This window comes from Hypomesus transpacificus, chromosome 18 (assembly GCF_021917145.1).
Source record: "Hypomesus transpacificus isolate Combined female chromosome 18, fHypTra1, whole genome shotgun sequence".
Classification (NCBI taxonomy): domain Eukaryota; kingdom Metazoa; phylum Chordata; class Actinopteri; order Osmeriformes; family Osmeridae; genus Hypomesus; species Hypomesus transpacificus.
In genome coordinates, this window is record NC_061077.1 from 2955898 (window position 1) to 3013301 (window position 57404).

General features: G+C 46.7%; 8 protein-coding genes across 13 annotated transcripts in view; 2 read left to right on the forward strand and 6 right to left on the reverse strand.

Annotated features, from left to right (window-relative positions):
- sypa (synaptophysin a) overlaps positions 1-1000 on the forward strand; it is a 6665-nt gene extending 5665 nt beyond the window's left edge. The window contains exons 4-6 of the mRNA XM_047040980.1: positions 1-119; positions 289-480; positions 688-1000. The exon at positions 1-119 is cut by the window's left edge and continues 80 nt beyond it. Of these exons, the coding sequence (XP_046896936.1) occupies positions 1-119; positions 289-480; positions 688-963 (587 nt within the window). The 3' untranslated portion in view covers positions 964-1000. The remainder of the gene's footprint in view (positions 120-288; positions 481-687) is intronic.
- A 2640-nt stretch (positions 1001-3640) lies between these two features.
- On the forward strand, positions 3641-9226 carry pcsk1nl (proprotein convertase subtilisin/kexin type 1 inhibitor, like). Its single transcript, XM_047040204.1, has 3 exons — positions 3641-3776; positions 7257-7783; positions 8029-9226. Exons 1-3 carry the CDS (start codon positions 3699-3701, stop codon positions 8420-8422), a joined length of 999 nt encoding a protein of 332 aa, XP_046896160.1. The 5' UTR covers positions 3641-3698; the 3' UTR covers positions 8423-9226.
- Positions 9227-9336: 110 nt separating this feature from the next.
- lhfpl4b (LHFPL tetraspan subfamily member 4b) lies at positions 9337-12856 on the reverse strand. Its single transcript, XM_047040359.1, has 5 exons — positions 12636-12856; positions 11874-12299; positions 11549-11776; positions 11303-11368; positions 9337-11004 (listed from the first exon to the last, which is right to left on the reverse strand). Exons 2-4 carry the CDS (start codon positions 12295-12297, stop codon positions 11343-11345), a joined length of 678 nt encoding a protein of 225 aa, XP_046896315.1. The 5' UTR covers positions 12298-12299; positions 12636-12856; the 3' UTR covers positions 9337-11004; positions 11303-11342.
- A 955-nt stretch (positions 12857-13811) lies between these two features.
- Positions 13812-24774, reverse strand: hdac6 (histone deacetylase 6). Of its 2 annotated transcripts, none has more exons than XM_047040392.1 (28): positions 24689-24774; positions 24124-24237; positions 23285-23413; positions 23032-23117; positions 22627-22711; positions 21398-21438; positions 21162-21258; positions 20967-21064; positions 20686-20790; positions 20497-20565; positions 19999-20125; positions 19754-19819; positions 19606-19665; positions 19357-19446; positions 19054-19160; positions 18896-18963; positions 18556-18709; positions 18313-18441; positions 18047-18215; positions 17728-17930; positions 17169-17361; positions 16878-17027; positions 16626-16800; positions 16150-16526; positions 15596-15754; positions 15323-15469; positions 14939-15067; positions 13812-14837 (listed from the first exon to the last, which is right to left on the reverse strand). In XM_047040392.1, exons 2-28 carry the CDS (start codon positions 24211-24213, stop codon positions 14769-14771), a joined length of 3372 nt encoding a protein of 1123 aa, XP_046896348.1. In that variant the 5' UTR covers positions 24214-24237; positions 24689-24774; the 3' UTR covers positions 13812-14768. The 2 variants fall into 2 exon arrangements, with proteins under 2 accessions (XP_046896348.1, XP_046896347.1); XM_047040391.1 differs by having other exon boundaries at positions 24626-24764.
- Positions 24775-26203: 1429 nt separating this feature from the next.
- Positions 26204-29422, reverse strand: gata1b (GATA binding protein 1b). The gene is made up of 6 exons (XM_047039915.1): positions 29240-29422; positions 28603-28844; positions 27979-28479; positions 27673-27818; positions 27363-27488; positions 26204-27277 (listed from the first exon to the last, which is right to left on the reverse strand). The coding sequence occupies exons 2-6, from the start codon at positions 28826-28828 to the stop codon at positions 26987-26989; spliced, it is 1290 nt and encodes a 429-aa protein (XP_046895871.1). The 5' UTR covers positions 28829-28844; positions 29240-29422; the 3' UTR covers positions 26204-26986.
- A 1378-nt stretch (positions 29423-30800) lies between these two features.
- Positions 30801-34293, reverse strand: cdk20 (cyclin-dependent kinase 20). Its single transcript, XM_047040083.1, has 8 exons — positions 33981-34293; positions 33704-33817; positions 33188-33376; positions 32544-32665; positions 32339-32401; positions 32125-32248; positions 31522-31677; positions 30801-31238 (listed from the first exon to the last, which is right to left on the reverse strand). Exons 1-8 carry the CDS (start codon positions 34053-34055, stop codon positions 31050-31052), a joined length of 1032 nt encoding a protein of 343 aa, XP_046896039.1. The 5' UTR covers positions 34056-34293; the 3' UTR covers positions 30801-31049.
- Positions 34294-34909: 616 nt separating this feature from the next.
- Positions 34910-48891, reverse strand: hcfc1b (host cell factor C1b). Of its 4 annotated transcripts, none has more exons than XM_047039285.1 (27): positions 48727-48891; positions 47038-47237; positions 46210-46358; positions 45811-45971; positions 45351-45559; positions 45128-45212; positions 44873-44979; positions 44563-44742; positions 44065-44379; positions 43671-43822; positions 43427-43561; positions 42970-43194; positions 42765-42866; positions 42391-42619; positions 42047-42180; positions 41787-41925; positions 41499-41641; positions 40170-41184; positions 39820-39974; positions 39456-39623; positions 39021-39237; positions 38475-38860; positions 38178-38315; positions 37786-37971; positions 37307-37607; positions 36977-37040; positions 34910-36825 (listed from the first exon to the last, which is right to left on the reverse strand). In XM_047039285.1, the coding sequence occupies exons 2-27, from the start codon at positions 47213-47215 to the stop codon at positions 36786-36788; spliced, it is 5313 nt and encodes a 1770-aa protein (XP_046895241.1). In that variant the 5' UTR covers positions 47216-47237; positions 48727-48891; the 3' UTR covers positions 34910-36785. The 4 variants fall into 4 exon arrangements, with proteins under 4 accessions (XP_046895241.1, XP_046895240.1, XP_046895239.1 ...); XM_047039284.1 differs by having other exon boundaries at positions 42406-42619; positions 43376-43561; XM_047039283.1 differs by having other exon boundaries at positions 38178-38312; positions 43376-43561.
- A 298-nt stretch (positions 48892-49189) lies between these two features.
- Positions 49190-56196, reverse strand: irak1 (interleukin-1 receptor-associated kinase 1). 2 transcript variants are annotated; one of them, XM_047039286.1, is made up of 13 exons: positions 55727-56196; positions 55439-55606; positions 55097-55237; positions 54846-54931; positions 54250-54488; positions 53243-53357; positions 52837-52949; positions 52490-52697; positions 52269-52337; positions 51901-52155; positions 50571-50991; positions 50229-50345; positions 49190-49832 (listed from the first exon to the last, which is right to left on the reverse strand). In XM_047039286.1, the coding sequence occupies exons 1-13, from the start codon at positions 55836-55838 to the stop codon at positions 49696-49698; spliced, it is 2181 nt and encodes a 726-aa protein (XP_046895242.1). In that variant the 5' UTR covers positions 55839-56196; the 3' UTR covers positions 49190-49695. The 2 variants fall into 2 exon arrangements, with proteins under 2 accessions (XP_046895242.1, XP_046895243.1); XM_047039287.1 differs by having other exon boundaries at positions 56125-56147.
- Between the last annotated feature and the right edge of the window lie 1208 nt (positions 56197-57404).

A 57404-nucleotide genomic window follows, 5' to 3' on the forward strand; every position in this document is an offset into this window, starting at 1 on the left:
CCTCCGCAGAGTTCTTTGTCACCATCGGCGTGTTTGCCTTCCTGTACTCCATGGCTGCTCTCAGTGTGTACGTCTTCGCCTTGGACAAGTACCGCGAGAACAACAAGGGACCACTGATCGTAGGTTCTTCTAAGAGCATGTGTGTCTGTGTGTGATTGAGTGTGTGCTGGCTGTCTGCACTTGTATGCGTGAGGGTCAACAGCTATAAAAATATATAGAAAAATGCACCTTTTTTTCTGATCTTCACCTGTCATGCTAACGTGCCGCGTGTTCATGTGGCTCTCCCAGGATTTTGGCGTGACGTGTGTGTTCACCTTTATGTGGCTGGTGAGCTCAGCGGCGTGGGCCAAGGGTCTGTCGGATGTCAAGACCGCCACAGACCCTGATGAGGTGCTGACTATGATCGATGCCTGCGACGTTGAGGGCAATCGGTGTCGTGAGGTCCATGACCCTGTCATGTCCGGGCTCAACACCTCCGTCGTGAGTCGAAAAATACGTTTTCATATCCCGATTCGGTTTGGTCTGGTCCTTGGTCAAAGTTGTTTATTGTTTAAAGAGAGGGGTCTTGAGGCAATAATGACACAATCTTCATCTTTTTTGTGCACTCTCTGTCAACATAGCCTACAGTGTTCTATTTTTGAGCTGCCAATGAATCTACTGTTCCCAATCCTTCGCTCTACCTCCCAGGCCTTTGGCTTCCTGAACCTGATCCTGTGGGGGGGCAACCTGTGGTTCGTCTTCAAGGAGACTGGCATCATCGCTCCCTTCATGCGCCCTCCCCCTGCCCAGGAGAAGCAGCCGGCTCCAGAGTCCTTTGGGCAGCAGGCAGGGTACGAGCAGGACCCCTATGCTGGCTCCCAGGGGGGGTACCAGCCAGACTACAGCCAGCAGCAGGGCGGGTACAACCAGGAGCCCGACTACACCCAGCAGGGGGCGCCAACCTCCTTCTCCAATCAGATGTGAGATGGGAGGGAGGCGGAAGGAAGGACGCAGGCGGCTGGTAGGTGATTTGGAAGAAGAAGTGGGTAGTTGATGATGATGATGATGAGGATAATGATAAGAAATATACAATTGATGAAAAATATATTTATACATCCTACAATGTACATAAAAATTCTTGCAGAAATATTGATTATGAAACCTGAATGTTACCTTAGTAACAGTGTATGTCCTCTCTCACAGAAAAAGATGATGGTGGGGTGACGGAGGAGTGAGACGCCTGGCAACCATCCACCATGCAGCTCTCCTTCCTTCCTGTCTGTTTGTTTGTGCATCTGTGTGTTGGAAGGGAGAGAGGGAGGGAGGGACCCAAATGCAATGGTGTGAAGATCAGTTGGGGGAGGGGAGGGTTTTAGATGTTAGTTATTGTGGTGTGTAATTGATAAAAGAGAGTTTAAGACAAATAAATAAATGAAAACTTGAACATAGCACCAAAACATAATGAAGATATGAACATTTTACTTAACGAAAATTATTTAAAATCTGCAATGTTCATAACTAGATCTATTAAACTTGAGAGAATGTATTTGTCTGTGCTGTATAGATATCACTATGAACAAATATATAGACAAATATTTCGTAATGTTATGTATGGAACTGTTCTCCTGGTTGGTTTTTGAGCTCTGTAAATGTTACAATAATTCTGCCAAACTCAAATCCTCTCGTCAACAATTTTCACTTTTGCGTTACTGCAACAAATTGTCTGATATGATCGTATTTTTTTCTTTCTTAGTTTATAGATTTTTTTTTCTACATTTATTTCCCATAATGATGTGATGAAGAGAAGATACCAAAATCACAACAGCGTTGTAATCTCCTTTCTCCTGATCTCTCCTGAGCAAAATCTAAAGAGAGACGAGAAGCAGAGTGGTAGAGAATCGTTGGTTGAGGGCCTACCTGTCCTCTCATTGGTTGAGGGCCTACCTGTCCTCTCATTGGTTGAGGGCCTACCTGTCCTCTCATTGGTTGAGGGCCTACCTGTCCTCTCCGCTTGGTCTGCTTGGGTTAAACTACAACCATCATAAAACACATAGACGTGCATGGTGACGTCCAATGATGACAGTAATAATTCCTTGTATGATGCCCCCTCTCCCTTCCCCAGTTTTGTATCGTGCCATTGGTGTGTTATGCAAGTGGGGTTCTGAAGTGAATATTTTGGATCGAGTTTGGTCTGTGTGGAGTGGGACAGAGAAAATCAAGTGTGTGCTGAGGTGGTGATTTTGTAGATAGTCATCTAGCTGTATACGTCTCTCCATTGTTCTGTCCCTTCACCTCTCTCTCTCCCTCTCTCTCTCTGTCAGACTATCTGTCTTGCCCTCGTTTCCAATCTTCCTCTTCATGTGTCTGTGATGCGTTCTCACCCACTGAGAGGCGAGTCTTGTGGTCAACTATCTGGGGGACTGAACACATAGCTTGTGTGAATATGATTTAAGACACAGTTGAGTTTAACACTGCATGGAGGACACTATGAACATACACACAATGACACACAGTATGCATTGTAGCTACACAAAGTACATCTTGTACAGATTTACAAAATATTCATGTTCCTTTCGAAAACAAAAATCGTAGGAACTGCCGCCAGCCTTGAGGGAAGCAATTGTATTTGTTTATGATAAACAAGTCCACCTTTGCTCATTTAACCTATGATGTCCATGAACTCCCAGACATTGGTTAATATATGTCCCTCTCCAGTTCCAGACTGAAGGGGTCTGATTTCTCCAGCTCCTGAATAGTCAGACAGACAGACCTGTAAATAACCTCCCAGCTAGCCTAGAGGATGCACAGAGGGCTGTTCTGTTTCGTCAGGTGATGTTATGGCCAATCTCCACGTATCAGCGCATGTTTATGATGTCATCGCGTCCAGCCTGCTCAGACATGACATCACACTAGAGAATGAAACTCTTACCTAGAGTAGAATCTAAGCTTTCAGAAGCCTTTCTCCTATCTGTACCTTGGTCCTCCCTCTTTCCCTGTCTCTGGTTCCCATTTCACTCTTACCCTCCCCCTTTCTCTCGATCTCCTCCACATTCTGCTCTGTTCCACGTTCCTCTTTTATAAATGCTGTTCAATACTCTGTTGTTGTTGGTGTTAGATGTCTCGTGATCCTCAATGCCTTTTGGTTGTGATGTATTTCCTGTATATGATATATATATATATATTTAGCATTGAAGACAATGTCATTGACAATGGATATGACTATGGGGAGAGACCACAATCCAGAAATCTGTTGTGTTCTTATTCTGTGGAATCCTTGTGGGGAAATTTCAATAAAGAAGAAACTATCAAGGGATCCGATTGGGTGAGATTGTGTTTCCTGTTGTTCTCGGCAGCTGCCAGCGTGTTGACATGGAGCTGTGCGGTGAAGCATCACAGACCTACCAGTGTCATACCTCACCTTACTTTACTCTCCATGACGCTCCTCCCCTGCTCTCCTCCTTCCCTCCCTCCCTTCCTTCTGCATTTACCATTTACCGTTTCCTACCAGCCCTCCTTCTCCCTCCCACTTTCTGTCTTTCTCTCCCTTTCTTCTACAGCCCTCCCTCTCCCTCCTCCCTCCCTCCCTCCCTCCCCACCCCCCTTGTCTGTAGACATAAAGCTCCTCCCTCCTCCCTCCGTCCTCATCTCTCCGTCTCTGCACTCGTTCAGTAGCAGAGCGTTCCTTTCCTCTCCGGGGCAGCCTCATTCTCTCCTCCAGGATGATGGGCCCTCTGATCAGCTGCACCTTCCTGCTGCTCTCCCTCACCCTGCTGCACACACACGCCATCCAAGCCAAGGTAAGACACTGCCCCTGTGTGTGTGTGTGTGTGTGTGTGTGTGCGTGTGAGCGTGTGCATGTGTGTAGCGTCACAGCCAAACGTCATGTTCTAATGATAGATAACACATGAGATGAACAGGTGTTGATTCCACTGACGTCTTTCCTAGAAGTAAAAAAAATAAAATAATAACAGAATGCAGATTTAAACATTATCATGTTATCGTAACATTATCAGTGTTATATACAGATGCGTTATGGTGTCACCAAGTTGCGAGTGATTTAAGGCTGTGTTTGTGCAGTAGTGTGTACAAATGTGTATGTGTGTGTCTGAATGCAAGGTTATTTATCTAGAATCAATATATAGTATTGAATATTATGTAGAATATCATATAAAATATGAATATAATACTGTCCAACATAATAACGTAATAACCTATTTGTGCATCATATACTGCAAAGCCACATTTCGAAGTAAGAAAGATTTTATGTCTGATGGTTGATGTTCACCTCAAGTCAACCGCGAACATAGTCCACTTTATAGACATGAATAAAGTGTATGACCGTTTGGTTGTGTTGTCCTCTGCAGAAACCGATCTCAGAGGTCTCTCTTTACACTAACCAGAGAGAGGAGGGGGGCTGGACTTGTCATTGCTAGGTAACAGCAGGCAGGAGGGAAATGGAAGTTCACCTTAAACACAGGTCACTTTGGCCAGATGAGAACAAGGGTGACAATAAGGAGAATGACGTGTTTGTGTGTATTTGTCTGCATGTGTGTGTGATGCTGGTGTGTGTCGCAGGGTTATTGACTGAAACTAGACTGCTCTTAGGGAAAGGTTCTTAATTGTCTTCATACGTCTTCATCCCCCTCCTCTTCATCCCCCTCCTCTTCATCCCCCCTCCTCTTCATCCCCCTCCTCTTCATCCCCCTCCTCTTCATCCCCCCTCCTCTTCATCCCCCCTCCTCTTCACCCCCCTCCTCTTCATCGGTTTGACAGAGACCGTTCTGTGAGCTGATGTGGTTGTTTGTACTGTTGACATTTGTAGGACTGTGTGCAGTCTTCTTACTGTGGAGCCCCAGGGCAAGCTGATTGATGGTTATTATGTAACACAGTGTACAGACCCAGTACTGTAGCCCCTGTTCAGGAGACCTCACCCCAGGGTCAGTCTCCATCCAGCTGTCCATATTTGCCCTCACATCCATTTTTCATTCACACATCCGTTTATCTTCTATATCCTTTCTTTGTGTATCTTGATATTATGTCTCACATCCACACAACATGTGTGTATAGTGGAGATAAAGGTGTGTGTATGTGTGTGTTTGCGTGTGGATCCGTGTGTGTGGAGGGATGGAGGTGAAGGAGAACACTGCAGCGCAGAGACCCCAGCTGAAGCTGCTGCTCACTCTAATCAGAGGAGAACACAGGAGCTGCGCTGTCATGGCAACTGGGTTTAATCACCCCCTGACATGAGGACACAGCCAATATCCTGATAATACAAAGCTCCCAATCACACAAGCACACACACTAGTGAATACATACACACACAATGCAGAATGAATGGAGGCTCTTTTGAACCCACAGTGTTTGTATCCATCTGTCATCGTGTGTATGGTACCTTTGGTTTCCATGGTCCCCAGTTTTAAAACAGTTTGAATACATTTTTGAGTCGTTATGTTTGCTCAGGAAATGCAACAGAAGGCTATGTGATAACACCTTCAGTGCTCCTGTGTGCGTGGGTTTGTTTATGTGTTCATTAAGACCTTCTCCTGACTAATGGTCTGTCAGAAAGGAATTGTGTGTATCTGTTTATTGTGTGTGTGTGTGTGTTCTTATGACGCCTGCGTCGGCCCACGCTCCCGTCATCATCATGTGCATTCTGGGGCAGCAAAGACATCCTAATGCGTCAGCAAGGTAGCGTGACTCACCCATCGACCAAAACACCGACGCTCTGACTCCCTTCGGTCCCTGGGGCCCCTCCCTCTCTACGCACTGACGTTCGCCATGAGTAACTAAACAGCCCGGCCAATCACACTGCATCTGGGTGTGACTCAACCCGTCGGCCGTATGAAACAGGGCTGTGAACCCATCATCCCTTAAGGCTATGTTCAGAAACTCCCATCACATTATTCACACAGGAGTTGCTTTATTTCTGAGCATGACAAAAGCAACTCAGCCAGTGCTGGGGCATCCACCCACTTCAAAGTTTAACACTTAACCCCCTAGAGGAACCACGGTTCACTTTCCCCCTGACAATCCCCCCCGCCCCCAGCCCTGGCCTCATGGTCAGGTGTTCCTGGATGAGGACCATAAACAGAAGGGAACATCCTGTGTGCCCCATATGAGGCTCCTGTGGATTTCAGGCTCCACTGAGGCCTCGCGTACAGTTCCAGAGTGTTCATTTAGGACTCTGGATGTTCTGTAGAAGCAGACAGGATTCCGGGAGAAAAATTGATGGGTGTCTTCCCAAGGGGAGGTGTGACAGAGTAGCAGGCCAGGGTGACAGGACGGGGTTGTGCAGATGATGAACGTCCCTCTGAATCACCCAGGACCAGCTCCCTGTGCTCCGGCCAGGACCGCACAGCAGAGTCAGCAGAACGGAAGAGGAGTGTTCTCCCTGCCAGGCCAGAGGAATCCAGTGATGGAGTGGTGTGAGGTTAGGGTTGTTATGGCGGCTGAGAATGCCTGAGGGCTTTTACTGCTGACAGTTGCAGGGAGGTGATTCTAGGATAAATGGCTGTGATCAAGCCAACAATCGAAAGTTATATGGAATGGAATGGAAATTGTATCAAATGAATTCTCATCTAAAAGTATCATGCACAACTCCCTAGTCAGAACCATGTATCGGTGGGGCTGAAATGGGCTACAGGAACTGACAGATTGAGGCCCAATTGGACACTTGCTGCCACTGAGAAGGAAGCAAATGTTATGTGGGTGGATTTGCAAGTGCATAAATGTGTGTATGCATGTCAGCGTGTCTGCATATGCGATCCACACAACTGACTCACTATGAGGTTGAAAGGATGCGAGTGGGAGAGGATTTTTAAAAATTATTTAAACTCAACCTCTCATTCAAACTTATTCAGAATGCACTTTAGACCTGTGGCACTATATTAACGTAATAGACTGCAGGTGAAACAAACAAACATTCTGCCCCATTCTTAAGAAATATTCAGATTGTCAAACCAAGGACTCAGGTTAACCAGATGGAACTAACTGGTCTGATAAAGTATTTTATTATTTGTCCTGAACCCACTAAATTCAAACAGCAATGTTTGCCCTCTGTCCCGTGCCTCAGTTTATGACCATCTAGATTGATGACACTGCAGTATGAATTTATAATACCAAACATGATTAGGGTGTGTCAGGTGTGCTTGTGTGTGTGTGTCAGTGTGTGTTAGTCTGTTTGTGTGTGTCAGTGTGTGTGTCAGTGTGTGTGTTGGTGTGTGTCAGTGTGGTGCTGATCCTCAGTGTGGTGCTGATCCTCAGTGTGTCTCTCCCAGTCTCTCTCCGCAGGCCACAGCGCTGGACATGCTCAGGACCGGTCAGGGAACATCCACCGCTCTCGCCGCGACCTCCGGGATCTGCTGCCCTATGAGGCCCAGATGATGTCAGATCCTGCTGCCTTTGAAGGTAGAGGGCGGGGCAAAGAGCTATACTACCAACCAGATGAGTGGAGGAGACAGGGCATGGGCCAGGCTCTGCAGCGTTTGGTTGAGAGTGACCAGAGGCGAGAGCAAGAGGCTGCATACCTAGCTGGCATGTTACACCTCCTCAATGAAGTGGAGGGTGGGGATAGAGGCATGGAAGAGGAGCAGGACGGTGGGCCTGGGGATTTTCCCTACCCCCCAGACTACGATGAGACGGATCAGGGTATGAGCATGGGAAAGCCCCAGGCTTCGTGGCAAGGCCTGTTGGACCCCCAGCTCACCCAGGCCTTGCTGGAGCGCTACAGGCAGGAAAGGATGCTGCAGGCTGGACTTCAAGTCCCGGACTCAGACAAACAGAACAGAGATCAAGAGACCCTGAGGTAAGGAGCACATGGGACACTTCATAGATTTAATGGAGGCGATGCATCTTGATTTGATCCATCATGATTTGGGATATTTTTTCATTGGTTCTACAGTATTTGACGGCTGCACAACAGTTGTAATTGGTCTATAATAGAACTGACAGAGCAGTGATCAGTGAACTCAGTTTTCTAATAGTAGTAATACATATAGGTCACTTTATTTACAATACACTTACTGTGGTTTTATTATGTGTCTCATACAGATACTTGGTTGCTAAGATCCTATCCAGCATCTCCCCTAGCAACCCACAGAGTCCATCTGGTCGCCGTGCGAGACGGGACCTAGTGGCCGTGGAAGGAGGGGCTAGGCCAGCCAGCCCTGTCCACAAGAGATCCCGTCGTTCCCTGGACGACGCTGCCCCCACCTCGCTGAGCCAGGATGCCCCCCTGCTGAGGGTGAAGAGGCTGGGTGATGAGGAGGGGGGTGAGGGAGGGGCCGGGGTGGAGGGGGGATACAGACCCCCTCCCCAGGGGCTCCAGAGGATGAAACGTGTGGATCCCGAACCGCCCTCTGGCAGATCCAGGCGCAGGAGGAGAGCACTGACCTATGACCCCGACTTGCTGGTCCAACACATCCTGCAATACCTGCCCCAATAGGGAGGATGGGGGGAGGGAGATTGGGATGAGAGAGGGAGTGAGTGAAAGAGCAAACAAAACAGCAGATAGGTGCAAAAGATATGGAGATGTGAAGAAAGGATGACCACCCTTTATGTTCATACAGTCTACAGTAGCCACAGTGTCGTACATGATGACATTTCGGATGAGTATGACTTAATAAGTTCAGCTGTTCTGATACCATTACGGCTCTCTCACTGTTGCCCAAAAGTATATGCAAACTCAAACACATAACTAACACATAATCGTTCTTCTGGTGCTGTCTGAAATGGATCTGAAGTTAAATACATGACAGCAGTGAACATGAAAGCTCAGCTCCTTGGATGCTGCTTGTAAAACCTGCAGTAGTCTGCAGACACAGCGCCCATCCATCCTCCTATTTTAGCGGACAAGACTGGCCTGGATATCAGCATGACACACACACACACACATACACAGCATCATGCAATCCTATTAGAAAAGACTCCCTTGTGTTATTTGGCTTATTGGTATTTATTGGTAAATCAAATTAGAGACAGCTGCTTTTCACTGTAGAGTTACACACATGTGGTGTAGAATAGGGAGAGTACAGTAGCACCACAGGACACACAAAGAGAAGCACAAAGGGTCATGCTGGACCAAGCACTTTGATGCCCTACCACAAGTGATATGTCTGTCACATAACAATGGTGCACTCACTACCATGGCATCAAAGTAGAACTGTAATGTCAGGTTGTTCTCTCTCTCTCTCTCTCTCTCTCTCTCTCTCTCTCTCTCTCTCTCTCTCTCTCTCTCTCTCTCTCTCTCTCTCTCTCTCTCTCTCTCTCTCTCTCTCTCTCTCTCTCTCTCTCTCTCTCTCTCTCTCTCTCTCTCTCTCTCTCTCTCTCTCTCTCTCTCTCTCTCTCTCTCTCTCTCTCTCTCTCTTGTTCCATCTGTCTCTGCCCCTCTGGTCCATTCTTTCTTCTTTTCTCTTTCTACCTCTCTTTCTCTTTCAGACAAAGTAACTCCAGGCTCCAGAGTAGAGTGTCCATTCTTGAACCTTTGACCTTTAATCCTATAGTAACTCATCCCTTCCTGCTTCTAACAGCAGCTCTTTACTCTCCCGCTTTGCCAGTGGCTTACATGAATACTCACAACGACGCTGACGCAAACCGTGAATATAATACTAAACGTGTGATTAACAAAGCTCACTTCACCCTCACGCCCTCTCCTCCTAGACTTCCTTGGCCCCTTTGTCACAACACTCCTCCCTTCATCCCACCTCTTTCTTCCCTAACCCCAGTTCTCCCTTTCCTTACCCCCCCCCCCCCCTTCCTCCCTCTAAACACCTCTCTACATTGTGTGCACAGAGAGATGTGGGTCTGATTATTGTAGCTTTTCCAAATATCTGTGCAATTAAAAATCTTGTACAAAAATACATATTTCCGCACTCTATTTTATCGCAATGTGGATCACGGTAATAAAATGTGATGTGAAAACATTGTCTATGGCCTCTATTGCTGTGGAATAAGGTTTAGTGAGTCTCTATCACTTCATCATCTTACAACACAGGATTTACAAGAAAATAGATCACATTACATATGTAATCATAGATTAGACACAGGTAGTTAGTAGATGCTGTATACATTCCAACACTTATTAAGTTCTTTGCATATTCATGCTTGGTTACAGTACATCAACATATTCTATATTCTAAAAAATTCCAAAGCCACCAAAAACTTTGAATATAATGTAGTCAACAGTTACCGGTGATCAATAATTGCTATTTCACATGGTTGTCCTACCAGACACACACAGAGAGGGTTTCTCCACACTAGAAAAGCATGCACACGTTGACAAAGATCGAGCACCCAGGGGGAACAGCACAGTCACTTGGCATCTTCAGTATCAATACTAACATTGATGACCAAATCTAGACACACTGATACAGAATATGGAATGTTTATCACAGCAGAAACACAATACTTCTCCTCACATCTCATCTGGTTGTCTGAGCTTCACAGAGGGAGAACGTTCAACTTTAATGAAACAGCTGATGGGGACGTGGATGGAGTCAAATCCAGATCAAATGCCATCAAACAATAATCTCTCTTTTTCTCTCCATCCCTTCCTCCCTTTCTCCCAAAGAAGATCTCCATCAATGTAAATGGAAAAACATTACAGGTGAATAAGGCATCAGACACTCCGAGAGAACTAGAGGGAAACCAGATAACCCAGTCTATACTGGTATCTCACCACTGAGCTACTGTATGGCACCATATCATTATCAGCACTAGTATTCTATGTATTTCAGCATTACATGTTTGGGATTAAACTACACAAGCTCTCAGTATTCTCTTGCTCCTCCACCCTAACATCCTGTTTGTCTGGTACAAACACAGGACCACGCTCACTCATCGCTGCTCTCCGTGACAACAAGACCCCGGGGTTGCCAGGTTACAGTCTCCAGGCAGGGTAGTTATGTAAGCTGTCCCTTTACAATTATGTAATGATGGGGAAAGGAAAGAAGAAGGAAATCAGGAGGTCAGAATGTTCTCTCTTCATCTCGAGGAAATGGTTAGATCATCGATGATGGGAGGGGTCACCTGTGGAGAAGGTTAGGAGGGGAGAAGAAGAGAGGGATGAGGAAAGGAAAGAACAGAACAGAAATTCACTTGTCAGATAAGAAATAACCAGTGAGGGTAAAACACAAAATCCATAAATGGAGAGACTGGAACACCTGATGAAGATGAAACAGAAATACAAAATTTAATCATTCATAACAGGTAAACAAATTCAGAGTATAGTCTGTACTAAAGACAACAAACCACAGCTCTAGTTTTCAGTTTAATGCTCAGCAACAAATAGTCTGATTGGCTTGGAGACAGCCCATGAAAGACTCACTTGTTTAATTGACAGCCAGACCAGAGGTGAATCATCCACACTATGCAGCCAGCAGCAGCCCAGTCACTGGAGAGAACACACACACACACAGAGAAACACACACACAGAGACACGTCGGGGGTTAACATAAACATTAGAAAAAGCTCATGATTATTAGAATATAATTGTTCTACTCAAATACATTCCGTTTTGCTCTGTTCTACTCCCTCCTCTGTTGTTCCCTGGCATGTTTGGCTCTTCACTCACCATCCTTGGCATCGGCAGGCAGAAGTGCGTCCTGGCGATTCCCCAGCACAAAGGCCAGGGTGGCAAGGATGGCAGCATCCAGCACCCCCAGCATGGCCAGCACGAATGCCCAGTGGACGGAGCAGTTTCCTGGGGAGAAGCTACTCACAGCCTCCCCACACAGGGCCCGCATCTCCGCACAGTCCCAGGAGTCAGGGAACAGCACGCAGGCCAGCGCCAGGCAGAACCCTGGGACAGACCGAGGGAGGATGAGAGGGGAGGTCTCGTCAGTCTGGAGCTAAGAGGACTGGGGTTTCATCGTGTCTACGTCATGGATTAGGGCTACCTGCAGTGAGCTGCAACCAGGCGCAGATCTTATACACGGTGGCAGCGTTGCAGAACCTGAACAGACAGAGACAGCCGACGCTGGCCCAGACCATGGTCAGGGACATGCACACCAGAACAGCGGGAGACTGGAAGGAGGGCAGGGGCGTCAGGGTCCTCAGAGACCCGCGGCACTCAGGTACGGGCCAGTCGGACTCCAGGCACACCTCAAACAGACCGAGCGTACCCGACGTAGGGGGCGGGGTACCGCTCTGGTAGTGGAGCTCCCTTGTTCCCACCCAGGAGGGCTGCACCAGCACCACCACCTCGATGATGGCGAAGCAGAGCGTGCACACGGCCCAGAGCACACCCACCGCCCGGGCGCTGCGGACAAACTCGGTCTGGTAGAGGCGCGCCACCTCCGCTGTGTGGGGCGTAATGGCCATGCCTGCACAGCATCATGGGAGATGGAGGAAGGGACAGAGAGGAAGACGAGATTGAGGGGCAGAACCAGAGCAACAACAAAAACAACCAGGCATCCAGAGAAATGTGTAGAGTATAAGCTCAGCCTGGTGTACACATCTGAGACGTCAATGTCCTATTTACATGCAGAGGCTTACAGAAGAAGTCATTAATATCAGGATATGCAAAAACAATCCCATTGAAAAACATGCATTTAGGATAATACCCAGCCTCACACATGACACAATGACATGGTCTGTCCATGGTTTAGAAAGAAATATCTATCAGTGTTGCATTGTACTGTTAACCCAGTCCTGTTCACCTGGATGACGAGAGCTGCTGTGTGGTCTGAGGTTCTCTGCCTGTCTTCTCCAGAGGATCACGCCAGATCTGGATCCAAACAGCACCCAGATGCCGTCACACGTGAGCAAGAGATGAGCCCGAAAAACAAGACATTTTAGAACTAATGATTCTCTATTTTTCCCCCGTGATGGCGGAATGAGCGCAAACAGTCACAGGCCCAAAGCATCAGCGATGGCGATATTCTGCCTTCGTCACACACGGAGGACAGGAAGGGAGGGAGAGGAGGGGAGAGATGGAGAAGGGGAGGGGGAGAACAAATGTGAGAAGCAGAGAGGGGGGGCAGTGATGAAGGAGCAGAGAGATCAAGAGGGAGGGTGGGACGGAGGAAGGGAAATATCACCAGAGAGAGAAGAAAAAGGGGAGGGGGGGTGCAGGAGGGAGAAATGCAGTGACGGAGTGAAGCGGGGGAAGGGGGGGGGGAGGGAGAGATGGTGCAGTGGTTTGTATTTCTGAGGGGGGAGGGGAAGACACTGCTGAACACTGCAGCACTGAGAGAATGATCGCCATCCCCTAGAGGAAGAGAAGGGAGGGAGGGAAGAGATAGACAGAGGAAAATAGAAAGAAGAAAATGCAGACAGAGAGTAAACAGGAAAAGAGAGGATGGACAATAAAACCAAAGAGAGGGGGGGTAAGAGGAATGAAGATGGAAAAGATGAAAGGGGGAGGGGGGAGATGAGGCATCTCCATAGTAACCTCAACTGAATGCAGCACCCAAACAACAATTTAGCGAAAAGCAGATGGGAGACATCAGGAGGGATCGAGGACAGGGAAGAGGACAGGGAAATGGTGCTTCAGAAACGCATCTGCAGCAACTGTCAATAACATCCAGGACATAATCATACATCATTAAATTGTTACACTTTTTTTTTATGGCATTCATCTTACTCTAACAGTAGTTTCAAATAAACTATTTTGCTTACAAACAATACCAGGGATGGGTTGAATCCTTCTTAGAGAGAGATTAAATTAAAAGAGAAAATCTTATTTATTTTAAGGGAAAAAGCCAATCTGAAAAATGTGTTCACTCACCTCAAATGTAATAGTATGGAATTGTTATTTCAGTTATAATTCTATTAAATGGGTATCAGTGGTTAAAATCAATAGAATACTCTGCTAGTACAGAACAGCCTTGATGGAGACCTCAAAGTTTTATTCAGACTCAAACGATGTGGCACATTGTGAAACATAAAAAGAGCATAAGTTACAGTGATTAAGATTTAAAAAATGAAGCAAAGTATATCAAACATATGTGGACTTTGGAAACAGAGATAAAGAAGCATGGAAAATAACACTAACACAATTACAAATATACAATTACAAAAGAAGACGATCGATGCTTTGAAACAGAATATTGCACATATACGTTTTTTTTGTTTTTTTTCTGCTTGTTTAAAAACATGAAATAATACCTAAGATACCTAGCTTTACATACCGGTGTATTATGTGCACAAACCACTAGCATCACACCTCAACTGTATCCATGCTGGAACGGACAATACTTTGTAATCAAATCTATGATGATGAGGATGACATCATAGCACCATTAGTCCTGTCGCTGTTGGTGAGACAAGTTTCCATCACAAACAGTCAGGATGGTGATTATATGTATCACATCCTATCAAATAAATAGCAGGAAGTCTTGTTTGCATAAATGGGTTGAAGCATAAAGCCTGACCACGACACAGGTAGTACACTAGAAACAGTGAAAGGTTTTCGCTCCAGAGGGGCACTGAAGGTATCAAAGCGTGGGTGCGACTAGGTCTCCATGACATCCACATTCTCATCACGTTGTGGTATACTGCCTGTGCTTACAGGCACTGAGCATCTCTTGTGAAGATGTGAGCGAAGACGTGGAGTGAAAAGGAAGGGGGGAAGGAGGGAGAGGAGGGGGATTGAAAGAGCTGGATAATCATATGGCTGAGAGCTTCAGGCACAGAGGAGCTGCTGATCCAAGCAGGTCAGCATGACCCAGAGGCCCAGAGAGGCATGGTCTGCTCCAGCCAAACTCCTTCAAAAAACCTACATCTCATTATCTTCCAAGTCTTCTCATCTCTCTGCCTCCTCATCCCTCTTTCTCTCTCCCTCTCTCTGCTCAGCCCGAGGCAGGCATTTCCTCTCCAAATTTGGCACAGTGGGCAGAGTTCTTCGCCTCTAAAATCACCTGAAACACGGGGAAGGGGACAGAGAACAGAGGGATTCAGTCACAGGAAAATAGATATCCAGACAATAGATGAATGAAACAGAAGCGAGCCGGGGCCAGACCTTGTTGTGTACGTAGGCCTCGCAGGAGTAGCACCAGACAGACAGGTCAGCGAAGCTGAGCACCATAGGGTGTTCGCTCACCAGGCCGTGGGTCACCATGTGCTGGTTCACATAGCGACCACAGAACACCTGGGGGGGGCAGGAAGTAGGGGGGCAGTCAGACATGTTGGGTTGTGGTTAATGTAGTCAGATGGAGCTCTCACGTCATCTGTATGTTTGTGTGTTTCTGTGTGTGTGTGTTTGCTAGAACGTTTTGGGACTGAGACAGCAAAATTGCAATGGTTCAACAGTCCAATTTAATTCTAATGAATTCAACTTTGATTTCAATGGCAGTGTGACAATATGACGTGCTATGACAGTGTATGGTGACATATCCTGTGGTACCTGGTAGCAGGTGAGACAGGTCCAGTTCTCAGCGTCGGAGCCACAGTCCAGGCACGGCCGGAACACGTCGATACCACCTGCAGGCAAAGGCTTCACCTGGTCCAGGTGAGGGCACCAGGACAGAGGGTCCACCACGTACATGGTGCTCTACAACACACACACACACACATGTGGAAGTATATCTCTGCACTTTGTGTGTGTGTGTATGTGTGCGTCTGTAGTGTGTCAACTGAACCTGTGTAAATGTAACTTGTGTCATGACAGATGTCGCACCCCGTCCATGTCCACGCCTCCACAGATCAGCTCAAACACTGGCTCCTCCTTCTTCGACCAGCCGCTAGCACCCTCTTCTGCAGCAGAGTCCTGCTCCCCTCCGGCCTCAGCCTTCAGCTGGCCCATTGCGGCCATGTCGGAGGTTACCTCGGCAACAGCCTATGGGGGAGAGGAGGATGGGAAGTCTGGTTCTCACCTTCTAAACATGTAGGTCTAACAGCAGGCTCACTACCATTAACTGACAAAGCAGCTTTTCAACTGACATCCTGAGACCTCAAGATTAGTCCAGGTTGTAGTGCAACAGCAGATATGGGATAGATTTAGGACAAAGGACTGAGGATCCTTTGACAAGCAAGTTTGGAACTATTATTGAACTATTATTATACTATATTGTATTTTTTTAACTTGTGTTAAATATACAATCATGAACAATATGTATCTGTTCCCATAGTGCAAACACCTTGAACAACTAAAGCTGACAGCGCTGTAGATGGTCAGAGTCCAGACCTGGGAGACCTGACCGTGTCTGTCAGTTAACCTATCACACTCCTCACCTGGGGCTGGGCCTCAGTCTTCCTGGCTGCTGGTTGGTCTTTCTCAGTGCTCAATGACACAGGCTCCTCCTTCCCTTCCTTAGTTGGGCTCTTCTGAGGACTAGGCCGGACCTTCTGCCTAGCCCCTCCCACTGGGACAGATGTTGGACTAGGATTGGCTGAGGTAGTTTGATTGAGGTCTAGTGAGACCAGTCCCAGTGTGAGCTCATCCAGCATGGGGTCTTTCACCCCAGCAGGGGGCAGAGGTGTCTCTGGGCTGTTAGCCTGAGCTGGGCTGCTCCCGGGGGATATCTGGCCCCCTGGCTTCCTACTACCCTTGGAGTGGCGCTTCCCCCGGGGTTTGGGAGAGGGCAGAGACAGGCGCAGAGACTCTGGGACTGGAGAGTGGAAAATAAATATCAAACTCAAAGAGATGCTTGTCCAAACATAGTAAGAACTCTCACCCTAATAAAGAGTCACTCTCCTAACAGACTTACTCTGTATTCTGAGTGATGCCCAGTAGGGGGCGTGAGTACGCAGGACGTTGTTGATGCTGAAGGCAGCGTTGGGGTGAGGGGGCGGCAGGGGGGGCAGGACGGGGGGGGAGTCACCCAGAAGCATGCTGGTGCACATGGCCATAGACTCAGAGATAGACGTCAAATTATAGCCTCCCTACGGAAAGAGGCAATCAATTAATCACTGATTAGGTTTATGAGTGTGTGTGTGTGTGGGTGTGTGTGTGTGCATACCTCCAGTATGACCAGGACCCTCCCCCCAGCCAGACTGTTCAGTAAGTGTGTGAGGTGGGCGTAGCCCTCAGGGGTGACCTGGTACCCCCCCAGGGGGTCTCCTCGGGCAGCATCGAACCCAGCCGACACCAGCACCAGCCCCGGGTCAAACTGGAGGGGGGGCATGGGGGAGGGGGGGCATGGGGGAGGGGGGGGCATGGGGGAGGGGGGGGGGGGCACGACATTTAGTATCATCTCCAGAATGACAGCAAATCTACAATGCGTTAGTATGGAGTGTGTGTGTGTGTGTACCTCTCTAGCGATGGGCAGCACGACACTGTGGAAGGCGGCTAGGTACTCGGGGTCTCCCATCCTGCCCCCACTCCACGGGATGTTGACGTTGTAGCCACGCCCCCGGCCTTGGCCCACCCTATCATAGTCAGCGTCCTCAGACGTGGGGAAGAAAGTCCCGCCCTCATACCGATGGAGGGACACGTATAAAACACTGGAGGAAAGATTAGAAAAGAGAAAGAAGAAGACGTGAAAAATGATAGGACATTCAGTGGACATTAGAGGAAACTTTAGAGGGACTATCTAGAGTTACTGTCTCAGTGATTGTTCTATCAGTGCTCTGTAATCCTAAACCTAGATGACATGTAGTCTACACTTAGATAACCAACTTTGCAGCAATTCTGTCAGATTCACTGTACATCTTCAGTCTGGACTGCAACTCACATCACCAAGAGGAAATCTGATTATTAGCGATTCATTATCTGTCAGAGAGGCACAGAGAGAGAACATAGAGAGAGAGAGCATAGAGAGAGAGAGAGAGAGCAGGAGAAGGAGAGAGAACATGTGGGATGTCCTCCACCTGTCGTCCTCTTCGAAGATGTGCTGGGTGCCGTTGCCGTGGTGAACGTCCCAGTCCAGGATGAGCACTCGCAGGGGCTTCTGGGAAAGGAACTGTGCGTGGCGCGCGGTGAGGGCGGCCGTGTTGAAGAAACAGAAGCCACACGCCGTGTCCTGCTCAGCATGGTGGCCTGGAGGACGCACCACGGCCACCGCATTCCTCACCTGGGGACGACACGGACCACACCTGACACCTTACACCTCACTTTGTGTGTGTTCGTGTGTGTGTGTGTTCTGAGTCCCCACAAGGCTAGATCAATAAGATGTGTGTGTGTGTGCACCTGTCCAGTGAGGATGGCATGAGCAGCGTTGAAGCAGCATCCTGCCGCCAGGCGGGCACTGCTGTAGCTGTGGTTGCTGATGAAGATAGAGTTGTACTCCTCCCCCAGTCTGTGCAGCTCCCTGGGCTTCATCTTCTCCGTGGATCTGATCTTAGCTATGTGCTCCAGGCTACAGACACACACACACACACATTACAGACAGGCTCTCACACACACACACACACACATGCAGTAAGACTAGACATGCGAGTGTGTGTGTTACTCGCCCGTGACATCTAGCCAGCTCCTCCTCTGTGGCCAGGCGTGTTGGTATCCGTTGGCAACGGGCCGCCAGGCCCAGGTCCTCGTGGAGGGAGAAGATCTTTGATATCCTCTGAGGCAGCTCTGGGTGGTGGCTAAACGACAGAGGGGAGATTACACACACAGACCTAGACATCCACACACACACACGCCACACTCACACACACACACACACACACACACAGGCCTACACACACGCTCCCACTTACCTGTCCCACATGTTGTGGTGTTCCATCATCCTGCGGTCGTACACGAGGCCTGTTGTCAGGCCGTTGGGATTGGATCTTTCTGTACTATTCTCATTGGCTGCCCTTGAATCTTCTGGGGTTATGGCAGGGTTAGCTCCACCCAGGGGACCGCCCTCTGTAAAGATAACACAGAGAGTGAGGCTATGCTTATGGAATATTCTCCAAAGTCTCCTCTGCTTCTGGAACCACTGCAAGTTCTAAAACACAACAGTGTAGCACACTGGAAGGTTCTACAAGACCCCAACTCCATTCTTCATTCTATTTGACATCCAGACTCACCTAGCACCTGTTCCTAACTCACCTAGCACCTGCAGGCTGGTCCAGTATGGGTACAGAGCACTGATGGTCTGTGAGATGGACTTCAGAGCACTGGAGACACACACACACACAGGGTTCCTTATCACAGTCCAGAGTAGTGAGGCCCTGTCTCACCAGATCATAAGAGGGGATGAGCCTCACCTGTCGGAGGGGGCTCCAGGTGGGCGTAGGGGGGGGCAGGGCTTCCCCAGGAGAGACCTGAGAGAGGCACAGGCACCCTCTGCTGTCGCCTGCAGGTTATAACCCCCCTGGAAGGAAACCCACCGAGGCAGAGTTAGCAGCTGACTGGGAGAGATCAGCACCACCATCACAACGACAGAGACACCAACGGCTGCTAGGCAACGCAATGTATGTAACCATGTGGTGTTGACTAGTTACTAGTCATCTGATGTGGTGAGTGAGTGTGGTTCTGGTTCTGTCTTACAGGTGGGAGTGTGTGGTTACCTCCAAAGCCAGTACTACCCTGCCCTGGGCCAGACCCATCAACATGTGGGTCAGGACCGAGAAACACTGGGGACTGGCTGACATCTCCCCCTGGAACACAACAATGCACACACACAAACACACCCACACACGTTGTAATACACATCCACCCACAAACATATAGGCCAACTTTTGAAAAAGCTAACAAAGGCTGCTGAACCAAATCGATTTTAAGAACACAAGCACCATAGGCACACTGCTGTAACTCACCTTAGGATCACCTAGCACTGAGTCGAAGCCTGCTGCCACCAAGACCAGCTGAGGCTGGAACTGCAAACACACACACACACAGACACTGGTCAAAAACAACCAAGGGCCAAATAACCAGGAAGTATTGTAGTCACCATATCTACCCCACCTCATAGGCCACAGGCAATAGAAGCTGCTGGAATGCTGCAATGTAATCTGCATCTTTCATCCCTGTCTAAAGAAAGACAGAAAAATAGAGGGAAGGACACAAAAGTGTAAGACTCCAAATGTCACAGTATGAATAAAACCAATCAAGATAAAGGTTTTGTACGTAAACATGAGCAGTACAAATCTCCAATACAAATCTCTCTCTCACACACACCCCCACACACACACACACCCCCACACAGCTACCTTGTTCCAGGGCAGGTTGATGGTGTAGCCCTCTCCAGCTCCTGTGCCTATAGCACAGCTGTCTGACTCTGGCAGGTGGGGCCAGAACGAGGCCTGCTCATACCTGTGGACTGAGAAGTACAGCACACTGGGGGAAGAGAAAGATGGAGAGAGGGAGAGACACAGACACAGAGAACGGGTCAGAGAAGGAGACAGACAGGGGGGAGAGAGAGTGCATCAGGACCTTGGACAGCACCAACACATTTCCACCAGCGACTCTGGGCTGATTTCAGGACGCATAATGGCCGGGTTTCCCAGATTCGTTAAGAAGCTCTTAACGCTAAGAACTTCTTAAGAACGTTCGAAAAGCGCTTTAGAACGCTCTTAGAACGCTCTTAAGAAGCTCTTAGCGTTAAGAGCTTCTTAACAAATCTGGGAAACCCGGCCAAAGACAGTAGGAAACGGAGGAGGAGAAAGACAACAAGAGAGAGTTTAAGAGGAGACAGGATAGGTCCGTACCTGGGGTCCTCCTGGAAGGCGTACTGAATCCCCTGACCGTGGTGAACATCCCAGTCTACTATCAGAACCCTGGAGGACACACAAACACAGCAGGAGTGTGGATGATGACTCTGAGCTGAGGCGTGTGCCACGCGGCCCACTCCTCACTGAGTCCAGACTGGGGGTGGTGTGGGGTGGGAGAAGCCTGACCGCTGGATCCTGTGCTGTTTCTGGGCGTAGCGGGCAGCGATAGCCTGGTTGTTGAACATACAGTAGCCGTTCATCTGGTCAGCCTGGGCATGGTGTCCTGGGGGTCTGGGCAAACCGTACATTGTAATGCTAATTATATGGCTAGAAATCTGTTATATTTTCTCCCATCATCATGATTGACAGTGTGAGCATTTCGGGAAAAACAAGAGTAGACTAACATGTAGGCTTATTATGAAATGAACAAACTAAAGACAAGATGATAACTGTTGTTGTGGGGTTACCTGGCGACAGAGAATCCGTTGCGTAGCTCCGAGGTCATGACCTTGTCGACAAGCTGAAGGACGGCGCCCACTGCCAGAGTGGCACAGCTGAACGACTCCTGGAGTGTGACACAAGACATCAGTATGTTTTCACCCACACACCCACACACACACACACACACACACACACACACACACACACACAGGCCCACTCACAGGGTGCAGGTAGACAGAGTCGTACGAGTCAGAGAGGGTTTTCAGCTGCTCCTCTGTCATGGTCTGGGTGGACTTCATCAGCTCCACATAGTCCCTCCTGAACAACACAACCACAGGGTCTCAAACAGGCTTACCAGGCTGGCCTATGAACGTCTGACCTGTGTGCTGAGGTGACATGATGTCACTAGGAGGAGTGGGTGGGTGGGTGGGTGCTCGGCGTCAGAAGAACCGCCTACTTGTGGACCAGCAGCAGCTCCTCTTCAGCAGCCGTCCTGGCCTGAGACACAGAGAGAGCTCAGCTGAGACTGACAGGGCATCATACAGCCCCAGTACACGCATGTGACCACGTTACACTCAGGTGGTCCTTCTTAAACTCCCACCTCTCCAGCCTCTCCCCCCGGGCCCCTGCCGAGGAGCCCGACCCCCTCTCTGTCTCAGCAGCCCCTGTTTCTCCACCTGGACACAGTGCTGCAGCAGCCCCTGTTTCTCCACCTGGACACAGTGCTGCAGCAGCCCCTGTTTCTCCACCTGGACACAGTGCTGCAGCAGCCCCTGTTTCTCCACCTGGACACAGTGCTGCAGCAGCCCCTGTTTCTCCACCTGGACACAGTGCTGCAGCAGCCCCTGTTTCTCCACCTGGACACAGTGCTGCAGCAGCCCCTGTTTCTCCACCTGGACACAGTGCTGCAGCAGCCCCTGTTTCTCCACCTGGACACAGTGCTGCAGCAGCCCCTGTTTCTCCACCTGGACACAGTGCTGCAGCAGCCCCTGTTTCTCCACCTGGACACAGTGCTGCAGCAGCCCCTGTTTCTCCACCTGGACACAGTGCTGCAGCAGCCCCTGTTTCTCCACCTGGACACAGTGCTGCAGCAGCCCCTGTTTCTCCACCTGGACACAGTGCTGCAGCAGCCCCTGTTTCTCCACCTGGACACAGTGCTGAAGCAGCCCCTGTTTCTCCACCTGGACACAGTGCTGCAGCAACCCCTGTTTCTCCACCTGGACACAGTGCTGCAGCAGCCCCTGTTTCTCCACCTGGACACAGTGCTGCAGCAGCCCCTGTTTCTCCACCTGGACACAGTGCTGCAGCAGCCCCTGTTTCTCCACCTGGACACAGTGCTGCAGCAGCCCCTGTTTCTCCACCTGGACACAGTGCTGCAGCAGCCCCTGTTTCTCCACCTGGACACAGTGCTGCAGCAGCCCCTGTTTCTCCACCTGGACACAGTGCTGCAGCAGCCCCTGTTTCTCCACCTGGACACAGTGCTGCAGCAGCCCCTGTTTCTCCACCTGGACACAGTGCTGCAGCAGCCCCTGTTTCTCCACCTGGACACAGTGCTGCAGCAGCCCCTGTTTCTCCACCTGGACACAGTGCTGCAGCAGCCCCTGTTTCTCCACCTGGACACAGTGCTGCAGCAGCCCCTGTTTCTCCACCTGCTCCATGATGACGCTGACCCGCTCTCTGTCTCACCTCCACCTGGACACAGTGCTGCAGCAGCCCCTGTTTCTCCACCTGCTCCATGATGACGCTGACCCGCTCTGGACACTCTGGGTGGCTGAAAGGAAAAAGAAAACAGAGATCACATGTGGCAGGGCAATCGGTGGAGACGGGAGGAAATAACTTGCCGCTGTTTATAGTAGCTGGTTTAGTGATTGTTCTATCAGTGATCTGTCATCCTAAACCAAGATGGCATGTAGTCTACAAAAAAACTTGGTTCACTGTCAATCTTTAGTCAGTACTGCAACTCACATCACACTGAGGAAGGCTAAGTATCAGTGAATCAGTCACAGAGAAACAGAGCCATGGCAGAGAGAGAATGAGACAAGAACAATTGTGCAACAAATAAACGACAAGGGTCAAGAAAGGAAGGCCTACCTTGTGTCCCAGAGGCAGCGGTGATGGGTGAATGTTTGACTGAAGACCAAACCTGTACCAGTAACTGGTGGCTTCTTATTCAACTCCTACACACGCAATGCAAGTATCTTAGTTCACATACTTGTAATCCAAATCTCCATAAAAATCAAGCCTCCCATACCCACACAGACACACATCTACATGGACAGTGAAAAACACACCCACACACACACACATTGTTCAGAGTGAACATGAACCAGGTCCATCATAGTACCAGGTTCTTCAGCTGCTTGGTGAGCTCCTCTTCTCCTTTACTTCTATCCATCTTTCCTTTCTTCTTGGCCTCCTGCAGGTTAGTCTTCTTCTTCCCACTGGCCTTCCCCTTCTCCTGCTGAGGAGAGAGCTACAGACAAGAGCCACGCAGTCAGGCAGCTACTCTGAACTCTGACCCTAGGCTCTTCTCTCCCGTCCACACGGTGTGAAGCAGTGTCCCTGGCAAGACAGAACTGGAACTCAAGACAGAACTGGAACTCTCTCTCAACAGAAACAATCCACTGTAACCTTGTTTAGTGGTTATCTGAGAAGCACGGGGGCAAATTCCATCCTGTGTGTGGATGATTGGCTGGCGACATTCACAGTTCAACCACCTGATTGGCAGATATGCAGTTCATCAGGAACACTGCCAATTTAAGTTTACTAGTTTTTTTTTGAAGAATTGGCGATGCAATCAGAGAAGAATCAAAGTAAATATAGGTTGGGGAGGGGGGAGCAGTGACTGGTGATTCTGAACATAGCTGTTATCAGGTACTCGCTGGTTACGTTGATGAGGTAACTGTACTAGGATTCAATATACAGACTTGCCACACATTTTCTATTTGATAACAGGTTGCACTGTCATGACTGTGTTGATATGGTGACTACTGAGCTTTGCCTTCAACTCAGCATTCAGATACTAAGATAGAATTTAGCCTATATGCCCTCCACCCCACTCAAATGTTTTTGGGTCTTTACCTGTGCTAAACTTATTTCTGTAATAATACGGACCTGACAAGGAAAATTGGACTGAAATTTAAGTTGATATTGGTGGTGTGTGTTTGTGTGTTAATGCCTTACTTTATCTGTGTTCTTTTCGGGAGACTTGGAGAGACGAGGGGAACGTCGTACTCTGCCAGGCTCTGACGCTGGCTTAGGAAGAGAATCCATCTGGAGCAGGACACCTTCCTCCTACTAAAAAGGACAGGAGAGGAAAATAGCAAAAAGTAGTTATCATCAGAATTATTTATTTATTTTATAAGGAGAAAACCGTAGTGTCAACAACGTTTGTAAATGTAGCTTAAAATTGCCAAATGTAGCAACGAACAGAAAGCTTGTTTTGAAGCAGAGTGATTTGTTTTGACAGCTGTTAGCTAGGCTAGGCTAGCTACTTCCACAACCGATAAAACAGGCATAACAAGAAATACCAGAATTAACTGTTGCAAGCCAGCAAGCTAGTGCTTTTGGCAACTTAACCAATACAAAAAAATTATAATTACAGTCTAAGCAAGACATTTTCTCGTCCTTAACTTAGGTAGCTAGACAGTGTAAAACATTATAAAGTAATTTGAGATTATATTACCAAAATAATTGAGAACCACTATCGCAGAGCTCCAATAACAGAAATTACTTTTTAAAAACATACATTTTATTCACAGTCACAGCTGATTTTCAGACACCCCTCTTGAAGCGCGAATTGGCAACGTCGCACAACAACACGCCCTGAGCAGGGCGCAAATGAATTACGTCATGACAGCCATCCCATGCTGTCCCCTTCCCCTAGTGGTGTTGTTACAAAGTAACCATTTGGGGTCACTGTTACAGTGAAATTATTGTTACTTCATCAATATGTTATTTATTGATGTATTTAATCATACTAAAAATATCTATGTAAGAGTTTGAAGAGACATGCTAGTCGTTAAACTACTAGTAAACAACACCGGATGTCTTGGAATAAAGAGGACTGTTTCCTTGTTTGGGGTCTAAATTAATTCTAAAAACTGAACCCATATTTGACTTTTTACATTCAGTTACTATGCGGAGGCTATTGAAATCGCAGGGAAGAGAGCTTAATAGATCATAAGTAAAGATCAATGCAAACACTGGGAGATGACATACAGAACCTGGGCTTTGTATACCTCTCACAAACTGTCATCATTTCCCCCCCCCCCCAAAAAAAGGTGTAAAAGCACAGGGACACTGTGTTGGAAGGTGTGACATTTGATAGCAGAGCAGCATGTTAAGACAGGGAGTCACTGGGTGGTAAAAGGTGGAGTTGAAGGTGACAGATAACTGCCACCAATTCAAGCGTGAGTGAGGGGGTGAGGGATCGACGACTAAGGGAGACCAACGGATGGCTCAGTGCGTTGTATAGACCTGTGCTGTGGTTGCTAATCTCTCCATGTCATTTGCCCCTGTTTCCCCAGGCTAGAGCTGCCTTCACCAACGGATGAGGGACCCTGATGGCCTGACATGGAAGAAGAGAAGTAGAAGAAAAAAAAGTCTGATCCAAACATCAAATAAAAAATGAATGTAGGGCCACACGCTCTCCACCACAACCAACCTCCGTCTGTGCAACCCCCTTTTCCTCTTGCCCTTGTCCGGAAAACCATAAGCCTCCTGCCTTGCACAATGGGGCTCCTGCAAGGGCCTGGTGCAAGCTGTGGTCAACAGTGAACGGCTTCTGACTGATGGAGGCAGAGAACACAAGAGGGGAGCTCTTAATGTGTAGCAGTCAGAAGAACATAACAAAGTCAGCATTAGTAATACTAAGAATTGTGTGGAAACTGTTCAGTTAACTGTGGTTCTTTCTACTGTTGATAAGACCCAGACAGACTTAGTTCATCCTTACATCCAGGCTGCAACCCCTGTTTTAACCTCTAGGTGTTCCTCACCTTTTTCTGTCACAACAGAAATCATCAGCATGGATATGGATGCACACTGAACAAAGAGTGAAACAAACTTCTACACCATGATGTTGAAAGCTTTATTATGGTGGTTATGATTGCCTTTGCACAAAGACACCACACCTGTTTTGGAGAAGGTGCCAAAAACATGAATGTGACTATTGACCACTCAGGCTCCTTACAGCTGAACAGATAAATGTCCACTACTGCATGCTGCCAGTTAGATTTTTACAATCATTTGGACAAAAGAAAAGTTAAGAAGGAAACCAAAGGGCTTTTTATTTGTACATTTTCACCTTGGAGCCTTAAAGCAGGAGTCCCGTTTCCAAAAGAGCAATCAATTGCAACAGTTTAGGAAACATTCCCTGACAGTTTAAGTTCAGTTAAAACAAGGACATTGTTCACTGAGTGTTAATGGCTGGTTTCAATAGACACATCGGATCAGAAAGGTTGATAACAAAAAAACATTAATAGGAAGATACATCAATGAAGTATCAATGTCACCCACATTTCACTTTTGTACTCCACACCATGGAAAGTTAATCATTTGCATACTATTTCAGCAGAATTTCAGTGAGCTGTGAAGGCTGTATAGATAAAGGCTTGATCATAACTTATAACTCTGACTTAGGGGACCGGCCCGCCAACCACAGAAACCCAAAAGAAATGGTGAAGCATTATAAAAACTAAAAACATGAGTACAATTTTGTACATTTATGAAATATTTCATTATTTTAATTAGAATCTGACAATGCTTATGATGCTATCATTCTGTTGAATATCACACACTATATCCAGTTTCCTCTTCATCCCTGAAGCTCTTGACAAAACATTATTTCCTCATAATCAAAAATGCTACAAAGTTTTATACAAAATACCAATGAGAAACATAAAAAGGTGACAATTATCCCTTTTGGTGCATTTTACCTCATGGAAACCATCTAATGACGTTAGCTTAACCACCCAAGGCACCAAACAACCAAAGCAATCAACAAACACACTAAGTAATCATAAAAAAATTAAGTATTTTCTTTCCGTTACACAAGGGTAGGCACCATCCCTGAGGATGTTTGGTAGGAGGAGTACAGTCTGGCAGAGGAGGAGTGTAGAGGAGATGGAGAGAGAGATGATGGAGAGAAAGATGGGAGGATGTGGGAGGAAGCGGAGTGACCATAAGAGAGCAGGGGTCCGGGGGCCATCAGATATTGGTTGGTGGCCTCCTCCGTCTCTGACACTCCTCCACTCTTTTTGGACTTCCTGTTTTTACTGGACACCTTCCTGTTCCTGGTCTGAATGCCCTCCTTCTTCATGGTGAGTGGGCGGTTCACCTGAGGAAATAGGAGAGAGGAGAGTTCATTTATCAGTGCCTGTGCATACTCTCCTCGCATAACATAGCGTGTGTCTTTTACTTACATGATGTAGTTTGTAGTAAAGTCCACAGGCGTTGCACACAGGCTCTCCGCTAGCATTGCGTCTCCATAAGGTGGTGATGCTGGTCTGGCAGTTGGCACAGTGGGTGCCCTCTCGCTTGCTCACCATCTGCAGAGGGGCACAGCAGAGATAGAGTCACTCACCAGGAGCTACAAGACAAGTCAGTGAGCACACACTGAGCACTTCAGGATACACATAGCCTAACAAAGATATTGCTCTTCTCCCCCAAATAGTTATGTAAATTCCAACACTCAATTGAACACTATTGTAGAAATGTAGGGTTCCGACATACTGCTCTCTTCTTGGGTCGAATCAGAGGTCGGTTCTGCCCATTGGTCTTGTGGTACAGTCCACAGGCGTTGCAGAGGTAGTGGCCTGTACCATCCCGACGCCACAGAGGGGTGGCAGTGGCCCCACAGTTAACACACTCACGGTCATCTGCCACCACAAACAGTATATGACAGGTCAGGATACAAACACAGACACGCTGACACACTTACAAAGTGTACAAATGCAGACAGATGTGTGTAGATGTTCTCACACACACACATGCACACATGTTGGGGTGTTTCAGATAGAGTCAAAGAGAGGTTCTAACCTGGCGGAGAAAGGTTGATCTTGTTATGCAGGTGTGTAGAATACAGGGGGTAGCCCAGCCCCCCAGGGGGAGTGTAGAGGGCTGCTGAGGTGTAGTCCTGCCCAAAGGTGGAGGAATAGGAGCTGTAGGAGCCATAGTAATCCAGAGGGTGGGGGTAGGAGTGGGCTGCAGGGTGGCTGTAACCATCAACTCCAGCTGGGTTGAGATTAAAGAAACTTCCTCCATGTTCCTCGGTCGGACTGTCTTCTTGCAAGGCCTCCTGAAGCCTGGGACTTTCTTGGCAATCAAATCCCGGGGAAGAGAGCTCATTCCTGGAGTTGGCCAAGGAGATGTTTTTTGGGGGAAAGGAGGCTGAGGTGAGGGGGTTTATGGAGGTCTTGGAGAAAGGGTTGGTGTGCCAGGCGGAAAGGGGTGAAGTAAAAGAAGCACCCAGTGATGGGCTGCCAGAACCTTCCAACCACGGGACACTGTTACCGTTTAGGGAGGAGTAGACTTGGTGAGCTAAGAGAGAGAAAGAGATCACATTAGAGTCAGTTGTGACAGGACCTATAAATGTGTGTGTGTGTGTGTGTGTGTGTGTGTAGGTAAATACATATGTTCATTAGGGTTCATGAATCTGCTAACCTGGACTATGTGTGAACGTCAGCGTGGGCCGACTGTGGCTTGAGAGTGAGGAGGGCAGGCTGGCCAGCTCAGACTGGACTGTGTGGTACAGGGTCTGGGTCTCGCTCTCAGACTGGGCCTGGAGCTGTGGACAGGCTGAGCTGGTTCCTGTGGAGAAGCTGGACCTGGGCTCAGACGACAGCAGAGTTGGGGAGCTCCATCCAGAGGACTCTGATGTGGCCTCCATCCCTGTGTGAAGCTGGCTGAATGACCGGGATCAAACACAGTTATTGCCAAAATGCATGAAAACAGTTTACACAATTAATATCTACCAATCTCCATGCATATTTCTCTTTACAAAAGACTTCACATTAACATGGCTTGGATGTGGAGAGATTGATACTGACAGCAGATTACCAATGAATCTCCACCAATTGTTTTTAAGAGACACTTGACAGGATGAGGTGAAAAGTTTTACTTGGACCTCCTCATCACATATGTAAAACATCCTCAGTACTTTTCATCAACATGATCATTAGAGTTGGTGTAAATCCTGGTAAATCATATGTGTCCTTAGAGTAGGGACTACATTTTTACCATGAAAGTCTATGTGCTAAACAAAAACTATTTCTTCAAACTGACAACATTTGATACTCACACAATATTTGATTTTAAGCCAATGTCCTTTTCCGTTGCGTGTGTCAGACAGGTTACCCCTATGAGTTGTGTTTGGAGAGTTTTAGGGTTGGCGAATCCAGAGGTAAGAAAAAAACGGAGAGATCGGATGATGTGCCTGGCATTGGATACTCTGAGGACTAGTAGGCACTGTCTAATCTAGGAGTTAACTAGGAGCATAGGGGAGGGGAACTGTGGGAGGGTCAGGGCAGCAGACGTTTGCGTGTGCATGTGTGTGTATGTGTGTGTGTGTATGTGTGTGGGTGTGTGTATGTGTGTGTATATGTGTGTGATAAAAATGTATGTCTGGGCACATGCATTAAATTGAACAAATACCTGGTCATTTGATCATCATAACCTGAATGTACGTGAAGCCACACCGATCATCTCTTTGTGATTTAAAGTGCTGTTAAAACAAAACAGTTACTGGACACAATCCTAGTTCATGCAGAATACAAAGGAAGGCTTTCAGATAACAGCTACAACTTAACAGTTGAGTGGTGGGCAGTCAGCGATGCAAATAATGCCAACCACTGGTGTTGGGTAGAGATACGACCTGGTCTTCACAGTGGGAAGACAGAGAGGAATTGTGACGAACTGATCATTTGTTTAACAAAGTGCAACAGCGGCTTTTCACTGGACGACTATGCACTCTGTTAGTTTTCAGGGAAATTAGAAGGAAATTAAGACCTGGAAAATGAAGTTTACTTTATGAACATGCCTCCTCGTCTCAGAGGACAAACTTGGCATAGTGCATATTGTTTTGACACTTATCTCTGCTGGAGAGTTTATCATCATTAATTAATTTACTTGTGCCCAACAATTTATCAATCCAAGTGTATTTCCCAAACTTGTGAAAAGGAAAGTGACATGAACACTGGATCGAATTAATCATATCAGTCATCAAAGGTCCTAAAAATAGAGTTGGTGGCAGTCAAATACGTCCTCATTTGCATGATTAGCGATAAGCTGAAGGCCTTTCTAGCTTTTAAACAACAGAGATGGACAACATGATAGACGGCCTCGTTTCACTTTGCTGCGTTATGGTCAGTGAAACAGGGCTTTGGTCCTCTTTACCATACACAGCCTCTGACCTCCACTTGTCTTAGATACAGGAGCTGATCAGGAAGACCTTGGGTGGGCTGTGTGGTAGGCTGTCTGTCCCATCTTCATACCTGTCCATACCTACAGAGATTAGTGTTTGTGTGTGGGGTAGCAAAGGTCGTTTCTGTGCACTGGCGGCTAAACGGAGCATCGGACGGGCAAGGAGGAAAAAGCAACAGTTGGGGCTGAGATGACAGAGAGAAGGGAGGGATGTGTGGAAGTCTAGGGAGGGATGTGGCTGCTCTCTACTGATAAGAGCTTTATCACTGAAAGACACCATTCAGCAGGGCAGGGTCTGCTGTTTCACTCATAATCGGCACAGACACCAACATATATTGACTAATTATGCAATACAGTACAACAAAACATATTCACAAGGACTAGGTCATAAATGTTACTATTTGGAAGGAAACAGCAACCAAGTATTTAAATTATATTTATTAAATAAAAATACATGGATAAATATTATTCACAACACTAAGTATTTACATGCATAACTATGACAACGTTAACTCTGTGAGCAGAAACAGACCATAAACCCTCAAATCCACCATAATACCTAGGGCCATGGTCTTTCAATTCAGTAGTTTAACAAATAAACCACATTGTTGACATCACCATGAAAAGGTGAGATGGATGAAATAGATAGATATGAGACAAGAGGAGTGAGTTGGAGGCCAGAGGATGGATCACAGACACCATGCATGGCCCTGTATTAGTGAAGGGTCCACAAGGCTCTCCTGCAGGGGCAGGTCCACTGTGAACTCAACGGGGGGCTGCAGGCGTTGGCGGGAATGTTTCCCCCCGCGCTGGGGAATGGGGAGCTCCGAGTGGTGAGCCGGCAGGGGGTCTGTAAAAAAGTAGGGGTGGAGGAGGGCCTTGGAGACAGAGGACAGAGTAGAAAGATTGAGGGACATGGAAGGAGGGAGAGCGAGAAAGAGAGTGAGTGAGAGAGAGGGAGAGAGAGAGTGAGTGAGTGATGAAAGAGACAGGGGAAAATTAAATGGGAGATAGAGAGGGGTGAGACTGGACCCGTGATCTCTCAAGTCTAGTTTAAAACCCAAATTAAATTCAAATATATCCATTATGATATTACAAGCCTATGAATCAGCATCATATGGTGATAGTTGTTCACTGTGCTCAGACGTATTATGTCCAGACCTGTTGGGCGCTGATGCGTTGTTTAGAGGGGTAGACAAGGAACTTGTTGAGCAGGTCGACAGCCTGGGCAGAGGTGTCTGGAACAATCTCTTCCAGAGGGATGGGAGGATTCTCTTTGAACGTGATCTTGTTGTAGTCAGGCAGTTCTGTGATCTCCTAAGGATAGGACAGGGGAGGACAAGATTGTTATGACATTTATAAATGACATTCACACATCCTCACCTCAGGGTACCGGCCCCTTAATGATAATGTAGCAATACCTTTGTGATAGACTAGATCACTAAAGCATATGGGTGAGCGTGCACAGTGAAGGGAAAATAGGTGGCATGTATATCAAGGCAGGTGGTCAGTAGGGAGTCAGGTGGCTGAGCGGTTAGGGAATCGGACTAATGATCAGAAGGTTGCTGGTTCAATTCCCGGCCGTGCAAATTGACGTTGTGTCCTTGGGCAAGGCACTTCACCCTACTTGCCTCGGGGGGAATGTCCCTGAACTTACTGTAAGTTGCTCTGGATAAGAGCGTCTGCTAAAATGACTAAATGTAAATGTAAATGAAGGCGATATCAGTATTGAAATCTGTCAGCAGTGTGACTAGGAGGCCTTACCGGCCAGACTCTCTGGTTGGGTGTCCCCAGAACCCTTAGGACACAGCAGAGCTGCTCAATGTCGTTCTCTCCAGGGAACAGGGGAGAGTTGTTTAGCAGTTCCCCAAAGATACACCCCACTGCCCTATGGGGGGAAAGATACATGAACAGGGTTAGGGTTTGTTTTGGGGAAAACCTTGAAATTCTGCCCCCTGCTGTATCAGTATATACTTACCACAGGTCTACACCTTCATTATATTTCCGAGCCCCATAAAGAAGCTCTGGGGCTCGATACCACCTAGAAATGTAACAAAGAGACATTGTTTAGATTTGTTTTTTCTAGTAAAGTTCTTATCAATTAACAAATAGGTGTGTTTGCCTATATCTATGTGTGTATATGCACACTTTGAAAGTAGATGTGTGTGTATGTTCCAGCATACCTTGTGGCCACCTGGTGGCTGTACAGTCGCTCCCCGTCATTGGAGAAGAGCCTGGCCAGACCAAAGTCAGCGATCTTTAGGTGACCTGTGGAGCTGATGAGCAGGTTGGCTGGTTTCAAGTCCTGCACACACACAAACACAAACAAATGATTCCCCTTAACACTATAACATTTCACCCCTTCATTAGATTGAATTATATTTGTAGTGGTAGGCAGGGGCTTAGTATGGAAGCAAACCAGTAACATCATGTTTTTAATTTTAAAGGCATTTAAAATGTACAATTGAAATTTAAACACCACCGAATTTGATGGTTTTTAAATCACCAGAAATAATAATTTATTTCAATGTAAAAAAAAATTGGATACAAAAATTCAAATTTAGGTTGCTCAAAAATCCAACAGTAAAATTCAGATCCCAGAAATTCGATTAAAAAAAATTGGAGCTTCAGAAATTCAAATAGAACACAATTGCGACTGCTCAAATTTGAATGGTGAAATTCAGATCCCAACAATTTGAGCTGTAAAAATTCGACCCTTCAATTAAAATTCAATTTGTGGCGGTCAATTTTTTATTGTGGCGGTCAATTTTTTATTGTGGCGGGCCGCCACAAATAAATCATATGTATGGGAAACACTGCGTCTTACCCGGTGCATTATGGAGTTTTCATGGCAGAAGGCCACACCCTTCAGTAGCATCATCATGTAACCTTTGACCTGGGACTCAGTTAGAGGCCTTTGAGAATTCCTGATGACCTCAGAGAGATCAGACAGCATGTATTCAAACACCAGCACAAAGCCTATACCATGTGGGAACACGTCCTTCAGCTTCACCACCTAGAGACAGCACACACACACTTTCAATCACATTTACAATGGATTAATTTGAGCAGAAGCTATCATCCAAAGCGACATACAAATAGTAGTGTAAACTAAATTCACTTTTTGTGTTATCGTGTAGAAAAGAAGAGGGTTCTTTAAATTGACTGAAGGAGATGGAGCTAGGGTAGTTTGAAGCAGGGCCATGGCTCTGCTTTCAGGTAATTTTCACTACATTTATTTAGCAGTAAAAATAAATTTATCAGTTATTTTAAAGCAAGTCACAGATTGCCTTTAACTTTCAGAGGTTTTGAGAGGTTTTTCGTCAACCAGATTGAAACTTACATATTGATTATCTTCAATTTCCTGTAGAGCCTTTATCTCTCTGAGGGCTTGGTTTGGTATCCCATCTTCCAGCTTTCTCAGGGCGACCTTCTTTAGAGCCACCGTTTCTCCTGTCTAAAAAGAAATGGGATGGATTTCGAAACTGTTGCTGACATTGTCGGTGAAAGCTACTTGCAAGAAGACATAGCCACTACGACGACTAGGCTGTTAGCTTACGTTAAAGTACGATACACATGCTCTCGCTAACTGATTAGGTAGCCTAATGGTTTAGACATACCTCGATGTGTTTAGCTTTAAAGACAATGCCATGGGCTCCTTCACCTATTCTCTCCAAGATGCTGTATTGGTCCATGCTTAATCAGATAACCAGTTAGAGCTAGCTAGCTGGCTACGCTACAACCTAACTAGACAAGCACAATTTAAGTTAGCTGGGTGTATAGTTAGCAAGTTAGTACTCAAACAAAATGTAATATACTAGCTATATGAACTAAATCATTCGCTCTTCTAAATTCCATTTTTGACAGAGCAGGCGATATGTGGGAAGACCACCTAGTAGTGTTTACGTTGGAGACGCTGTTGCTGTCACGTGAGCTCAGTATATTTCCGGTGTTGTGCCATCAGATGCACGGCTTCCTTGAGAGGCACTCCCTCGTGGGAGTGCGCACAAACCACTCGTGCACACTCATGTTACACTTTCCTAGTCAGATTTAGCAGGGGGTGCATTTCATAGCAAGAAGGAATACAACAAGCCTGTCATGAAATGCACCCCCCTCTATTGTCTGTTCCATATATCCCAGCATCAAATGATTCTTCTCAGTCCTCTGAGATGCTCAACTTGAGTGTATCCGACAACTGCACCTTATTATCTATTATAAATGTATTGATTTAGTCTTGAACTTGTACTTGGAGATTCACTTGGCGATTCACTTCATTGACGTGGCCTTTCACGGCAATTGGGTACTATCTAGTACTTCAGATGGGATGGTCATATCGGTATCAGCTGTTATGTTTCCATTTTGAGATTGTCGGTGGTCCCTGTGCCGATCTTTTTTCAATATACATATTAATAGCAAGGTTCATATGAGAGCCAATGGAATCTGAGAAAACTAATATAATTAATATACTAATAATTCAGTTATAATTAAGTTAGATCACTTGTTGAGAATACCCCAAAATCTAACAATAACTCACAGCTCAGAACAAGGGTTAAAAAAGATGCACTAAAAAGTTTATTTTTCCAGAGTAATATTCACAAACAGTTTTGTTAATACCCCAAATGAGCAGTTAAATGCCAACTCTTCCATCAGCTTTTGCAACATCATTCACAATCTGGTCTGGTGACATCACTGCTGACCATAGTAACCATAATGAACCTCCAGACAGTTTCAGCAGCAAACTAAGTTGCTATCAATTAGGAGAGAAACCAAAAAACACAGGGACATTATTAAGCAAGGAGACCAATTTCCATTTCTTTTATATATCCAGACAAAAAGCAACCAAGAGATGACAAACATGTAAAAACATTTGTTACAGATAGTTATATAAAAAGGCATTTTAACTTCGTGCTACATGGAGAAACTAATTTACAACTGAGCCCCAATACTGGCTAAGCCAGTCATTCTTGTCAACCGACATTTCTCTCTTCCACCCGCCAGAAAAAGCTCTGCATCGCCATTCATAAAGACATACATGTCAACTATCTGGAAACGTTTGTCACATTACACACAATTGCATAACTAAACATTTGAAAAGCAAAGGATACACCAATAAAAATAAAAAATAAACACGAAGAATGGGTATCAACAATGTCTCCACAATTTGGGCAAGAAACACCCAGTTTATTTCGGCCACTAAAAAACAAGCCTCGGAGGAAATGAAAACTTATGGGGATCCATAGATTTCACAAATGTATTACCTATGGACTATTAAAAATGAAGGGAGGGGAAAATAACCAAAATGTAGAAAATAAGCTGTTTTCTGCAATTCATTCCTTTAATCCAAAGTCAACAACCCAAAAGCCTATCTATTGTCTCGTCTTGCGCAGTTTATCATCTTTCATAGAACAAAAGTACAAAAACATCTGCTCTTAATCAGTGGTGCTGTAATAACTGTCAAATTACTTGTCACCGTAGTGACCACCTTTCCCACCCATCCACACAGCCTATGAAAGTAGCTAGATTTGTGATTGATAGAAGAGGGAAAAGAAAGATCAGTCGTCATCTACACCTACATGAACCCAAGTTATTCTTTTTCAAATTGGAGGAACTCATTCTTCCAAACATCCTTCCCTCTCGTTGGAGACGCATGAACACACAGTGATGTCACAAAGCAAGATGACAGTCTTGATTGATGTACAAATATGAAACAAGTCTTTTTCCTCTGGAATGAAGAGCATCCCCAAGTGCTGTAAGTTAGTTTAGAATTTTTTGTTGTTTTGGTTGTCATTTCTCCTCATGAAGCTTTGTCTTCTGAAGGAGATCCTTCTGATCACGACTCCCCAGCCAAATAATAATGACACAAGCATCAACAAAAGACGCTAATGGTGGATTCTATTGCTTGTGTTCAATAATCAGGTGAGGGAGGGTGAACAAATGAGAGAAAACAAACTAGCACACTACAGATATACCTGACAGAACGGTTGTATTTTTGATTTCACAGAAGAAGAAAAAATCTAAAAGAACGAAACGTTAATTATGTGCTTCAAATGGTTTAACATGAGTAGTAATAGCAATATTTCAATAAAAAATACAAAGCTGAAATAAGGCGTCCATGGCACCACAATAACGTCTAGTGATGGAGGAGGGGGTTGGTTGGTTACCATGAGTGATGGGGGATCCTTCACCCCTATTGTTGAGGGGGGGCGGGGTGTGTGTCTTGGTTGAAGCTAAGCATGGGTGGGAGTGGGGGAGAAGTCTTCAGTGGGATAATAAGGGGTACTCTTGGAACTGGTTGAGACTGTGGTTGTTGGAAGGGTTGTGGTTCTGGTAGAGGTTGGTTTGGGGCAAGGGTTAGTCCTGGTTGAGGTCTTCAGTGGGGGGGTTGAGTTCGGTCAGAGGCCAGAAGGGGCGGAGGAAGCCCTTCCTTACTGGTCGGCCCTGGCCTTCTTTGGACCAGTAGCTTTCCTGCACAGGAACAGTGACACAGTTTAGACATTACAGTAAGAGGATACACATGCACTCAGTGAGACTTATAATAAAAAGGTTGAGTCGAGAAAACAATGGTTTATTTGTGAGAGTGTACTAGGAGTCTTGGGTGGAGGACTGGAGTACTCACGTGTCGGGGGAGGTGCCTGGTCTCTTGGCAGCTGGTTTAGCAGCAGAGCCATCTTTACTGGTTTCTGGAAGAAAGGAGAGGAGGAAAAAACTGCTCAGTTCAACACTGTTCAGAAACAAACATTTATTGGCACAAAGCTCAACAAATGACACACAGTTGCTATAATACATATATAGGATGTAGAATACAGAATATAAATTTTCTCTCAATGTCAAAGAAAAAAAGTGGTGTACTTTGAGCCTTCAAAAGCTACCACCAGAGAGCAGACTACCAACTACACGCAAGAACAGAAATCAACAGCCAAGATGGAGGTTTCATGTTGTCGTTTACCTTGGAGCCACCTGACTTGCGTGGCTGGGCCATAGCCCTTCTCGTTGCGGGCTGCGATGCGGAAGATGATGGCAGGCTTGGTGGTGTAGTCTATGTGTGCGTTGGACAGGCTGGAGGACTGCACCAGGCAGGAGGGGCTAGGCCCACAGAAGACCCTCATAAAGGCCAGCTGGGCTGGGGTGGAGGGCTTGGACTCCTGGGTGGTTTGGCTGCTCTGGATGGCCAGGTAGACGGAGTACTCGATGATCTTACCAGACGTTACTGAGGGAGGCTCCCAGGTCAAGTGGGCCCCATCTGGGCTCTGAGCCAGCAACGAAAACGATAGGAGAAAGAGGACAGGGACAGAGAGAGGGAAAAACAGGAGATGAGATTAAGAAACAACACAAAGAGATGGTCTTGTTTCAATGACAATCCCAGTAAGAGTGGGATCCATCAGTAGTGGTCAGGAAGGAAGACAACGGAGTGGGTGCTGATGCTACCTTGCTGATCTTGATGGCGCAGGGCGCTCCTGGGAAGCCTGGCAGGCAGGTCTTGAAGGCGGACACCTCGGAGAAGGTGCCCCGCCCGCAGTTGTTGATGCCCGCCACACGGAACTTGTAGGCCGTGCCCGGCTGCAGCTCCAGCTTCCTCATCTGGGTGTAGTCTGGCATCGCCCCGGAGTCATCCTGACCGTGACAACAGCCCAGGGAAACAGCCTTAATACCTTCAGCCTCATCCTAGTCAACCAGGTACACTTTGTCCTTATGCTTTCAACTTTCTCTGTTCAGTACATTACATCCATCAACCCCTCTCTCCTCCACTATAGTTTGTGAGATGTTTGTCTTAATGTTGAGGCACAGATGGTGTCGGATGTGTGTGTAGCAGCTCTTACATCAGAGACAGAGTCATCTGCAGGGACATAGAAGTGCGTGACCACCATGTTGGTCACCTTGACGATGCCCACATCATACCACTGGTTGTCTTTCTTGACAGCAGGCTTCGGGACCATGGAGGGAGGGGCTCCCTGCTTCTGGGAAACAGATCAGGATGGAAAAGTTAGTAAACAGACAGGGTGAAGTAAATCACAGCACTGAAAAACATTAGAAATGTAAAAGGAGGTTTTCTTGAGAGTAAACATGACCCTATAAACCAGTGGTTGATCTAGGTCTTCCACAGTGAACACACTCACCCCTGTTGCAGACTCAATGCCGTTGGCCACGTCAGCCATAGTGGCAGCTGCCTGCATTTTGGCAGGACCGGCAGAGCTCAGCGTCTGCGGTGTGGCAAAGGTGCTGGCCAACCTGGCAACCGCACTCGTCACGGCGGACGCCATCTCATGACCGTTGCTCTCCGAGGTGGGGTCATTGAGGCTGTCGGCTGGAGCCAGGCCCTCGGTAGGGAGAGAGGCTGCCGCCTGGCCCTGGGCGGCGGCCTCCTGCTGGGCCAGAGCCTGAGCCTGGGCCTGGGCCTCCTGGAGCTGCTGCTGCTGCTGCACCAGGGCTGCCAGCTCCTGCTGGGTCAGCACGATGGGGATGGTGGTGGGCTGCTGGGTCTCCGAGCTGGCCTCACCTTCATCTGCACAGACGGGAGGACAGGAGGTCACATCAGACCAATACACATGAAACCCTCTGGGGACATTTTACTTAGCTAGCTATGCATTATCTGAAACACGGACCGTCAGTTATTTCCCCCCACAAATGTGCGTTCTGACGGCATTGCGTGCTCTCGTACTCACTCATGACAGCCTGCTGCGCGGCCTGCAGGACAGCCTGGATGGCCAGAGCCTGGGCCTCCTCTGAGGCTGCTGCCTGGGCCGCCTCCTCCGCCGCGGCCGTCACCGCCAGCTCCTCCGGGGTCAGCCCCGTCACCATGAGGGTCGTACCTGTGGCGCCCTCTGATGACATCAGCTCCTGGGGCAGGCTCATAGGCTCCGCCCCGCCCCCCTGCTCCATCTGCCAATCAGAGACAAGAGACAGGGATGAGGAAGTGAAAAAGCCCAATGTCTAGTTTTGGATTGGATGGACATGGCTCCACATTGTCATTTGGCCCAATAGGAGGGGAATGAATGACTTGTCTCTACACCATTTCTGATAATAAAAATAAAAAAAGAAGTGGTTTTACAAGATCCTACTGAAAGTGATGTAGGCATCAACCATGTGAGCTCTGGTACCTGGGTCTGGTCAGGCTGGCTGGGCTCAGTCTCCATGTGCACCTGCAGGATGGAGCCTGCGGCAGCAGAGTCATCTGTCTGCATGGGCTCCTCCCCTTCCCCCGTCGCAGCGGCCACCGCCTCAGACGAGTCGGCCTTCTGGTCCTCGCCACACATGGACGAGATGTCCTGAGAACGGGCCGAGCACAGGACGGACGTCAGGTGTGCTGATGCCCTTACAGGCGTGTTTGCTGAGGTTACATGGTCATTTTGGGGGGACGTTTTGGGGGGACGTTTCACTCAGCACATATTGCTGTAGCTGTCTAACTATAACACAGTATATAATCCATATGTGCTTCACAAAAGGCTACGTATGGTCCTGTACCGGTACAGAGGGTCCTGGGGTGGGCGTGGCCTGGGTAACCGTGGTGACGGCACGGCTCTGGGTGGTGGTGACTGCGCTGGACTCTGTGGACGAGGACGAGGAGGGGGCGTCTGTGGTGCCGTTGTCATCCTGCGCTCCCTCGCCGGCTGGCTGGGCTGGGGGAGCAATGACAACACAGTGTCAGTCTAGTACATGAGGAAGGGGAGGGGTCATCTACATCCTGGGTATCAACACCAGTCCAGTCACAAGCCTTAAGTCTACACCATTGGAAAAACATCCGGAGGTCCAGAAAAGGTTAATAAACGTTGTAAGATAGGATCAATAGAAAGTGTGTGTCAGAGAGATGGTACCTGTGGCAGTGGTGGCTGTGTTAGTGGTCCCAGTCTCGTGGGTTTCACAGGGGGGGTTGGAGCACACTCTCTGGACAGTGCCCGCCTGGTTGGAGGAGGCCGTGGAGGGGGTGTTGGTGGTGCCAGTCTCATGGGTCTCACAAGGGGGGTTAGAGCACACCCTTTGGGCCACCTCAGCCTGGCCTGGTGCTCCCATGCTGGAGGAGGCCTGGGTCGGGGTGCTGGTCGTACCCGTCTCGTGGGTTTCGCACGGCGGGTTGGAGCAGGTCTGTTGGATGCTGCCGGCTCCGCTTGTGGTGGTGGTGCTGGTCACCTGGGTCTCACAGGGCGGGTTGGAGCACACAGGGGAGGTCACACCGCTCCCTTGACCCGACTTTTCCTTCGTCGAGCTCTGAACCGTACCAGTCTGGTCGGAGCCCATGTTGGAGCGGGCCGTGGTATGGGTGTAGGTGGTCCCTGTGCGGAGAGTCTCTGGCCGCAGAACCCCTGGGGCCGAGTTAGCGCCCGACACTGAGGGGGAAAGTGGGTCCGACGAGCCCGAGGGGGAGGATGGCGAATCGGAGCCGCTGGAGGTGGGGACCCCCGTCTGGTTGGAGCCCATGTTACAGCTGGCGGTGGTGGCGGTGTTGGTGGTTCCCGTATCGTGGGTCTCAGAGGGGGGGTTGGTGCAGGCCTGTTGCGTCCCCCTGCCCATACCAGACGAAGCTACTGTTGCCGTGTTGGTGGTGCCTGTCTCGTGAGTTTCACAGGGCGGGTTAGAGCACACTCGCTGCTCTACGCCACCCATGGTTGAAGAGGCCACGGTTGACGTGTTGGTGGTACCGGTCTCGTGGGTTTCGCAAGGCGGGTTGGAACAGACCAGGGTGACGGTTCCAGGGGTGTCTCCAGACGACGCCTCGGCCCCAGACCCAGAGCTGGCACTGGGCTGGTCAGAGGTGGGCGAGGCCATAATGGAGACGGGCAGGTCCTGGACAGGCTGGGCCTCCACTCCACTGGGCGTGGTGATCAGGGTCACCTGGATTGAGATGGGACAGAACATTATATACTGTTATATACTGTGTTTAACACTGCTGTACATTTAATACAATAAATAATCAAAACTAAAGTAAATCATGATGCTTGACAGATTCAGTACTGGTATGTAATACCATATAATGTAATGTAATGTATCTATCTATCTATCTATATATCTATATATATATCTATATCTATATATATATATATATCTATATATAGATATAGATATAGATATATATATATATATATATGGGGTGGGGTGGTCTCATGGTGGAGTACATGGTGTAGAGTACCTGGTCACTGGTCACCTACCTGTGTGGGCGAGGAGCTGGAGGCAGAGCTAACCACCTGGCTGGACAGGGTGGTTATGGGCGTGGCCAGAGTGGCATTAGCCACACCCCCTCCTGCCAGGGTTGTGGAGACGGTGCCGGTGACCGTGCCAAGAGTCGTCATTCCTGAAGGCAGACAGACAGATGAATCCGGTCACATACACAGATAAAGATGGGGCTAAAACAGACTGTAATCTAGACATCAGTTTGGTGACAGAATGACAGAAAAGTGGGATGAACAAACAACCAGCGTATTCAAAAGATCTCTTACCTGTGGTTCCCTTGACAACAAGGGTGGTGACTGTGGGTTTGACCGAGGACACGGTCCCGGGGGAGACAAGACGGACTCCGCCCATGGGAACAGTCCTGAGGATGGTGCCTGGTTGACCAGGGGCTCCCTTCAACACCACCTGGGGAGAATCAGCCATCCAATTATGATATGGCTTCCAACACACATCAAACGACCCCAGCTCTGTTACAGAGGCATGGTAACGTTAGCGAGGGGGGAGGAGGTAGGGTCAGGTAGCTCACCTGTGTTAGGCCCTGCTGGCCAACTCCAGTCCCCAACTTGGGCACGGTGGTGATGAACTTGCCAGTGCCCGGGGTCATCATCTTGGTGGTGAGGATGGTGATAGGACTCTTCATTCCTGCACTGCTCGTCACACCTGGGGGGAAAACAGCAAACAAGAAACATTACAAAATGCCAATTTGGAGGTTTACTTGTGGACAGTCATCCAATGTCTGACTAACATAGCTAACTTGTACACTTGTTAGCTAAACACAAAAATGTTGAATCTTCGATTGAGAAAGTGAAATGTGAATAAGCTTTGGTTTTTGTTTGTAATATATAAATGTACAATGGCACTGTACAGTACCGTATAGAGGTCTACCTGTGGCTCCCTGCTGGAGGGCAGACATGGGGATGGTCTTAATGATGGTGGTGCCAGGCTTGGAGGTGGAGGTAGGGGACATGCCGCTGATGCCCAGGATGGTGGGCTTGGTGCCAGTGCCCCCCGCCTGACTGCTGGTGATGATGGTGGTGGGTTTACCGTCGGCAGACGTCACAAGCTTCAGGATGGTGCCCGCAGGGAGAGGACCTTTAGTCTGGGTAGAGAAGAGGAGGAATTCACATCAAATCGGTCGTCAATTTGTTTCTCAAAAGGACACCTTCAAGAGCCGGTGGTCAGAGGTGTGTTTGGGGAGGCATGAAGGGAGAGGACAGGCTTTAGAGACTGGCAGCACTACTGACCTGTATGATCTGGGTGCCTCCCTGCCCAGTCATGGTTCCTGCCTGACCTGGTTTGGTTTGCACCACCGACATCACTTTGCCAAGGTTCCCCAAGTTAGAGAACTACACACACAAGTACAGGAATATGACCCATCAGTCACCATTCAAAACCTATCTGTGTCAGTGAGCTGTATAAAATAAGGAAGGGGTTGTCCTAGCAACGTACCAGTGTTCCACTGCCACCCATGGTGAGGGGGCTCTTGACCAAGGTGATGGTCTTGGTTACTCCTCCCACCATCGTAGTGACCACTTGTGTCTGCTGGGCCACCGTTACAGTGCCGGACTTGTGCACTGTGATGATAGGCCGAGTGGGGGTGTTGGGCGTGGTGATGCAGGACGTGCCCACCTGCGCTGCGGCAGTTTTCAGCATGCGGGTGGCAGGGTTGCTCACCTGTAGAGAAAAATAAAAAACGACTTCAGCCCACCAGAGGAGTTGAGTCGGAGAGCCTGAACTGGGTACTCCAAGTAAAACTACCTTCTCAGAAATTGCCCGGAATAGTTCTTGTCTAGAGCATTCTCAGTCCTAAAAACCTGCCAATAACGTTGCCAAGTGTATTTGAACACTTCTTTACCATAATAGGCGAGCCCACTTTGACGGGCATGGTGGTGGAGCCGGGACTAACCGCCAACGTCTTGACGATGGTGGCGCCTGGCGGGACATTGATCATTGTTGCCGTGGAGGGTGGGATCTTCTGAGTGGCTGCAGCGGCGGCAGCCAGGGCAGCCATGCCACTCATCTGAGGGCTGCTGCCAATTGGCTGAAAAAGGAGAGAAGTTTAAAAGGAAATTAAAATAAATCCCAGCGACCTGGATTAGAGATTACTAACATGGAAGTGAGATTTGTTCAAATGAATAGGCTCCTCCTACCGTTCCATGGGCTCCCTGGGCTGGTACCACCATGCGGACGCCAGCAGGAAGTGATGTCAGGGTGACTGGGGATTTGCCTGCCTGATTGGCTTGCCTCACGGTGACAATGGATGTTCCTGTGGTGGAGTGGGGAGCGGCCACCTTTAGAATAGCTGAAAGGGGCACCCAGAGTAGAGTTAGAATGTCCTTAACAACTACAGCTCTTCTCTTCTCTATCAAAAGTCAGCTGGTTTAGTAAGACATCAGAGAGAATTTGAATCATACCAGAGGGTGAATTACTGAGAGGAAACGATTCAGCTAAACCAGCATAACTAATCACACTCTTGGCTAGGCTCACTGTTGGGTAGCTAGCTCCAGCCAAAACATCTCCAGTAACTGTCTCCATGTTCCATACCTGGCCCGCGGGCTCCCAGGGGACTTCCCGGTACAGAGGTGGTGGGCGAGGGGACCAGGGTGATGCCCTGGAGGGGCAGACCGTGGCTCGCCACAGAGGCTGCAGCCGGGGCGGGGCTCTTGGGGGTGATGGAGGGTAGTGAGGTGGCTGCCGCACTTCCTGCAGGAGTGGAGGCAGCAGCAGAGGTGGCGGGGATGTCGTACTTCTGCAGCTGGAGCAGGTAGGTGTCTGCCGTCTGCACCGCACCCCAGCTCACCTCCAGAGAGTTGGTGTTGGCTCGCACCAGCTGCACACGTGCTGGGGGGTGGGGCCGCTCTGGGAGAGGGGACAGGACAAATCATGGCTTTCAGCATCTCAAGTTTCCTTGTCCAAGGTCTTTCTTTTTTTTATCTTTTGTTTACATTTTTGTGCTATTTTTGTGTTACAATGTGTGCTAGTCGAACTCACAAACGGTACCAAAACCATTTGGATGTAACAGTTCAGGTGGCTTCCACTCACCTGTCTCCAGGTACCACAGATCCTTGCAGCACACCTGGTTGTTCCAGGCCTTGCGGTAGCCATCTCTGCCACTCCAGACATAGAGGCGGGAGTTGATGGCCACGCTGCAGTGTCCTGCCCTGGCTCTGGGGATGTTGTCCTCCAGGCTATCCATCAACACTGTCTCCCACATCATAGTGTCTGCCAGTGGGGGAGGGGGGGAGGGTTGTAAGCATTGGCTAGAGTACATAAATTGCATCAAATTCTTTTTTAATCTTACAGATATGTGCTAATTATTTGGTGCTCATTACAACACATGTTTCAGACATACCCAGGTTGAGGCAGGCCAGTGTGTTAGTGCACTTCCACTCCTTCTCATGTGTGGCTACTTTCACATCGTCCATCACTAGGGGCACCCAGCCTCCAAACACAAACATTCTGCAAAGGACAAAGCTTTTTCAGTGCATCATCTCGATTCACTACCCATGTCCGCCTCACAGATTCAAAGGAATGAGTAAACATGGTAGGTTCTCCATCCCTGGCTGAGGTATGCAGATGACAGGCCAGAGACAGCCTTGGAACTCACTTGTTGGTGATGGTGGTGGCAGAGTGGAGACTGCGGGGAAGGGGAGCTGTACCATTGATAGCTGGCTTGTTCCATGTTAGAGTGTCTGCAAATCACAGTGTTAATTACATGACGTCGAACCACATAATTCCCCCATTTTAAAATCATGCGGGATTCAGTCAATCTTGACGCGTAAGAGTTGTTACACATGATTCGTATTGACAATCAGCCTCCGACAGCTCACCTATGTCAAAGACCCAGAGGTCTCCGAGACGACAGCCGCTCATGCCCCCATAGATGATGATCCGTGACTTCTTGCTGGTCTTCTCTGTGTAGACCACAGCTGTGTGGCTCTCCCTGGGAGGGGGCAGCACGCCGTACGTGATGGGGATGTCCCAGCCCACCACACTGGAGCCTGCTCGCAGCTCCAAGGTATACAGGTCATTCAGGTATCTGCAATGGCACAGGTAGGTGAAAATGGGGGAGGTAGAATATTGAGGAGAAAGAAAAAACAGAAGGGGAGGAAGAGGAGAAAGGAAGTGGGCGGGTGTGTTTTGATTTTGCTCCTAGTTGACACATGTACCCTCAAAATAAAATTGCAATACATAGCTATCTCACATGTTACAAACAAATTAATAATTTAGCTAGCACTTATTTGAGAGCAGCCCTCTGTATTCGCTTTATCCTTATTATTGGTTAGTTACCTTGGTATGTTGTTTTTGGGATCTTCACTGTCATTGGCCAGTCCTCCAAAAAGGTAGCATTTGTTTCCCACCAAGGAGAAGCTGTGTCCCAGTCGAGGACAGGGAGGCGGCCCGTTCTTGGGCCCTTTTGCCTTCAGTCGTTTCCATTCCCATCGGCTGGCCTGAAAGGGAACAATATATTATTATTTTTTTCAAACAGCTAATCACTAAAGGTATGCTGCAGTTCTGACTTCAATACTTTGATATACATTTCGCATTTGCATCAAACCAATAACAAAACGAAGGAGTTAAACATAACTACTGTGATACCATGTGACACTACTAGGCTCATTCTGTGCACATTATATTTTTAGACAAAAACGGTTGAATTTTATACACATACAGTAGCTGAGTTCTCACCTGCAGTTCATACAGATCATTGCTGTATTTTCCATATTCAACCATTCCTCCAAAGACGAGTAGTCTGGTACCATCACACACGAACCCATACGCAGCACAACCGGGGGGGATGTCTCCGCGGACAGCAGGAATAAACCACTGGTTGGTTGCTGAAATGTATGACATTTCCAAGGTTAGCGACAGTTGCATTGCTACTGTATCTTCTAAACTTGAACTATGTGAAACTCGTTAAAACCAAACAATTTACAGGTGATAAATGTACATTGAAAAAGTGAATGCGGCGCATTAACAATATATTAAATGTACACTTGTCGTATATATTACACACATATAGCATTTGTCAATTACCCTGCACAAAACAGTAGAAATGCTGCTTTGTTGATATGATGACGTCAAAGATATGTATGAACCCGCCATTTCTCTTTGTATTTTCTCTTCTCTGGCGAGTTCCGCGATGCAAGCTCGCCTTCTAGAAAGCCAGCCTTTTCAGCTAATCAGTCAGCTAAAATGCTAAGAAGCGATTGTATGGGTTGACATTCAGCCTTTGAATGAATTTTCTTCTTAGGTTCACTTGAACTGTAATGTGCTTCAAATACATAAACACCTCTCTTAGATGTAGAGCTAACAAACTGATTTACCATACATACATAGTCCAAAGAAGTCTTAATTCTGATATTACAGCATTCGCTAAGGCTAAGCTAACTTTGTTGGCTAGGTAGCGTCACAATTATTAGCGGAAACGTTAGCATGCTAAGCTATATCAATACAGCTTGTGCGGATTGTCTTATAATCGTAGTAGCCATTAAAAAATAACTGCCATTAACTAACCTGTATTGTAAACGTGTAGTTCGTCCACAATTCCTTCATTGCCTCCCCCGAATACAACCATTAATTCCTTAATTGCCACCGCACGGTGGCCGTGGCGGGGCCGGGGTACCGGGCCGGACCATCCCAACACCCGCTTCCACCGTGGCTGCAGAACTGAGCTTGAGGTCCCAGATGTCATGGTGCCAGTAGATTACGCCTCTCTTAGAAGGAGAAAATCCAGACGTAAATTGTATTTCCAAATGAAAGCACAAAATCACTAGCCACAGACACAATGGCTTGTCTCTCGTCAGGCCAGATGATACGCTAACCTGGTAGCTAACGATGCTAGCTTGAAGGATTAAAACCTCTTTAGATGAATTGGAGTGCAGCACGCTTAAAAACAAAATCGCATCATTCTTTTGATTTGACTTCAGATGTTGTCCTCTTGCATACAATGTAGTAGATGGAATTTAAATGGTAGCCACCGAGAGATCATTCCAATCAAGAACAAAGCTAGCTGGCTAGCACAAGTAATTCAGGCAAGAGAAAATCTATGGGAGTCGCCATTTTAGCCAGATTGACGCTTTGCAGAAAATATGAAAAGCCGGCAGGTCAAATCAACACGGATCCGGAACAACAGATATGAACAGCCATATAATATGGTGCATCTCATTGAGGTATTTTATGCATTCTATTGCAACGCAAGTTTAGTTCTTCTGGCCTGCAGCTAAATGTCCACAGGATTCAAAAGCAGGTCGGTACGCTGTGATGGGTGCCGCCATCTTGTAGCTTGCTAACAAACTAAAGAAACACTGACAGCCCGGACAAAAATGGCAGAGCCAAATTAGGCGGCGAACGCTAACTTGGCTAATGTGCTAGCAACGTTAGCTTTAATCAGTTACATTCTAATAACTTTTGCAAAATAAGCCATGCACTTTGAACAATTATCAATTAGATTAAATAAAGATCGATTAAAAATTAGTTTATGAATAAAGCTGCTGCAGCACTATAGCTATTTATGCAGAAAGATAGTTTTATCGCTCCAGCTGGCTAACGTTAGCAAATATCGTAGACAAAGCTAGAAAGCCAAACATTAACACAATTTGCAGGGATAAACCTACGCTATTTCAATCTCTTCCAATGAGCCCAACAAGCAACCTACGTGCAACCAGTCATATTTCCAAAATGCTCTAGCTCAGCATAATAACAAGTGGACGTGACTGTCCACTTAAATAACTCTCCTTGTCCAATAAAACATATGTATGCCAATCGTGCATTGCTAGCTTACTATATATATTTTTTACCTGCAAGCTAGTGCTGGATAACTATGCTAGCTGCCTTAATAGTTCCGAGCAGCTAGCGTTAGCTACTAGCGGCTAGTAATTTAGCTGGCTAGCTAACAAAAACTCGCTATGGTAGTCAACTTCAGCTACCAATACGGAAAACTATCATTGCGATAATTCATGGCAATACTGCAACTATAGAATTATAAAAAAAGTGGTATATAAATATACATTTTATTTGAGCACTCTCCTTGATTTTGCGCTAAAAGCTACAATGTTACTTTGTTTCAATAGCTTTGCTAGCTGGTTAGCTAGCTATGCTATCTGGCTACCTTCCCTAAAGAAAAATGGCGGACATCGTTAGCTTGCCGTCTCAATAAAATACAATGCAATCACACATATGTTGTAATATGTACCACGTACTTACTCGTTTTATGCTGTTACTTTAAATATAAGTCTCGAGAGCGGCCTAAACTAAAGAGTATGAGCCCAAATAATTATATCTTTTAAAAAACGATAACTCTACATCTTCTCATGCCGCCCAGGAAGCCGCCATTTTCTCGCCAGCCTCACTTTCAAAAGCCCCTAGTGGACATGGCGAACAGATGAGCTGTGAGCGGTTGTCATTTTTTTGCAGTCATTCATAGCACCTCACATTAGAAGATGCCTGTCTTTTCCCGAGGAAATACAAATTAGACTGGACCAACACATCCTCAAGGGAAACCAGTTTAAAAAATAAATAGTTCATTAATGACAATACCACCAACTGCGTGATTGAGTGAGATAATACCACCCATAACACCAACAGAGCAAAAGGATGACGCCCTCAAAATGACAATTTACAGTTGTGACATCTATGAATAGACAAAGAAATGAATTAGTAAAACGAATTTCCTTCATCAGTGGTCCACTGAAAAATATTTTATTTTACATGTCCAAAAGTGTAGAAATGTACCAAAAAGTATCCCGGGCTTCAACACAATCAGTATGCATTTCATTGACATAGGCCTTGATGATCACTCACATTATGGTAACACTTAATGGTGACTATCTGAATATGCAACTACAGTGACCAGCAACAGCAGAACATAGACTTAATGAAGCCTGAAACCATTTCCCTTTTGGCAATGCAAGAACTAATTTAGATATGTGAACAGCGATATTTGAAATGATATATTTCAGTACCTATACTGGCAATTCATTTTCAGCAACAACTCACCTCAGAATTATATCCGTCCCAAACTGCCCATAGTCCGAAATGTAAATGGATACACCTGCAGTACATCTCTAGCCCTCATTGAGGGTTTCCACTTAAGCTTTACTCCATAAGTGATTAGAGCATCATGATAGCTGTGGTTAACTGTTTGACTTTAACATGCAACAACCAATGGCAGTGTCATGTCGTTTTCTGTTCAGTTTGCTTGTCCATCCTCTTGGTGGAAGTGTTAGCAGGACTCTCACAAGCCTCTCCAGAGAGGTATGCTAGCTCATCACTCTCCTCAGGTCCTCGTTGTTGTTGGTCCATATCAAGATCTGCAAGAAAGAATCAATCACCAGACCATTTCTATATTTATATATTTCTGCCTTTCTAGACAGATATGCTGTAGCAAAATAGCATATTCGTGGGTAATTGGTAAGAATTTATATATTTACCAACAATGTATATTTTCATATATAATATAAGTAATTTCTACATGAGTATTTGATATGTCAGATTGGCTGACGGGTAGGCATTGAGTTGTACTGACATACTCAGAACAAATTTAGAGAAATGCAATCCCCCAATATGAGTATAATTAATCAAAAGACCACCGTTTGTACCCACTATACATCAATACCTTTTTCCAATTACCTTTAAAAGTATTCATATATTAAGCTTTATTATCTTGGCTGTATTCTTTTACCATTAAAAAAATGAATCAAGCTTACACAGGTTATTAGATGACAGGAGCTCATCAGTGTCGATTCTGCCCTCGTGATGAAGTTCCAACTTGTGGAGAAAGCGCTGTTTGAAATGGTTAATTTCCACCTCTCTGTTGTACATTGCTAGTAAGATTAGTGGATAGAAATAGAGACAGAAGTAAGTAAGTGACGGAATGATATTGCCAGTATCTTCTCACAGTGAGCAACTCCCACCTGAAAGGTTGAAACCTCCAGTTTTTCTACAGTCCACCTCAGTTAGTGACATGTTATAAAGTGTACTTGAGAGTCCTAAAATCCCTGTACAAAATACGCATTATTATTATCCCTTTTATATGATGATGCATTTACCTGTGTCTGTGTTAGAGTATAGTGAGCCAGCCGGCGAGTAGCATGCAGAGGGTCCGCCCTGACCGCAATTGGCCTCACCATCCCTGGAACTGCTGCTGCTGGTCTGGAGGGGGTTATACTGGGTGTAACCCTGGCTCTCATCCGACTCACACGGCCCCAGGAAAGAAGAGGCAGAGTGTGGAGGAGGTGGTGGTGGTGGAAGTGAAGCTGGAGCAGGGTGGCAGTCGTATGTGTCCTCCAGGGGGCCTAACTTGGACATGTCTTGTGTCAATGCCCATGTGGAGACGGGCAATGACACCGTAGAGATCGGCTGCTTGGGTACTGATGGGCAGGAAGTGGGTGGAGTGAAGTGATGACTGAAGGAAGCTCCGCTGCTAGAGGCCTTCACACTGGTATGAACTTCCTTAAGCTTCTGGAACACCTATAATAACAGTTAGTTCGTCAGGGCCAGATACATCATTGTATAATTTACATGTTTTTTTGTTTTGATTTAACTCTGCACTTTGAGAAGGCTCACGGGAACAGTAGAAAAGGTCCCCTTTTTAAAATTATTCCTCAAAAATATTTGACATAGATCTGCACCTACAAAACAACCTGGAATATCAGATTTATTTTATTTTATGCATCAGACAACTTGCAACAAAGCCTTATGTATGTAGTTAGTATGACGTTACAATAGCCTGTGTAAATAGTGTACATCCCTCCACCAGTAGGGGAATTCCACAGTCCCAACGTGCTGTCATGCAACATGAGTCATGCAGTCTATTATGAGGGGAATCCCCTGCTGCATTTGCATTAATCATTTAAATTAGGACACCCTGTGATAGGCAGATTTTCTGTGTACAGAGAAGCTTGAGTCTCTTGCTGTGGTCAAGAGGTCACGCAGCAGGTCTCGGACAATACACATATAGATAGGAGAATGTGCACTTTAACCTTTGGACAGAGCAACATGCAGAAAATAGTATAAACAATGAGTGATTGCTGCACCACCTGTGCGGTGTTCTTCCTATGCCTTAAGTTGTGGAATGTCTACCATTTAAGGACATGTTTTGGTGGTTACTATATTTGTATGGTCCAGCTCATATATAATGTCTATCTGAGAGACATGTTTCTCACTCATGCCTATCACTCTGTTGTGGACTGATGGTGTGATCCGAGCAGCTCGATTAATAAACAAAGTCAACTCTTTTTCATTGTGGTGCGTTCCTTGGCCCATCCTCCGGCAGAATATCATCGTAACACCCTGCAATCTTAATTCTGTATCAAAATACTCTCAGTATGATTCAGGGCCCCTCCTTGTATTCTCTCTTAGCAGCAGCCCAGTACAGACCTCATTCATAGGGGGTCTCCTCTTCTTCCTGGGTGCCAGACAGCAGCAGGCAAGCCCAGCCAGGTCCAGGGACCCGGGTAAACCTGCAGGCCAGGCTCCAGGGCCTGGAGTGCCACTAGGCTCACACTCAGCTTTAAGTCTTAGGTCCAGATGATTCTTCCAGATGCGAGTGGCAGCAGGGGGAAGTGACAGATCTAGGCTGGACTTCCCTTTAGTCAAGCACCCATCATCCTCTGCCTCCAACACCAGGTCTTTCTGTATATTGACATGATAAAGCTGGTTAGACATTGCAGAAAAACTTGACATCAATGTTTATTAATCCTAATATTCCAGAACATAAGTGGAATCCACAAACATAAAATTGTCACCAAGTAGACTGCTTTTGATTGACAGTCCAACTCTAGGGCTCTTCGGCCAGTCAAAACCTCGAGCAGAACCTGTGCGAATACAACACCAACTCTTAATTTTAAGCATACTCATATAATGTTTGTATATGGAAGGTAAGTCCATTTACTTTGAAAGAACACAGACATCATTTGTTGTAGTGGGGTTGTGTGCACCCATGTGGACGTTTAGACTGTTCTCTCACCACTCCGAAGCTGTAGATGTCTATGCCCACTCCCAGCTCCCCACTTTTTATAAACTCGTCCGGTAAGTAGGCCAGGGTGCCCCTCACGGTCTTGGTTCGGGCCACCATGGTGGTCTTCCCTGCTGACCTACCTGGAGCAGAACAAAACCGGGCAAGCCCAAAGTCCCCCAACTTGGCCTCCAGGTGCTCCCCCAGCAAAATGTTAGAGCTGAGGGAAAGAATAAAGATATCAACTGCAACTCTGTTTACAAGCCACCTGAGTGGACATTCAGTTGAGTTTTGTTAGTTCAGCCGTTGAAACCAAGTTAAGTAACTGAAGTTTTAATGAGAACTAAGTTGTGGTTCACCTCTTGATGTCTCCGTGGATGAGAGCAGGAGAGCAGGAGTGAAGGAACTGGATGGCTTTGGCTGTGCCCCGCATCACACTGACACGCTGAGGCCAGGAGAGGGCAGCACTGCCCTGAGGAAGAGAGAGGTGGCGCAAATGTTAGAATTCTCACTTTTTTCACAAATCTGGTAAATAAGCTGCAGGAACAAAACTTGAGGAACAAAAAATATGTGTAGTGGTCCAACTGGCTGAGAATAGTGGAGGAAATCAAATTTGTGATTGGTATCTTATACATACAATATTCATGTTGTAAAAAAGGTGTTATTCACTCTTCTGACATGTTTCATACATAGGACGTATCAAATGGTCAGCAGGTGAATTAATCACAAGCTCAAGTGTGGGGTTGGCGTGCATGAATGACTGACCGTGTTTTGAAGCTGATCCTCTAGGGATCTGTGAGGCATGAAGGTGTAGAGGAGGCAGTATGTTCCTCCTCCAATACTGTAACCCATCAGCTCCACTATGTTTGTGTGTCTGTACCTGGGTGGACAGGGGGAAAGAGAGTGCCACATAGAAAGGAGACTGAGAGTCAAGTCCAGCCATGAAGGTATCAACTATGGCATTTAGGTCTCCTGTAGGGGGTCAGATGGCTGAGCGGTTAGGAAGTCGGGCAACCTTTTAATCAGAAGGTTGCCGGTTTGATTCCCGTCTGTGAAAAATTATGTTGTATCCTTGGGCAAGGAACTTCACCCTATTTGCCTCGGGGAGAATGTCCCTGTACTTACTGTAAGTCACTCTGGATAAGAGCGTCTGCCAAAATGATTAAATGTTATTGAAAAACACAAACACTGGTGAAATAGGTTGAATGGATTCTTCCAAAGCAAACATATACGATAGATATATTTGATTAAAATATTGTTAGATGGTGACAGTGAAGAGAGAGTGAAAAAGTAAGGTTGCCCAATGGAATCAGCTGGTGGTTGGGAGATGTTGTACATGCACAGCCAGATGTTTTTAAGGACAAAATATTTTAAGCCAGGTTCATGACAGCTGGCTACCCTGAAACAGTGTGCTTAAGCAGTACTCAACAACAGAGGCATAGCTTGCACAGAACTAGTCCCTGACCCCATTTAGAAAAGAGAAAGAGATAGAAGACAAACCACATCAAAAGACAGGAGGCCCTTCACAAACCAAAACTTCTTAATCTTTTCTAGGTCAGGGGTGTAGTGGTAGAGAACCTCGAGGGGAGATGCTCTTCTCCCCTCAGTCCTCACCTACACAGGCCCACAGAAACACACCCAGAACCAAGACAGAAATTGAAAACACATGAAGCAGAACAAAGTTATGAGGAAACTGTGAAAGGAAAAAGGTGGCAGGTTAAATTGGCAGGATACAAGGAAGGATGAGCGTGAGAGAGAGAACGTCAACTCACCGAGACAGTTTCTCCACCTCTGTTCTGAAGCTCTCCTTCACAATGTTCCAGTCCATCGGAGAGTCCTCTTTCAGCTTCTTGACAGCGTAGTCCGTGTTCCTCATGCTGGCATGGTACACATGTCCAAACCCCCCCTCTCCAATCAGACGTGCCACAGAGAAGTTATCTGTCCCATGCTGCACCTCTTCAAATGGCCAACACATAGCGTTGGACAGCACATAGCTGACAGGGGCCATAGGCTGGTGATTTAAAGACAATCAGTATTATTAAGCACAAAATACCATTGGTAAAAGTTGACTGAAATCTGAAATCTGTGACACTTGATACATTACTTCCTGATCAGTTTGAATCAATGGTACTTATTATAGGGCTTTCTGTCTTTCCCCTTTTTCCCCTTTTGTCAGCACAGACTGTCTGTTTACTAAGTGATTTTAATAATACGTTCCCAAATTCAACCAGTGTAGTTAAAACCATGTAGCTATACAAACGCTAACAAATGCTAAATTATAATGACACCTATATCATCTGTAAAAACAGAGAACATCATAAAGAAATCAACTGTCATAACATTTCGGACACTTTTACAGTAGGCCTACCTGTGGATGCTCAACAGGCAAACTCTCGGACTTCAACTCCCAGGGAGGGGGGCCTGGTGTGGGCAATACCTTGAGTCCGGAGTCCCCTGTGAAGGATTAAAAGCCACTTGAGTGGAGAACAGATGGAAGAGTAGCTTTTTCGGTAAGGTAATTTCTGAAGCTTATCTGGCTCAAATTCCTTGACTGATCTTTGTTTAGATTCATACATCTGAGTAGAAGTAATTACATTGATTGAAATGTAACTGGATTACCTGTTTGAGAGATAGGTTGAGTTCTGTCATGTACGATTTTGGGAGGGGGTGTAAACCTAGAGAATGAGTCAGGAGGATTCGGTCTCGGCAGTGGAGAGGGAGTGAAATAGGGCGGCTGTAGTTGGTGTCCACTCGGTCTCCCTAAAGTCCAGTAAAGAACCCCACTACATGAGAACTTAATAGAATCAAAAGCCTCATATTCGTACACGTTCATGCTCATAAGCTTTTAGAACTACATTTGACCTGTTTTATTCAACCACAACGGTATCCATATAAATCGAATAATCTACTAGTAGCCTATACCAAATCAAGCATGTCGACTTATTCAAGAATTGTTCTCACAGCTCAAGATGATGTCTCTGGGTCTATACAGTTGCTGTTCATCTAGGATGTCTAGCAGGTCTCCGACTGTTCCGTTTCGCATTCCCCACTGGACAATGATCCAATCGGTCCGCCTTTCTCTTCGCTCCGCTAACCTCATGTCGGTCTGGTCACTCAACACTCTGGACGCTGTGATTAGTGTACATAAAATGTATTATTGGAGAGAATAAACTACTCGAATGTGTCGACATTGGTTAGCTACTAGTAGCCATTCTCTTTCTCTTAGCAAGCAATGCTGTCGCATCTTACCGAATCTCACCCATTCCGTGTTTGGAAGGGTGTCCATAAGCCGTGTAAAATCACTCATCACAGATGATGACAATTTATGAAGGTTTTCTTTTCTGATATCCCAGGACGTCATTTTCAGACTCGATATTAACCAGTCAACTAGCTAGCAAGCAACGTTTACGTTGGGCTATACAGCGCGCTAACCTGCTGCTGCCTACATCAGCACGACTTGTTCGGTGTCTCCCAGACCCAGCTCGCAACTATTGCTAGCCCCTGCTATAGCTACCTATTATAACTGTAACCTAATTGTTTGACATTTGACACCATTTACAGAACATAAACTGACACTACTTAATTAGATAATACATTGTCTCTATTCAACCCCCCAAAATAGTCGACTGGAGAATTAATAAACCTACTATTTAAAGCACGGGTTTCCCAATAAAGTTCCATTTCCTTGTTTAGACAAAACTATGGTAAGGCTACGTCAGTGGCAAGCTACGTCACCTAAGTAGTTAGCAAATGTTGTGTCTTCTTTTTCACAAACTCAAATCTGGTCATCTGGTTTTATTTATTTTTTATTAATATCTCGTACTTTGTAAATTGTATGTATACTTCTGTCCACTTTGCTGCTGCAATGCCCGAATCTCCCCATTGTGGGACGATTAAAGGTATATCTTATCTTAGAAACACTCTTCCAACTTTTTTCTGTTTCTCAATCTTTCAATCTTTTCTACTTTTTACGTTATAAAATTTAGGAAAGTAAATAAGATATTCTTTTAATACCCCTTTTTACTCCTTTTTCTACAGTAAGAAAATATCACAATGCAAAACAATGAGAGATATAACTATGCTCAATTTAGTATTTGCACTTTTTCTCATCTACATACTGTACTTTCACACCATTGACATAGGCCTACTCTCACACTGTTTATTGCAAATACCATTTTAAAACTTAAATTACTATTTTTAAACCTTCATGACTTTTCAAGCCAACAAAACTGTTTCAACTGCTTTAAGCAAACACACATTTTCTTCAGAAAATGTACATTTTCTAGTTATAATAGGGACTTGATGAAAACGTCAAAGCCTTGACACATATTCATAGTGTGTATATCTATAATTATATTTGTACATATTAAAGGAATTCGGATTGTCATACAGCGAAAATGTTTTATATATTGCATTTCACTAGGTGTGTTCGACTTCATGCAGCACCGGCCGCTGACTTGAAGCAAACGACGATGAATGAAGTCGTACACACTTATTGAGTTAGTTTCCCCCCTGTTTTGGTTTTGCCCTGCGTCTGTCCATAGGTGTGTTCGACTTCAAGCAGCAGCTGGCTGCCTTGAAGATGAGAATACCATTGGCTGCTTCAAGTCAGCTGCAGGCGGATGCAGGCGACGCTGACGCTGTGTAACAGACGTGGTCTTGCAAATTCCGTCAGAGGCACTGTCCGCTCCGACCAGGGGTCGAACTTACCACCTCTGACTTCCCAAGCTCCACCATTACCAAGTACGCTAACGAAAAACGCGGGTGGTGTTCTACATACTTGAGCAGTACTTTTCACCACATACTGGCTACAGCTGCATAAAGTCGAATCCACCTATTGTCTTCACCTGTGTCTCGTTCAGTGGTTCAGTTCTGTTAGTGTCATTGTGTCCACTTGTGTCTTGTTTGGTTCTTTGTATTTAGTTTC

Coding starts and splice junctions, on each gene's coding strand:
- cdk20 (XM_047040083.1), bottom strand. CDS start 34,055: ATGGACCAATACAGCATCTTGGAGAGAATAGGTGAAGGAGCCCATGGC. Junction 32,666..33,187: donor AAAACTCCATAATGCACCGG/GTAAGACGCAGT, acceptor GTGTGTGTGCAG/GACTTGAAACCAGCCAACCT. Junction 32,402..32,543: donor AGCCACCAGGTGGCCACAAG/GTATGCTGGAAC, acceptor TTACATTTCTAG/GTGGTATCGAGCCCCAGAGC.
- pcsk1nl (XM_047040204.1), top strand. CDS start 3,699: ATGATGGGCCCTCTGATCAGCTGCACCTTCCTGCTGCTCTCCCTCACC. Junction 3,777..7,256: donor CACACGCCATCCAAGCCAAG/GTAAGACACTGC, acceptor TGTCTCTCCCAG/TCTCTCTCCGCAGGCCACAG. Junction 7,784..8,028: donor AGAGATCAAGAGACCCTGAG/GTAAGGAGCACA, acceptor TGTCTCATACAG/ATACTTGGTTGCTAAGATCC.
- irak1 (XM_047039286.1), bottom strand. CDS start 55,838: ATGACGTCCTGGGATATCAGAAAAGAAAACCTTCATAAATTGTCATCA. Junction 52,950..53,242: donor AGGATCAGCTTCAAAACACG/GTCAGTCATTCA, acceptor TCTCTTCCTCAG/GGCAGTGCTGCCCTCTCCTG. Junction 52,156..52,268: donor AATCAAAAGCAGTCTACTTG/GTGACAATTTTA, acceptor GTCAATATACAG/AAAGACCTGGTGTTGGAGGC.
- hcfc1b (XM_047039282.1), bottom strand. CDS start 47,215: ATGACATCTGGGACCTCAAGCTCAGTTCTGCAGCCACGGTGGAAGCGG. Junction 45,560..45,810: donor CCCAAAAACAACATACCAAG/GTAACTAACCAA, acceptor GTGCCATTGCAG/ATACCTGAATGACCTGTATA. Junction 37,041..37,306: donor GCAAGTCAGGTGGCTCCAAG/GTAAACGACAAC, acceptor CCTTTCTTCCAG/AAACCAGTAAAGATGGCTCT.
- lhfpl4b (XM_047040359.1), bottom strand. CDS start 12,297: ATGGCCATTACGCCCCACACAGCGGAGGTGGCGCGCCTCTACCAGACC. Junction 11,777..11,873: donor CTGGTTGCAGCTCACTGCAG/GTAGCCCTAATC, acceptor GGTCTGTCCCAG/GGTTCTGCCTGGCGCTGGCC. Junction 11,369..11,548: donor GCCTGCCGATGCCAAGGATG/GTGAGTGAAGAG, acceptor TGTTCTCTCCAG/TGACTGGGCTGCTGCTGGCT.
- hdac6 (XM_047040392.1), bottom strand. CDS start 24,213: ATGGATTCTCTTCCTAAGCCAGCGTCAGAGCCTGGCAGAGTACGACGT. Junction 21,439..22,626: donor AGCACTGTGTCCAGGTGGAG/GTGAGACAGAGA, acceptor TCTGTGTCTCAG/GCCAGGACGGCTGCTGAAGA. Junction 15,068..15,322: donor CCTGTCTCACCTGCTACCAG/GTACCACAGGAT, acceptor TGCCCCCCCCAG/GTGTTCTGTGGTCGCTATGT.
- gata1b (XM_047039915.1), bottom strand. CDS start 28,828: ATGGAGGCCACATCAGAGTCCTCTGGATGGAGCTCCCCAACTCTGCTG. Junction 28,480..28,602: donor GACGTTCACACATAGTCCAG/GTTAGCAGATTC, acceptor TCTCTCTCTTAG/CTCACCAAGTCTACTCCTCC. Junction 27,278..27,362: donor TTTACTACAAACTACATCAT/GTAAGTAAAAGA, acceptor CTATTTCCTCAG/GTGAACCGCCCACTCACCAT.